Source organism: Thalia democratica, chromosome 8 (assembly GCF_965202585.1).
Source record: "Thalia democratica chromosome 8, ktThaDemo2.hap1.1, whole genome shotgun sequence".
Classification (NCBI taxonomy): Eukaryota; Metazoa; Chordata; class Thaliacea; order Salpida; family Salpidae; genus Thalia; species Thalia democratica.
Window position 1 is genome coordinate 25,825,902 of NC_139172.1, and position 72,089 is coordinate 25,897,990.

General features: G+C 26.8%; 1 protein-coding gene and 15 non-coding genes across 16 annotated transcripts; 9 read left to right on the top strand and 7 right to left on the bottom strand.

Moving 5' to 3' along the window:
- Nucleotides 1-7,290: 7,290 nt before the first annotated feature.
- Nucleotides 7,291-7,361, top strand: Trnag-gcc (transfer RNA glycine (anticodon GCC)). The gene has a single exon. It is a non-coding gene; the product is annotated as a tRNA-Gly (tRNA).
- Nucleotides 7,362-7,667: 306 nt separating this feature from the next.
- Trnak-cuu (transfer RNA lysine (anticodon CUU)) lies at nt 7,668-7,740 on the bottom strand. Its single transcript has one exon. It is a non-coding gene; the product is annotated as a tRNA-Lys (tRNA).
- Nucleotides 7,741-13,254: 5,514 nt separating this feature from the next.
- On the top strand, nt 13,255-13,326 carry Trnap-ugg (transfer RNA proline (anticodon UGG)). The gene has a single exon. It is a non-coding gene; the product is annotated as a tRNA-Pro (tRNA).
- Nucleotides 13,327-13,409: 83 nt separating this feature from the next.
- Trnak-cuu (transfer RNA lysine (anticodon CUU)) lies at nt 13,410-13,482 on the top strand. Its single transcript has one exon. It is a non-coding gene; the product is annotated as a tRNA-Lys (tRNA).
- A 305-nt stretch (nt 13,483-13,787) lies between these two features.
- LOC145843071 (putative ATP-dependent DNA helicase HFM1) lies at nt 13,788-42,933 on the top strand. The gene is given in 22 exon segments (XM_082950536.1): nt 13,788-13,829; nt 14,532-14,592; nt 15,267-15,353; nt 15,902-16,053; nt 16,330-16,452; nt 16,633-16,775; nt 17,068-17,224; nt 31,626-31,750; nt 31,994-32,103; nt 32,315-32,460; nt 32,693-32,796; nt 33,094-33,218; nt 33,943-34,093; nt 34,458-34,527; nt 34,869-34,975; nt 35,453-35,575; nt 35,921-36,043; nt 37,741-37,939; nt 38,851-38,950; nt 39,203-39,361; nt 40,037-40,167; nt 42,862-42,933. Coding segments are annotated over 22 exon segments (2,610 nt in total).
- Nucleotides 13,789-13,859, bottom strand: Trnag-gcc (transfer RNA glycine (anticodon GCC)). The gene has a single exon. It is a non-coding gene; the product is annotated as a tRNA-Gly (tRNA).
- On the top strand, nt 22,081-22,153 carry Trnak-uuu (transfer RNA lysine (anticodon UUU)). The gene has a single exon. It is a non-coding gene; the product is annotated as a tRNA-Lys (tRNA).
- Trnai-aau (transfer RNA isoleucine (anticodon AAU)) lies at nt 23,139-23,212 on the top strand. Its single transcript has one exon. It is a non-coding gene; the product is annotated as a tRNA-Ile (tRNA).
- On the top strand, nt 23,220-23,291 carry Trnad-guc (transfer RNA aspartic acid (anticodon GUC)). The gene has a single exon. It is a non-coding gene; the product is annotated as a tRNA-Asp (tRNA).
- On the top strand, nt 23,518-23,591 carry Trnan-guu (transfer RNA asparagine (anticodon GUU)). The gene has a single exon. It is a non-coding gene; the product is annotated as a tRNA-Asn (tRNA).
- Trnan-guu (transfer RNA asparagine (anticodon GUU)) lies at nt 26,523-26,596 on the bottom strand. Its single transcript has one exon. It is a non-coding gene; the product is annotated as a tRNA-Asn (tRNA).
- Nucleotides 29,339-29,410, bottom strand: Trnad-guc (transfer RNA aspartic acid (anticodon GUC)). Its single transcript has one exon. It is a non-coding gene; the product is annotated as a tRNA-Asp (tRNA).
- On the bottom strand, nt 29,418-29,491 carry Trnai-aau (transfer RNA isoleucine (anticodon AAU)). Its single transcript has one exon. It is a non-coding gene; the product is annotated as a tRNA-Ile (tRNA).
- On the bottom strand, nt 30,486-30,558 carry Trnak-uuu (transfer RNA lysine (anticodon UUU)). Its single transcript has one exon. It is a non-coding gene; the product is annotated as a tRNA-Lys (tRNA).
- Nucleotides 42,934-45,745: 2,812 nt separating the features above from the next.
- Trnaf-gaa (transfer RNA phenylalanine (anticodon GAA)) lies at nt 45,746-45,818 on the top strand. The gene has a single exon. It is a non-coding gene; the product is annotated as a tRNA-Phe (tRNA).
- A 799-nt stretch (nt 45,819-46,617) lies between these two features.
- On the bottom strand, nt 46,618-46,690 carry Trnav-cac (transfer RNA valine (anticodon CAC)). Its single transcript has one exon. It is a non-coding gene; the product is annotated as a tRNA-Val (tRNA).
- Nucleotides 46,691-72,089: the final 25,399 nt, after the last annotated feature.

The following is a 72,089-nucleotide window of genomic DNA, read 5'->3' on the forward strand; positions in this document are numbered from 1 at the left end:
TTTTGAAATAATGAGTGGCAACCCTGTATATACTAAAAAAATTAATAAAACATAGCAACTTTGTCAATCAAGTTATTAAAATAATCTTATAACCTAATATAAACCTAGGAATAAGGTCCAGGAAGCTATTTTTTATATTTTGATTGTAAAAATATCTTTAGTTCAGTTACATTAATAGATTTCTTGGGTTGAAATAAGTTAAAGAACAGTTTTATAAAGGTGTTTAATAGTATACATACAAATTTCTATAACTGTATGTGCAGTAACTTACTCAAAATAAATATCATTTCAGAACTGCACTCTGTAATTGTCCTTAGGTAACAAAATTTTAGGTCAGTTAATTTCTATAAAATAATTTATTGTGGTTGAAAACGTGTAACTTTACTCATTTGAGGCCATAAGGGATGTAAAAGTTGGTAATTTTTACATAAAAATCTAAACTACCTGTTGTTTCTTATTGTTTTCAAAAATAAAGTATCTTTTTAGATATAAGTGATCAAAATTTGAAAGTTGTTTTTGTGAGAGGTGTAAACTAAAAAGGTAAAAATAATCTACTTAACCTAAAAATGTATCTCCTTTAGTTTTTGAGCAATTGTTTTAAAAATTTCTCAGTCTTATCTTTACTAAGTTTTAAACAATTTGTAGTGAAAAAAAATAAAATATTATATATACTATATTATAGTTGTTGTAACATTATTCAACACAAGATATAATGATAGATTAATGCCATAGGGGGGGGGGGGTAAAACATGTTTTTTACAAGTTGGTCTTACTTAATAGATTTTTTTTCTAAGCTTCAAGATGCTTTTTATTGTTCTAAAAAAATCAAATTATTTTTTGAGAAATGACCAGTCAAAGTCGGGCCACACAATAGGTTTCCTATGGGAAGGGAAAACTAAAACAGCAAAAAAAGACTATTTCATTTAAAATCTATCTCCTCCTACATTTTTCAAGCAATCTTCTTTAAACTTTCACAGTCTAATCTTTATACAATAACAAAAAAAAAACGTTACTTAGGAATTGAAAAAAAAAATTGTAAAAATATATTTTTTTTGAAAAAAAAAACACTTTTTTTTTTAATATTAGTGATAAAATTTTTATTTTTTTAAGTTATTAAAATTCTAAACTAACGTTTTTTACTTATATTATAAGGAATGTTTCCTGAAAATTTGAAGAAGATTGCTTGAAAAATGAAGGAGGAGATAGATTTTTAGTGAATTTTAAAATTTCCAAGAAAATTGACCCCAAAAAATTACGTTTATATTGGAAAAATTTTACAAAAAATTAAATATCTCAAAGTTAAATGATATTTTTGAATTCTATAAAAACTGGCTTGTAGTTTGTACTTAAAACTTTAAAATAAAAGCCAATGTTATTTTTTGTAAAAAAAAATGTTGGACCTCCCCTATGGCCTTAATAAAACTTGGCTCAAAATCTCTAAAATATAAAAGATGGGAATTTAATTTATTAACATTTAGTGTTTATAAAATTATTCATGGTAGGTATAAGGTTTTTTCAATCAGTTTTTCCCATATAAACATCAATTAAGAAGAAAAAATAGAAAATAAAAATGTAAGCATAATTTTAGCAACAGCATAGACTATGTGGAACAAATCAACACAAGATATGGTATTGTTTGGGTTCGGGAAGGTGGAACATTTTCCTTTAAAACTTAAAAGAGTTAATTTTAATAATTATCAGTAAAATTCAATAGTATTCCGTTAAAAACAAAAGTAAATAGAATAATTTATAAAATTTTATCTCATCTAAATAAATAACTAATTTATTTTCTAATTTATAATACTAATTATTTTTATTTCCTTATACCTCCCCCAACAGACTATTAAATTAATTTCAATAAATTTCTTCAAGTGTGTTGTTTCTTATAAACAATGCTTCTAGAAAATCATTGATTTAGTTGTACTTTCATATAAATGAGGATTTACTATGAAAAAAAAATTTTCTATATACGTTATTGCTTTTTATTCAAACACATTAGTTTTAATTTTTAAATTTAGTTATTAATAAATTTAAATTTTTGTTATTTTTTTGTTTTTTATATTAAATCGTTGAATATGAGTTTTTTTTTTCTTGTGTGTCTTATTTAGTTGCTCAAATTTTGATGCTTGAGTCCATCATTGCACAATAAACAATATAATAATATGATGGTAAAAAAATTTGGTCATAACAATTTTAAATTATTAAATTCTAAATTCCACTTTCTACAAGTTGTTTGTAATTTGAAAATAGTTTGTCGTAAATTGCTTTAAAAATGAAGAAAAAGATAGATTTTAGAGAGTATTTCAAAATTCAGAGAACATTTTGTAAGAAAGTTTCTATTGAATAAAGTTGTATCATATTTTTCGGTTACATCTTAAAGTAAATTAAACTTTTTTTTGTTTTATAAAAAGTATCTTTTAGTTTATACTTAAGGTTTTGAAATAAGGCTCAATCTTATTTTTTGTAAAAAAAATGATGGACATCCCTATGGCCTTTATTGACTAAAAGTATATTACAGGGTGGCCAAAAACATAGAAAAGCTAGAATTTTGAACAAAAATCACTAAAAATTCTGGAAAACTTTGAATTTTAAACCATTTTCACATGTTTAGTGGTAAAATTTTGATTTGACACACAATATTTATTTTATAGACAATTTTTTGTTATACTTAAAAATTTTCCTTATTAAAAAACTCATTTGAAGTAGCTTTACAGTATTTTTTTTAATGCTGATATACACAGTTTTTTACTTAAAGTTTAATTTTAATAATAAAAATAAAATATACATAAAAACTTGTACTTTCAAAAACCTGGAAGAAATTCATAAAACCTGGAAGAATTTACTCAAAAGCAGTTGGCCACCCTGATATAAAGATGAAATTCATCAATTCAAAAATATATACTTTGGTGCCACTTTGTATGACAAACGTTTGTATGACTAAAATTTTAGTAGTAATGAAAAGAACATGTGAAAATAATTAAATGCTCAAACTTTTAATCAAACGTGTACTTGAATAAAATATAGAACAACAACCCAATAACTGATAACTGCCACCATAATGTATGCACATTTGATAAAAAAAAGTAGTATTTTGTAGAAAAACTGTAAAAAACAAAATAAGAATTTAATATTTAAAAATTAGCGTATCAACTACTGTCTGAAAGCTAGAATAAAAAGTTATTAACAAAAGTCAATTTTATTTTAAAACTGTTTTTTAAGCCTATTTTTTTATAATATACCTCACTTATAATTACCTTTTTCATAAATGTTAATATGAAATTGTTATAAACATGGAGTTAGAGAAAAAGTCAGTTTGTTTTAACATAAAACTTAGTTAATATTGTTCTTGCCTCAGTAAGAGGACTATATGTTAAAATCAGTATACATGACAATTCAAGTTAGGGTAACTAAAATGTAAACTTAAATATCTAAAAACAAATTCCTATGAAACTTTATAAGGTAATTTAGTTTATCTAATCATGTTATTTTCTATTTATTTGATTATTTATTTATTTACAATAGTATTACAAAATTTATAATAGGATAACAATACAAGATAATATTACGTTGAAAATAATAATATTAGAAAAATCAATCTAATGCAGGGTTTCAAAAAGTGGGCGGTACCGCTCCCCTAGGGGCAATGTTAGTAAGTCGGGGGAAATAATTAGTAAAGGGGCAAAAAGGGTGTGGGGAAATTTTAAAATTTTGGGCGTTTTTAAAATTTTGAAACTTACACTAGATATTCTTGAGTTGCAGATGAAAAGCAAAAAAAAAAGGTCTTGGTGTTTTAAATAATAGTTTTGTTAGAGGGGGCAATAATAGCCTTTTTAATTTCTTCAAAGTGGGCAACTTGAAAAAAAAATTGGGAAATCCTGATCTAAGATGATTTTTATATTATTTTTGGAAACCATGCATTAATTTAAACTAATAAAGCCTTGAAGTATACTTTAATCTGGAATAGTTGAAAGTACACAACTTGATTTTTAATCATCTCCTTTTAAAAACCTTAAAACAAATAAACTAAAGCCATAAGAGGTTCTAAACAATTTTTTAACCAAAATAACATTGATTTTTGTATGAAAGATAAATACATGAGTTATAAGTAAAATTTTATAAAATATTGAAATCGAAATAATTTCTTAAGATATAGTCAGTTTTGTAAAAAGATATTGTTACAAATGTATGGCCACAATTTTTAATTTTTAGTTTTCTCAAGAATTTATTAGTTGACTAAAAATCTAAAAGTATTTTGTTTTTGAGCTAAAGGCTTAAAGTTCTACAGGAAAATTTCTCTATAAGTACTAAAACTTATGTGTTGAGTTTATTACTACAACATGTTTGACCAAAGAAAAACACAGTTTTTTTTCTAATCTTTTTTTAAACATTCTAATAATTTAATTTTTAACAGTTTTTGTCTGAGTTTTTTCAAATTGTCTTGTTCAGTAAGTTGCCTAATAAAATACAATGATAATATTTTTATTATATGGTATAATAAATATAATAATTTTAAGCATCAATTTATAAATATTTGTAATGAAATAGGTTTTACAAGCGTGCTGATTTATTAGTAGAATTATTAAGTCGTATGGTGGTAAATTGATTTTTGTTACAACTTGATCTCTATTTGTTAAGCTTTAACTCAAAGCTACACTTACATCTTTACAAAAAGATTTTTAATTATTGCAAGGAACATTTCTTATAAATTTGAGGTGCATTTCTCAAAAAAAGATAGGAAGAGCTAAATTTATATTGAAACAGTCTAATTTTGTACTTTTAGTAAAGAATCCCATATAGAATCTATTTATCTCTCTTTGCTTGCTTCGATCTTACTTTGTATGTTTCGATCTCAAATTTACTTTAAGTTATTAGAACGGTAAAAAGGTACTGGTAATTTAGTTATTTAATTATAAATTAATACAACAATAAAAAGTGTAATCGCCCCCCTCCCTATGCCCTTAATCTACGGTTATCCATTTAACAAATTTATATACATTACTTAAATAATATTATGAAGCTATCGAAAAGTAGTTCTTTAAAACAAAGAAGTTTATGATGCAATTTAAATATCGACCCTTTTGGTTCTAAAAGTTCAGTCACAGACTGTATAAAATGCAAATGTAAATTTCTAATTAATTTAAATGAAAATGAGTGTTTGCTGTATTTCGAGAAAGTATTTTAAGTTTGTTCAAAGTTTTTACATTCTCTTTTTGTACTTCTTTAAGTCAACAGTTTAACTAGTATTAATCTGAAAACACTCTTATATCTTAATGAATTTATTTAAATTGGTTTTTAAATTACAATCGTTTGTATGATCAGTATTGTCCATTTGTAGCCCATTACCTTGAAAACTTTGTTTTTAATATTTTTGTTTTGTGAAAATAAAACCTCATGTATAATAATATTTAATTGTTTTATAATCGTTTCCAGAAATACTTATAAACTTTTTTAAATAAAAATTTCGACTTTCAAAAAGAAAATGCTGCTTCAAAAAGTTATAAAGTGTAAGTTAATTCGTAAAAAATTCAGACTTGTCAAATTTTAAAAGTTTCTTCAAAATGTTTAGTGAAACATTGAGCAATTTAAATTTAGAATCTTTATTAAAACTATGAATTACATATTATATTATATATTAATATTTTTACTTTGTAAAAGATTAAAACTTAAAATACATAGAACAAATTATACCTTTATATAAATTAAAAGTTGTTATTACCTTTTAAATGTTATTCCTTAAACTTTTTTAAACTTGATTTTGGTTTAAGGAGTGTTAGAGTTAATTTTCAATCTAATTCAAATCAATAAAACTAGGATTACAATTAATATTCCATTACCCGTTGAACAGAAGTTAGCAGTTGTTTTACTTAATTTATTTAGTTAATTAGTTTTAAATTATTTTAGTGTTTCGAACAAAAAAAAGAATAAAGTATATATTACTATAGTTTAGTGTGATAAAAGTAAGCATTTTAGGATATATAGAGTAAAGTCCAAGTCGAATCCGAATACTAATTCGGTACATCACTTTATTGTTATTACTATTAATATTATAATTATTATTATGTTTTTAGGTATTCCAGCTTTATTAACAGTGACTTTTTCAGTTTTATGCCCTTAACACTCTATTTTTAAGTTTTGTTATTGACTAATATCTTATTGTTAAGTTAGTTTTTGATCACTTGACTGAATCATTGTGTGTATTCAAAAACCTGCAACTAATTTGCACATATCAAAACAAGACTAATGCCAACAAGATGTAATTTTATAATGATCAAGTTTTAATTATTATTGTTTTTTATTTATTTGTTGTATGTTTGGGTAAGGTGGGTTAGGGTGAAATGTATAGATTTTACAATAACTTATTTAAATTAAAAAATCTTGTTTAGATATATGCAAATCAGTTGCGGGATTGATGTACTTGAATTTTTTGCATTTAACTGTACATAACATTATTTTTCTTGTAAGCATACTTTGATAAAAGAAAAAACCTTACGGCTAAAAAAAAACAAAATGAAATGTGATACTTACTCAGTTACAACTTATAATGAAAAAAGGTACTGCAATCTTTCTCTAGCTGCTTAAGCAATACACACATGTAAGTCTGTTAAATTGTTATATAGATAGAGCAGTATACTTCCGTACAAGATTTTTCGATATCAAATAATATTTTTGACGAATTGCAGAGATATTTTAAACAATTTTTTTTCGGTGCATAACTTATTTAAAAAATATAACAAAACACATTTCATTCTTTCTTAAATATTTCAAACAATTATTTGAGTACTTTCGAAGTAAGTTATGTCAAAAATTGTGACTTACTAAATTAAACTGAATTGAACTTTAAATAAAACTATACTGTAGTTTTAAGTTTAAAAACATAAAATAAAAACATAAAACGTAATAATCAAGTGTAAAAATTAAATAAGTTCTAATACTAAAGAACTTTGCTGTACTAATAAAACTTGTTCGATCCAACTAATATAAACCAGAATAAAAAACTAAACATAAAGTAAACTTTAAAAATTTTTTTGAGAAACCTATTACTTTAAAATTACTTAATATAAGGATTTAAAAAGTCTAGTATGGTATACCAGCTTTTTCTGTTTACATGAATTGGGCTTTAAAGATTGAATGCATAGTATCTAGAATATGCAGCTGAAAAGTGTTCTCCGCTCACACTAAAACTGAAAAGTTCTCTTCTTTATATTTTTTCGCACACTCATGATTGTCCAACAAATGTTGTCACTAAACTTAAAGTTATTTATAATCTCAATACTGCCCTCATTGACACAAGCATTGATGGTTCAGTGGTAGAATTCTCGCCTGCCACGCGGGAGGCCCGGGTTCGATTCCCGGACAATGCATTTTTAAGAAAACAATTTGAGTTAAAGATATTTACCATAAGACACGAAAAATTGTAGTTAAGGACTAAATGTATTTGAAACTGTTCCTAAAATAATTTTGAATATGAATATTTTTTTCTTTTTAAATTTTTTATATCTAACACCAATATGTCATTTTTTCAAACAATATCCATTGAATGCAGTTTTAATGGTTCATATATTATTAAATTTTTTAAGCAAAAGTTTTTTTAAAATAAATTAGCTAAGAAGTAAATGTAGTGCTACAAAATACAATTTTCAGGGCTGTTATTAAATGATAAAAAGGTGCGCCCAACGTGGGGCTCGAACCCACGACCGTTGGATTAAGAGTCCAACGCTCTACCGACTGAGCTAGCCGGGCACGTGCGAAAATAACTATATACAGTTTATATAGCCTCTGTGACGATGTAATGACGTAATAATGGTTTAACTGACATCAAAAAGGGCTCGTCCGGGATTTGAACCCGGGACCTCTCGCACACAAAGCGAGAATCATACCCCTAGACTAGGGGTGGGCAACGTAAATAGTTGACGGGCCGGATCCTATAAAAATAAGTCCTCAGCGGGCCGGAGCATTTCGAATTAGTGATCTACCGAATTCAGCTGGATCCTTTTTTAGATCCGGATCCTAATTTGAAAATATTATTCTGATCCGGCTAAATACTAATTTTAAACAAAGACCTGGATCCGAATGGAAGCTTAAAGATTTCGATCCGGCTAGATGCTAGTTGATCGGGTATTTCAGAATTTTGAATCAATATTTTAATTACCAAGGTTCTCAAGTATGAAATTTTGTCATAATTCTTATTAAGTATTCATAACTTTATATTTGTTATAACTCTGGACCGAATTAATATTAGTTAGTCTTATAAAAACAACAACTTACTTACTAAAAATACTCGAGCTTAATATTTTAAGCTAAAACATTAAAAAGTTGTTAACTATCCGAAATTATCTAATTTTGGCAATCTTGGCCGGAGTTTTCATTAATAACAATTTTCAGAAGTTAACTAACATTACAAAATTAAACTACTTACTTTTAATTTTAACAAACTAATAAAGATCCATTACATATTTTTGCACGTATAAAAGAAACCAAACAACAAATAATTCTGATATAATAAACAGTTTTACCATAAAAAGCAAAAAAATAAAACTAAAAGATCTCGATGAAACACTTAACGTTAATCATATATTACAGTTGTTTAAATATAGTTGCATGACGGTTTGGGAAAATCTGCAAGTGCACTGAAATACCGATTAGGATTGAATTTAGCTTATCTTTCTTAATGTTTATGGTCAGAAATGTTTGTTTTCAAATGTATGAAGTCTCGAACAAAACAAATAGTTTCATGATCATATTTTGAAGTTGAAAAACTTTGGCTAGTTCAATAATACATAAAAATCTATCTAAAAATCTACTAAAAGCAACGAAAATTATATGTTTGATTAAGATTTTCATATCAAAATATTTAAAAAACAGTTCAACCTAGATAAAAAATTACTTTGGCTTAAATTCTGGTACTTTTAATTTCAAAATATCAAACAGTAATGCTCAACTTATGAAACTTAACTAAGTTCTGTACTCTAAAATTAATGTCATCAAAAAATTCATCTAAAACACTTTTATAAAAGTATAACACAAATAACGAAATACTAAAATAAAAAATAGATTAATTAATAATTTAACATGATAACCATATTAATTCAATAGACTTTTAGATTAAGATCAGTTTCACTAATGAAAAAGGTACTAAACGAAAAACTAACATATAAAACTGTCATATTATAATTTAAATGTAAGGTTAAAGAGTTTAGCAATAATAATTACACTAAAAAGAAGTCAATGAGACATTTGTGGATCATCAAAGTTTTTAACAAGTTGTTTAAAATCTAGAAGTATATTCGAAGTAGATATTCTCAGTAATGACTGCAGATTGGTATCAGTAAGATTTGAACGCAGCTAACTTTTGTTTATATACATGGTTGAGATTGTTTGTTCGCAAGTATATGTAGACCCAAACAGAACAAGTAACTTCATTGCCATCTTTTTTAAATTAACAAACTTTGACTTGTTAAGTAGGGCGTAAAATCTGTCAAACTTTTAAGGTTTAATTTTTTTTAGTGTATTGTCACATTAAATTTTAGCAGTTCTGACTGTATATTACTAGGTGCATTTTCGCTATCAAACGTCAACTATGATGACACAATATCAAATTCTTCTATTAGTTGTTGAAAGTCTGCAAAACGACGACCAAACTCATTATCAAGTGAAACTATTGCCATCAATTGGTCATCACTAAACTTAACTATATAATTAAATCAAAAAGTCATAAATAAAAAATTAATAGCAGAAAAGAGTGGAAATTGCAGTCTCAACTTAAAAAAATTTATCAAAATTTAATGTTGAGCAGTTTGACTTAAAAAAAAATTGTCAGTGCTTAAAAATATTTTTTTTTACTTTTCTAAACAAGTATAAAAACAACTGACTACATATATGGGAATGACAGCAATTTTTGGTCATTATGATTAGGTAAGATCTTCAAAGTTAGTTCAGCAAACAATTGTTTTTGAATAATTTGAGAAAGGATTACTTCAACTGACTTGAAACAGAAAAATATACTTTAACAAAAGAGTGTTTTTATCACCACAAAAATAAAAAGCCAATTATACAAACGTTTTCAGGGTCAAAGTCTTACATTTTTGTTTTATTAAAATAATTCTAAAAAGGTTTTTTACAAATTTTGTAACATTTACATTGGTTGGCCGGATTTCATATAAATTTTGAAAATGCTTAGCGGGCCGGATCATCTACTCGCGGGCCGTATCAATTTTGTTCGCGGGCCGGATTTCATTTAAATTTAAAAAAGGTTTGGGGGCCGGTCATTTTCACTTCGCGGGCCGGATCCGGCCCGCGGGCCGTACGTTGCCCACCCCTACCCTAGACCAACGAGCCGCTTATCTAACAATGTATTGTTCGGTTTTTATTCATGTTACGTGTATTATGACGCAATATAGAGGATGTTGTTGTGGTGTTTGTTAAAACTGCGTTTTATAGTTAATAAAAGCCAGTTTTTAGTTTAAATTTAACTAATGTAGTAGACGGTAAAACTTATATTGTTTACTTAAAACTCCAAGTTTAACATTTTAAAATAATCTTTGTGGGTTACAAATAATTATTTTCTGTGTAAATTTAAAAAATAAATTACACCTTGCATTTTAATTTAGCTAAACATATATAAATGTTAAGTAATTTAATTTAGTGATTTATACTTACTAATTTAGTACTTGACTGCAAGACATGAAAGGTCTTAAATGTCTTAAAAATAACGTTTCTGTTCACATTAGAAATTAGATTAATAAGCAAAATTTACAGTAACAAAATTTATTTTTATTTTTTAACTTACTAGAACAAAATGATTAGTATTAGTAGAATATAAAAATAATTGACAATGGAAATAAATAAGATATGTACATATTAATTTTTTTATGCCAATTTTTTTTATACTTTAGTAATAGTTTTTTTTACTTCTTACGAAATTCCTGTACAACTAAAAAAAGTTATGAAAATAGTATCAGTAAGTTAACATCACAATAATCAAAATCAATTTGTTTGCAAAATAATTTTTTGTTTAAAAAATAAGGGATTATTAGCTTATTAAAACTTAAATAATTTACTAGATGTCATAAATTTACCAACTTAATGTTTTAAAAGTTAATACTTTTTAACTCTGTTAAGTATTTACTATGTTCATGTCATCTAAATCTGGTGCAGTTTAATTTGTTTTTGAACATTGTTATATCCTATACATAACAAACAACTAAAATATTGTACCTTATTGGATAGTAATATTTAATAACTAGCATGTTTATTTTAATATACACTATGAATATTATGTAAACTTACTACCAAATAAATAAAGTTATATATGTCTCTATCAGGGCTGCCACAAGGTCAGGAAAGTTAGGGTCAGGAAAAAACAGGAGTTTTTGAAAAATAATCGGAGTTTTAATAAAATTTGAAAAAAATATCAATAGATATCGTCAGTTCAAATTTACAAAATTCCTTATTTTCTTAAGCCTTCAAATGGTAAAAATAAATTAAATATCCTTTAAAGTTAGACTAGAATTTTAAAAATTTACCTAGAAATTTACAAAATTACTAAATTCCAATGCCTTCATCTGGTAAAAATTAATAAAATATCCTTAATAAATCTGCAAATTTTTTCTATTAACATACTGAAAAACTAGCCTAGGTGAACAATTTTACTATATATCTGTTATATAAAAAAATCCCTTTTATCATTTAGTATAAAATTTGTAACAAATAAATATACTCTTAATTATTTTTAAAACTTGAGTTATTCAACAAAAAATTACAAAAAGTAAATTAACCTATGGCATATATCTCTCTTATAACTTATTTTTCAACTTTAATCTACTATGAAAAGTTATAAAAAGGTAAAGTATCCACATAAACTTGTTTCTAATTAAGCACTAAACTTAGTGCTTAAATATAAATATCTTAATTATCTACTTCAACGAAAAATACTTTGATTTTTAAATTCTGCGATTAAACTTTTGTGTATATATCACAGTTTTACTATAGAAGTGTCCTTGCCACAGATCATCAGTACTACAAAGCTATTAAAAACTGCTTGTTAAAGTAGAATAGTTGTTCAAATTGTTAATAGAAAAAATTTGCAGATTTATTAAGGATATTTAATTTATTTTTACCATTTGAAGGCTTAAGAAAATAACGAATTTTGTAAATTTGAACTGACGATATCTATTGATATTTTTTTTAAATTTTATTAAAACTCCGATTATTTTTCAAAAACTCCTGTTTTTTCCTGACCCTAACTTTCCTGACCTTGTGGCAGCCCTGATAGAGACATATATAACATTATTTATTTGGTAGTAAGTTTACATAATATTCATAGTGTATATTAAAATAAACATGCTAGTTATTAAATATTATTATCCAATAAGGTACAATATTTTAGTTGTTTGTTATGTATAGGATATAACAATGTTCAAAAACAAATTAAACTGCACCAGATTCAGATGACATGAACATAGTAAATACTTAACAGAGTTAGAAAGTATTAACTTTTAAAACATTAAGTTGGTAAATTTATGACATCTAGTAAGTTATTTAAGTTTTAACAAGCTAATAATCCCTTATTTATGTAAACAAAAAAATATTTATGCAAACAAATTGATTTTGATTATTGTGATGTTAACTTACTGATACTATTTTCATAACTTTTTTTAGTTGTACAGGAATTTCGTAAGAAGTAAAAAAAAACTATTACTAAAGTAAAAAAAAAAATTGGCATAAAAATTTAATATGTACATAACTTATTTATTTCCATTGTCAATTATTTTTTATATTTTACTATAACTAATCATTTTGTTCTAGTAAGTTAAAAAATAAAAATAAATTTTGTTACTGTAATTTTTGCTTATTAATGTAATTTCTAATGTGAACAGAAACGTTATTTTTAAGACATTTAAGACCTTTCATGTCTTGCAGTCAAGTACTAAATTAGTAAGTATAAATCACTAAATTAAATTACTTAACATTTATATATGTTTAGCTAAATTAAAATGCAAGGTGTAATTTATTTTTTAAATTTACACAGAAAATAATTATTTGTAACCCACAAAGATTATTTTAAAATGTTAAACTTGGAGTTTTAAGTAAACAATATAAGTTTTACCGTCTACTACATTAGTTAAATTTAAACTAAAAACTGGCTTTTATTAACTATAAAACGCAGTTTTAACAAACACCACAACAACATCCTCTATATTGCGTCATAATACACGTAACATGAATAAAAACCGAACAATACATTGTTAGATAAGCGGCTCGTTGGTCTAGGGGTATGATTCTCGCTTTGGGTGCGAGAGGTCCCGGGTTCAAATCCCGGACGAGCCCTTTTTGATGTCAGTTAAACCATTATTAACGTCATTACATCGTCACAGAGGCTATATAAACTGTATATAGTTATTTTCGCACGTGCCCGGCTAGCTCAGTCGGTAGAGCGTTGGACTCTTAATCCAACGGTCGTGGGTTCGAGCCCCACGTTGGGCGCACCTTTTTATCATTTAATAACAGCCCTGAAAATTGTATTTTGTAGCACTACATTTACTTCTTAGTTAATTTATTTTAAAAAAACTTTTGCTTAAAAAATTTAATAATATATGAACCATTAAAACTGCATTCAATGGATAATGTTTGAAAAAATGACATATTGGTGTTAGATATAAAAAATTTAAAAAGAAAAAAATATTCATATTCAAAATTATTTTAGGAACAGTTTCAAATACATTTAGTCCTTAACTATAATTTTTCGTGTCTTATGGTAAATATCTTTAACTCAAATTGTTTTCTTAAAAATGCATTGTCCGGGAATCGAACCCGGGCCTCCCGCGAGGCAGGCGAGAATTCTACCACTGAACCAACAATGCTTGTGGCAATGAGGGCAGTATTGAGATTATAAATAACTTTGAGTTTAGTGACAACATTTGTTGGACAATCATGAGTGTGCGAAAAAATATAAAGAAGAGAACTTTTCAGTTTTAGTGTGAGCGGAGAACACTTTTCAGCTGCATATTCTAGATACTATGCATACAATCTTTAAAGCCCAATTCATGTAAACAGAAAAAGCTGGTATACCATACTAGACTTTTTAAACTTTTCACATTAAACAAGTTTTTTCAAACTTTTCAAATTTCAACGCTGTTCAATCTATTGTTAGTTTTTGTTGATTATTTTTAGTACATATAAGTATATATTATTTACTTAACAATTTGATTGCTAACTTGATTGCAAATTAAGTAATTTAAAGCTAGCAGAATTCTAACTGAACTAAAAATAGTATCAAAATTTATTATAAAATAATTTATAAATCATTGTTGATTAAAACACTCAGCATCGCATTGCGATTTAACTTCACGCTTAAGTCCGACGCCATAAACCGTTCGGCCATCTTAACTTGTGATATAATGAGTGAAGTAGCGTATAGATATTATGACGTAACAATGCGACGTTTAAATAAATTAACAACAAATAAATAAAACAACTTTAATCTTTTTAACATGATTAAATCGCAATCTTAATCAATAGAATACTTTTTTTAGGTATTTGATACAGTAGTGTATAGAGACGAGCCGTTTGTTGTTTGTGCTCCGACTGGTTCAGGTAACAATATGTATTTATATTAAAGTTTTTAGTTTGTAATATTTAAATATATATAATATTTATTAAATACTTATTTATTAGTATTTATTTAAAATTTATAAATTAAATATAAAAAATATTTATTAATTTTAACTTAATTATATTATAAACTATATTTTTAATTTTTATACAGCTGTTTCATAATTCCTCAGTAAAGCTTTAGTTTTTTACACATGTTTTGCTGAAATTTAGAATTTAAAATTTCTATAAATATTATGACGTAGTAATAATGAAGGTTGTGCAGTAAGTTAAGTTTGAAAAATACGCTGATTTTAATTTTGTTATTGGTTTAAGAATTTGTGCATTTTGAAAAAGTTTTAGTATTTGCTTTTAAAGATGTATAATTACCTAAGTTTTACTGAGGAATGTATAAGATAGAAATGTCTCATATACGAAACAGCTGTATAAAACTGTTGTTCATATAAATGATTATTTATATATAATTATATATATAATATATATAATAATATATATAATAATATAATAATAAATAAATATTTAGCTCAGTATAACTTGTCGAGCACTATTAGTAGTATATATATTATATATATATATTAGTACTATTTAGTTTTAGGTAAGACTCATGTGCTAACTTTAAGTTTTTTATATATAATATGTTTATTATTTAATTTCAGGTAAAACTGTTCTGTTTGAACTCGCAATAATCAGGCTGCTTATGACAAGCAAACAAGAAAATTCCAACAAGTACAAAATCATTTACAGTTGGTATAATTTATGTTTTTTTTTGTTGTTGAAGTAATTGGTTTTAGTTTGTTTCTGGTGGTTATTCTTGTAGATCAAGGTTTCCCAAACTTATTAAAAAATTCCCCCTTTTAAAGAAATTAAAAAAGTTATACCCCCTCCATCAAGATTACTCAAAAAACTACCATTAAAACCACCTAAGACCTTTTTTTTTGCTCTTTTTCATCAAATCCAGAATATTTAGTATATGTTTTTAATTATGACCTCATGGCCCCCTGTGGAAAACCTTATTTTAGATAGTATAGCAAAAACAGCATATTTCGGATTAATCACCAATAAAAAACATTTAGTTCAAAGACACGTAATAAAATAAATATGTTAATTTAAAATTATTTTTTTTTACCCATAAATTTTATTTGAAACATTATTTATCAACTTCCAGTCTGGTATTTTATTTTTCATAGAAATTGGTTTTAAAATATAGTGACAACAATGCTACTTACAACAAAAAATATGAAAATTATGAAAATTATCGAAAAAAGTAAAAAAAATAGTAATAACGTTTCAGTGGCGCCTGTGAAAGCTTTGTGTAGTGAGCGATACGAGGATTGGAAGTTGAAATTTCAACCGTTGGGACTCAATTGCTTGGAAATGACTGGAGACACTGATGTTGAAAATTTGTGGCAAATGCAGAAAGCCGACATAATACTAACAACACCCGTTTGTTTCTTAATTAATCATGTTATATAAATGTTGAAATGAATTAGTGTTATATAAAACGATAGAAGTTTTTCTATAAAATATTTTTTATGGTGATATTGCCTGCACTGTTGCATGTAAAACTTAAGTTTAGCTAAAAATTAAGCCTGCAATTTAATAATGAACGCTAAACCTTCTGTAACTGAATACACTTCTTCCCAGTTTTAATTAATACGGAAAAATTGCATCCATTGGCCAGGGTCTAAATAGTTCTGGACTAAAATGACCTTTTTACAGGAAAAATGGGACAGCATGACGCGGAGATGGCGGGAAAACACGTCGTTCGTGAAACAAGTCTCCCTCTTTCTCGTCGACGAAGCTCACTTGTTGAATGACGAAACCAGGGGCGCTACTATTGAGGTTGGAAATTGTTAAACATAAAATTTAAAACACGTGTATATATTTTGTTGACTCGCTAAACGACGGAACCATAAGCGTGTTCTGCTTTATTTATTATTCAGCTAATAAATATTAAAGACAGTTTGGACAACAATAAGTTTATCTGTTTGTATATTTAATTAAAGTCTAATAATATTACAGGCAGTGATTAGTAGAATGAAGACAGTTAGGACGGTGTTTAAAGAAATGAAATTGAGATTTGTTGCAGTTAGCGCCACAATACCCAACACACAAGACATTGCAGAGTGGCTCGGAAGTAAACAAAATCCTGCCGTCAAATTCAAGTATAAATCAGTTTTATTTAATATTAAAATAACAGACAAAGAACTTCACCATACAACTAAATCCAAGACAACCAACGTCTGGTTTTGTTTTTAACAGTAAAAATAGTAATAATAAGTTTTATGCCATTAGTAACTTTGCTGTTAGGTTCGAGTTTAACTTAAAGTAAACTAAAATTAAAAAAAAAAAGAGTTTTGAAAATACTCCACATAACTAATACAATTTTTAATTCTAGTTGTGTAAAAATGTATACATTTTAAAGTTGTTTTTGATAATTAATTAAAAATATTATAGCATGGATGAAACGTACAGACCGGTGCAATTGAGAAAAGTTGTGTTGGGATATCCGAAGCACAACTACAAAACTGCCCTATTCAAATTTGATATTAATCTCAACTATAAGCTAGTAAATGTCATCCAAACTTATTCGGAAGACAAACCTACTTTAATTGTTAGTCTAAATTAAAAGCGTTTATGCTTGTATATTATGCATAGTATTGATTTATTTTAAACGTAATTAGAAACATTGCATATAAAACTTTTTGTTAAGTGGGTAGGTGTCAAAAATGCACGAAGGGACACTTTTGCACGGATTGATTAATTTTTAAAATTAATATCAATTTTTTTTTTTGCTATCATTATTACCCCAAACCCTTACATTTGGTCGGGAACTTAAAAAAATATTTAATTTCTTATTTCTTTTAAACTATAACTGTTAACCCTTACCCTTGGTCGGTAACTTAAAAAATATTCATTAATTATTTCTTTTAAACTATCACTGTTAACCCTTACCCTAGGTCAGTAACTTTATTTTCTCTTCATCATATTATTATTTTATATTTTTTTACTATAACTGCTACCACTAACATTACCCTTGGTTGGTTTTCAAGTAACATTATGGTATTTGTTAATAAATGGTTTTTTTTTACTATGACTTTTACCGCTTACCCTTGGTTGGTTTGCTATGTCGCTATCTCGTAAAGGTTCTACTTATATACTATTTTTGGCCTGATTTAATACGCAACGTGCGCTCTAACTTATAAAGTAGAAATCCCCAAGATAACGCTTAAATTATGATTAACTTAAATAAACTAATATGAATTACTTACCATTTACTAAATGTTTAATAAATCAGTTACTTAATTTAAATTGAGTTCGAATTTGTGATCATGAATATATTTACAATGAAATGCGAAACGAAAAGATGATAAAAAACTGCACAACATTACACTAGAATAACAGAAACTAAACACTACATGTTTAAACCAAACTCAAAAACATTCTAAAATCGAAATCACTTCAACAAGATTGAAACCATTCAAACTTAAGTGCAGCAAAAAGCTGCACTTAGTTCAGACCACTCAATGAAGTAGAAACTAGAAAAACTGAACTCAACTAATTACGCGATATTCTTAATTTATACTCGCTTGAAAACAAAAAAAGAAAGTAAAAAAGAGACAATTACCGCTCACGCGGTACAGCTTCAAGAAGTAAACAAGTCAGAAAAAAACCCCTAATTAGAAACAACTCTAAACCGCTACCAAGCGGTTACATTTTCACTCCTAAAACGGTCAAATTGGAGTTTCAGCTAGGGTTTAGAAAAAACATTAACTTTACTTTGCTAACAAGTCGTAAAACTTTAAAAAACTTTAGATGAAAACTTTTAGATTCTGACAAGAGAACGATTACACAGACAAAATACACTCTTAATTAAAACCGGTGTAAAAAACTTCGGTGTGGGGTATTTTCTTAATTTTTTTAACTTTACTTCAAGTGTTACGTTAAGAAGATGCTTAGAAATCAGTTAAAATTATGTTTAAGTGTCAAAATGTTTAAATGTAACTGTTAAAGCTTTTAACCATCGGTTGACAAAAAAAAATAAAAATATATATACATCAAAATAGAACTTAAATGCTAGAAGATATTTATATGCTAAAAACATTTACCAATCAAATCAACATCGTTTATAAAACTTAAGAGTTGGTTAGAACACATTAAGACTTAAATAACAGAAAAATGTAGACAGTTCAAAAAATCTCCTCGCCGCCGGAACTCGCTCCGCCCCTGCACATCTCCTCGTCGTCTGACCGGTCCACGCCGATCCGTCTCCTCGCCTCACCCAACGGTCTCTTGGCGCCACGGAATCCATCTCCTTGCCTCAACCAGCGGTCTCTTGGCCCTACGGACCCGTCTCCTTGCCTCACCCAGCGGTCTCTTGGCCCTACGGAACCGTCTCCTTGCCTCAACCAGCGGTCTCTTGGCCCTACGGAACCCGTCTCCTTGCCTCAACCAGCGGTCTCTTGGCCCTACGGAACCGTCTCCTTGCCTCACCCAGCGGTCTCTTGGCCCTACGGAACCGTCTCCTTGCCTCAACCAGCGGTCTCTTGGCCCTACGGAACCCGTCTCCTTGCCTCAACCAGCGGTCTCTTGGCCCTACGGAACCGTCTCCTTGCCTCACCCAGCGGTCTCTTGGCGCTACGGAATCCTCTGATCCGTCTCTTCATACATCTCCTCTTTCATCTCCTCGTTCCTCACCTCGTTCATACGTCTCCTCTACCGCTCCTCGCCGATTCGTTTCTCGAGCCGTTCGTGCGAAAGTGCAATTAAAGTTCAAGCAAAAATATAAAGAAAATACTATTTCAAGTATTTTCAAGTACTTTTAAGTATGTTTATAAGAAACTTAAAAAACATTTATAGCTTCAGTTTAAACTAATTATTCATTATAAAAACTTTTAGTATATTAAAAACATTTCACATTCAACATGAGTTAGTTGACAAAACAAACAATTATATTCATTTCAAAAGCTTAAATTTGTTTCGTAAAAATATATAGCTCTTGAACTTTATACTAATTTATAAAACTTTAACATTCTAAGAAAGTTAAAAACAAAGTTGTTGTTAGCGTTTAAATGTTGAATAAGATATTAATAGCTCAAATGACCTTATTAAAATTGTGTTTTTATAAGTAAGCTGAAGTGTATAACAACAAAAAACAAGCCAATAAAGTTTGTTACAAGCAATTAACAAGGTCATTGTAAAAAAAAAACTTTAAATATAATAGTTTAAAGTTTGAACATAACATTGTTGCTAAATATAAAACTAAATTAAGTTTAATAAACTTAAGAAATTTCACTTCATTAACCGATTATGCACTCGAAAACAAGTTTTAATAACCTCATACAAATACTTTTACAAGGACGAACGAAAAAACAACAATGTTTTTACATGCAGTTTAAAAAGTTTATTATCCATTATAGTTCAAATTAAACGATTGTTTGAAAACAAAACAATTAAACTTTACAGTTGCTAACTTTTATAGACGTTTAAAACTCTTTTTGTTATAAGAAAGTTTTATTAGTAGAAGCCTTTAGTTTCATTTTAATTTTTAATAAAATGTTTAAAACGATTGAACGATATTTAATTAATTTGACAAAACGCGGAACAACTTGAAAACAAGACAAACTTTTGTTTAAACTTGCTCGTACAAGTTTAAAACTCATTTTGAAAAACGCTTCAACAATGAATTGCAATAATATCTACACAACAAATACATTTTAGTTCTAACACATGTCCATTAGCTTTTCCCAAACCACTTTAACATAAAATTCAACACAATAAAGCTAATTAATTTTTGCAAATAACAACACAAATCTCTCACAAACTCGAACTACTTAGTTGTTTTTCCAACTAGAAATTTTAAACTCATTTTTAAAACTTTACAGACCAGATGACTGGGTTAAATAAATGCCCTTAAATTTATCGAATTTATAATATTATTAAATAAGGTTTATTTTACTCTGTTTTCAAGTCACCATCTACAAAACGTAAAAATTTTAATGAAGGTATCTGTGTTCGATTCCAGCTATAAATAACTGGACGTCCGGGTCATCATGTCGCTATCTCGTAAAAGTTCTACTTATATACTATTTTTGGCCTGATTTAATACGCAACGTGCGCTCTAACTTATAAAGTAGAAATCCCCAAGATAACGCTTAAATTATGATTAACTTAAATAAACTAATATGAATTACTTACCATTTACTAAATGTTTAATAAATCAGTTACTTAATTTAAATTGAGTTCGAATTTGTGATCATGAATATATTTACAATGAAATGCGAAACGAAAAGATGATAAAAAACTGCACAACATTACACTAGAATAACAGAAACTAAACACTACATGTTTAAACCAAACTCAAAAACATTCTAAAATCGAAATCACTTCAACAAGATTGAAACCATTCAAACTTAAGTGCAGCAAAAAGCTGCACTTAGTTCAGACCACTCAATGAAGTAGAAACTAGAAAAACTGAACTCAACTAATTACGCGATATTCTTAATTTATACTCGCTTGAAAACAAAAAAAGAAAGTAAAAAAGAGACAATTACCGCTCACGCGGTACAGCTTCAAGAAGTAAACAAGTCAGAAAAAAACCCCTAATTAGAAACAACTCTAAACCGCTACCAAGCGGTTACAGCTATTTAGTTATTATTTTTTACGATCGTGCAAAAATATCACTTTTGCATAATTGACCGTTCGTGCAATAATGTCTTCGTGCACATTTAACCTGTCCCCATACTTTAATTAAGTAGTAGTTTAAGTAGTAGTTGTTATTTTGAGTGTTTGCAGGGTTGCCACTTTACCTGGAATCCTGGAAAAAACCTGGAATTTGACTATTTAGGCAAAGAAAACCTAGAAAAACCTGGAATTTAAGAAATTATGAAAAAAACTTGGAACTTTATACAAAAAATCTGGAAAAACATGGAATTTTTAAGAATTTTAACATGTTCAGTAGTAAAATTTCGGTTTAAATCAAAAAATTTATCATATAGATAAAAAAAATTTTGTCATCACTAAAGTTTTTTATTAAAAAAGTACATTTTAAGTAGCTTTACAGTATCTTTTCATTTTTTTATGCTATTGAACACAGTTTCTTACCTTAAATTTAACTTTACACTAAAAATAGACCCAAAAATGTGTACTTTTAAAAACCTGGAAGAAATCTGAATAACCTGGAAAATTTTCGAAAAAACGAGTGGCAACCCTGTGCTTGTAATCGAGTACCCACTTTAATGTTCAAATATATATATTTCAGTTAAGAAATTGTATTAGAATGAAAATAAATAAAAAAAGTTAAAGATAGAACTAAGTTATTTTAACTTACGAAACTATCAACTAATTGATATAATTAGTTTATTGGTATATCAGTTAAGATTTTGGCATTTATAAACTCATAAGTCAACAGTTATGCATAATGACGTAATAATCAGTTTTATATGCACAATAATCAACCTATTATCGTGAGCCTGGCTAGCTCAGTCGGTAGAGCGTTGGACTTTTAATCCAACGGTCAGGGGTTCAAGTCCCCTATCAGGCTTTCTGTTTTCTTTTAAATTAATTGTTATTCAAATTTCATTAAAGTTTCTAAATAAACAAAAATATTATGTTTTAGTTAGCTCTATTTGTATTTAATTCATGAAAATCAATTAAATTTTAATCAAATTTATATGATTAAATGACACAAAAAAAAAGTATTTGTTAAAATGTAAATTTAACTGGTATAAATTCATTTGATAATTTATGAAAAACTATCTATGTGCATTAAGACATATTAGAATTGTTAATTTCTATATTTTTTTAAATATCATTACACATTAGAAATAACTTATAAAACAAAATGAAATAAGTACAAATTAAACCATTTAGCTGCAACTACAAACTGATCAATTTCTTAAAAATGAAAACAATAAGTGCTACTTAACTTTTAACTCCAACTAAATTTGTTAAGCTGGTTTAAATTAACACCTTACTTTTTGTTACTAATTGTTTTTCACAATAGTTACAGTATAAATCTTTATAAGAACTAATCAATATGAATATCTAAAAAGAAAGTATTTTTCTTTTTGTAAAGTAACATTACAATTTTTCTCAAGAATTTAATTTTCAATAATTCACACAAAATTTGAATGAATTGTTTTAGAACAAAAAGTCTACTAGATTTTAGAATTTTTATCAAATTAAATATAGGCGCAATTAAATGTAAACACCCATAAAAAGTTTTTAGTATGTAAGTTTTTTAAATAAAAATATTAAATAACTTACAAAATTATATATATATTAGACAAAAGTTTTATTAAAACTTTATCTTATATTAAATAATTCTACAAGAAAACGGGTTGTGAAACATCATTAATTTTAAATCAAAACATAAGTTTAATAAAATTAACTTAACCTTAACAGGTTGAGTTAGACTTTACAGTTGTATGATAAACAGAGTTTTTATCAAAATAATTTCTTATGATATTGTTGCGTCATAATACGCCAGTCGAAATATAATCATTAGAAATGTCAAGTGAATGTGTGGCCGGTTAGCTCAGTTGGTTAGAGCGTCGTGCTAATAACGCGAATGTCGCGGGTTCGATCCCCGTACTGGCCACATTTTTTCCTCGTTAGTATAGTGGTGAGTATTCCCGCCTGTCACGCGGGCGACCGGGGTTCGATTCCCCGACGGGGAGTTTTTTGCGTACTTAATTTATTAGAATCGGTATTGTTATCCATAAGTTATTTAATAACAAAAATTATGAATTTATTTTTTCAAATCAAAACATATAATCACAAAAATTATAATAACATAATGTATATGAAATATATTTTTAATTTATCTAATATTTTTCTAACAAGTGAAAGTAGACTAAAGAACATTTTCAAGTATATGAAGTAAATAGTGAGTTATTTCAACAAGTCTTCGTGGCGCAATCGGTTAGCGCGTTCGACTGTTAATCGAAAGGTTGGTGGTTCGAGCCCACCCGAGGACGTTCTTTTATTTGTTCAATATTGAAGAGTGTGCAAAAATTTTTCACTGAGCGTGTTTTCTCACTTTCACAATAGTTTTAAGTTATTTAAAACATCCGCGTCTTTACATTCAGATTCTGTCTTTCTATTTATACATAAGCATTTTTTTCTTTTTTGTTCTTTAAAAAGTTCGTTTTAAATTACTAGTTACCCTTCAATACAAACTCATTATTAAGTAACTATGTAATGAATTTATCCTTTCAAGAATTTATTTTACAAACTAAGTTTCGGTCAAAGACCGCGTCAGTGCTTAAATAAATCTAAAAATATATGTAACAGTCATGGAAAATAGCATTTAAACAATTAAATAAAATCAAATTTTCGCTCAAAATTTTTACTTAAAAAACTAAACAAGTTAAATTTTAATATTAAGATTGAATTTAAGGTTAAGTTTAAATTTCAGTTAAGTTTTAAAATCAATATAACAACAATGATAATAATAAAAGCTGTATGTAGCTTTCTTTTTTCTTTTAGTTAATTTTCAAAGTAGACATTGTTTGTGCAAAATGTAGTTAATAAAGTGAGCTTAAAGTTGAGATGCATTTTAACGTAGCTTATTTTAATTGTGACGTAACTGTTGAAAATTTAAAGAATCTTTTGCTTGTAATAGCTGTGAAAATTTAAAATCCGCCCGAATGCTTTATATAAAAATTTATAGTTAAAACTAATTTTTACCTAAAAACTAAACAATTTAAATTTTAATATTAAGATTGAATTTGTGGTAAAGTTTTAGTTAAGTTTCAAAATCAAAGAACAACACAAATACTAATAAAAATCTGTATGTAGCTTTCTATTTTCTTCTAGTTGATTTTTAAAGTAAACATTGCTTAGATAAAAATGTAGTTAATAGTATTAAGTGAGCTGAAGTTAAGATGCATTTTAATCAAGCTAATTTTTATTGTGACTTAACTATTGAAACTTTAAGTAACGAAATTGTAATAGTAACGAAAACTTGAAACTTTGTTTGAATGATTTTTATAAAAAAACTTTTAGTTTCAGAAAATAATAGCTACATAAAATTTATTAAGAGCATGCATAAAACCTGTATTACGGGTAACTTAAGTTTTAAAGTGGAGTTTTTGGAAGTGCGGGCAGGAACAAAAGAGCTCGTGCCGTTTATTTAGGTTGTCCCTTCTGTCGGCTTTGGCGATCGCGGCTTTTTCTATTATGCAAGTACTGCAAATGCTTTGTGTATTTTTGGCTTTGCCAATATGGTGGAATATTTCCCAGTCTATTTTGTAGTCAATGTTGTTATTTTAAAGCTTCCATATATACTTCAATATTTCTGTTCCGTTCTCTTTATAGTTTTTAAATCACTATTATGGTTGTACCATTTTTTTGAAAGTGCCACCCGTTGAGCCCAAATAGTTTTTTGTTTTGTTCTCCGATCTGATTGTCGCTTTATATATTACATTTTCTACTAAGGATTTATTCTTTTTGGGACATTTGTTTTTTGTTCAACAGTTGCAAAGTGTTTCATTTTTTTCATCATTTTTGTTTTTAAGTATTTTCGATTATGTTTTTGTATTAACTTCTTAATATTGCTCATGCAGCTATATGAAATAAAAAGACTCAATAGACTCTCAAAAACCGAAGAAATTTTCAATGAATCAATAACTGGATACCAGAATGCTTTAACCAACTCAAATTTCAAACACAAACTTAAATACTGAATCCATCAAAACAAAAAGAAACCAGCACGAACAAGATTGTAAAATTTCATATAGCTGCATGAGCAATATTAAGAAGTTAATCCAAAAACATAATCGAAAATACTTAAAAACAAAAAACGATGAACAAAATGAAACACTTTGCAACTGTTGAACAAAAAACAAATGTCCCAAAAAGAATAAATCCTTAGTAGAAAATGTGTTATATAAAGCGACAATCAGATCGGAAAACAAAACAAAAAACTATTTGGGCTCAACGGGTGGCACTTTCAAAAAAAAAGGTACAACCATATTAGTGAATTAAGAACTATAAAGAGAACGGAACAGAAATATTGAAAGTATATATGGAAGCTTAAAAATAACAACATTGACTACAAAATAGACTGGGAAATAATCCACCATATTGGCAAAGCCAAAAACCCACAAAGCATTTGCAGTACATACTTGCATACTAGAAAAACTTTACCACAAATTTAATCTTAATATTAAAATTTAACTTGTTTTGTTTTTAGGTAAAAATTAGTTTTAACTATAAATTTTTATATAAAGCATTCGGGCGGATTTTAAATTTTCACAGCTATTACAAGCAAAAGATTCTTTAAATTTTCAACAGTTACGTCACAATTAAAATAAGCTACGTTAAAATGCATCTCAACTTTAAGCTCACTTTATTAACTACATTTTGCACAAACAATGTCTACTTTGAAAATTAACTAAAAGAAAAAAGAAAGCTACATACAGCTTTTATTATTATCATTGTTGTTATACTGATTTTAAAACTTAACTGAAATTTAAACTTAACCTTAAATTCAATCTTAATATTAAAATTTAACTTGTTTAGTTTTTTAAGTAAAAATTTTGAGCGAAAATTTGATTTTATTTAATTGTTTAAATGCTATTTTCCATGACTGTTACATATATTTTTAGATTTATTTAAGCACTGACGCGGTCTTTGACCGAAACTTAGTTTGTAAAATAAATTCTTGAAAGGATAAATTCATTACATAGTTACTTAATAATGAGTTTGTATTGAAGGGTAACTAGTAATTTAAAACGAACTTTTTAAAGAACAAAAAAGAAAAAAATGCTTATGTATAAATAGAAAGACAGAATCTGAATGTAAAGACGCGGATGTTTTAAATAACTTAAAACTATTGTGAAAGTGAGAAAACACGCTCAGTGAAAAATTTTTGCACACTCTTCAATATTGAACAAATAAAAGAACGTCCTCGGGTGGGCTCGAACCACCAACCTTTCGATTAACAGTCGAACGCGCTAACCGATTGCGCCACGAAGACTTGTTGAAATAACTCACTATTTTGTACAGAAATCTAAGACAAAATTCATTCAAAAACATCTTTATTAAAGCAACAAACAAGTAAAATCGATTTCGGCTAACGCTTTTCAATTACTTTAGTTAGCAACTAATTTTAAGATTAAATTTTGAGTATATAAATAGTTAGAGGTTACATCAGAAAAATCAATTAACACTAATTAGCATAATTGAGCAAAATTAATTAGACATTCACTATTCATAAATGCATATATAAAAACAGTTTATCAGTAATTTAACTAAGATAAACAACATTAAAAATAAAAATAAAATAAAAATAAGCGACAAAATTCAAATAAAATCTATAACAACTTATAAAGATTAGATTTATAAACGTATTGTTGCTTGCACAATTTAGGTTTACATGTTTTTATAAATAGAGATTCTAAAACACTAAGGTGATAATCGTTACGAGCTTTACTTAAAATTGAAAAGTTACTATCACTATAGTTCTTTGCGCAATCTGAATTGTTTAATAATATACAGGGCATTTTCTAGGACCAAATTTAACCGGTTTTTCAAATTTTGAGATTGTATTGTTAATTGTCTTTCTGACTATATGCGATGGATAACCAAGAGCTTCAAAAATATTTTTTTATTTTATCTAATTCCTCTTCAAACAACTTTTTCGAGCAAATCTTGTGTGCTCTGAATACCAAACAAGAGATTAAACCGAGTTTTTGAGATAAAGGGCAGAATGACTGAAATGGAATATATTGACCAGCAAATGTAGGTTTTCTGTACACAGTGGTAAGCAACTCGGAAGATGTACGCAACAGATGTACATCCAAGAAAGGTAAGCAATTGTCTTTTTCTTTTTCAATAGTAAATTTTAAATTTGGGTGTAAATTCGAAATTTTGCTAAATAATTCATCAATGTTATATTCATCATTGTAAGACACAAAAATGTCGTCAACATACCTAATATAGTTTATTGGTTTTTGATACTTGGAAAAGAGCAATGTTTCAAAGTATCCCACAAAAATGTTGGCTCCTTTCAGCTCCTTCTATTCCAAAAGATGTTTGTCTTAGTATGTTAAACATGGCAGTAAAAAATGTTGAATTCAGATTTAATTCTTATATTTATAAACAGATAGATGGAGTAGCGATGGGTAGTCCACTTGGCCCTATTTAGCCAACATTTTTGTGGGATACTTTGAAACATTGCTCTTTTCCAAGTATCAAAAACCAATAAACTATATTAGGTATGTTGACGACATTTTTGTGTCTTACAATGATGAATATAACATTGATGAATTATTTAGCAAAATTTCGAATTTACACCCAAATTTAAAATTTACTATTGAAAAAGAAAAAGACAATTGCTTACCTTTCTTGGATGTACATCTGTTGCGTACATCTTCCGAGTTGCTTACCACTGTGTACAGAAAACCTACATTTGCTGGTCAATATATTCCATTTCAGTCATTCTGCCCTTTATCTCAAAAACTCGGTTTAATCTCTTGTTTGGTATTCAGAGCACACAAGATTTGCTCGAAAAAGTTGTTTGAAGAGGAATTAGATAAAATAAAAAATATTTTTGAAGCTCTTGGTTATCCATCGCATATAGTCAGAAAGACAATTAACAATACAATCTCAAAATTTGAAAAACCGGTTAAATTTGGTCCTAGAAAATGCCCTGTATATTTGAGATTGCCATATCTCGGTAAAGTAGCAACTGCTCTGGAAAAGACTGTAAAATACACTGTAAACTCCACTTTTAACTCTGTACAACTAAGAATCAGTCATGCTACAAGAAAGCCCTTAAATGGAATTTGCAAAGACCGTACTGCCGATCAGGAAAAAAGCAAAATTATTTATATGTACAAGTGCCACTGTGACAGTGAGTACATTGGCAGAACGTCTCAAAGATTCCATATTAGAAGGGACCAACACGTTTTTAATTCCCTCAGAAGATGGATGGACACTGGTTTAAAAAAACCATCTAATAGATCATCAGCGATAGCTGAACACTTATTAAACAATTCAGATTGCGCAAAGAACTATAGTGATAGTAACTTTTCAATTTTAAGTAAAGCTCGTAACGATTATCACCTTAGTGTTTTAGAATCTCTATTTATAAAAACATGTAAACCTAAATTGTGTAAGCAACAATACGTTTATAAATCTAATCTTTATAAGTTGTTATAGATTTTATTTGAATTTTGTCGCTTATTTTTATTTTATTTTTATTTTTAATGTTGTTTATCTTAGTTAAATTACTGATAAACTGTTTTTATATATGCATTTATGAATAGTGAATGTCTAATTAATTTTGCTCAATTATGCTAATTAGTGTTAATTGATTTTTCTGATGTAACCTCTAACTATTTATATACTCAAAATTTAATCTTAAAATTAGTTGCTAACTAAAGTAATTGAAAAGCGTTAGCCGAAATCGATTTTACTTGTTTGTTGCTTTAATAAAGATGTTTTTGAATGAATTTTGTCTTAGATTTCTGTACAAGATATGTAGTACTAAAAAGTTATAAACTCACTATTTACTTCATATACTTGAAAATGTTCTTTAGTCTACTTTCACTTGTTAGAAAAATATTAGATAAATTAAAAATATATTTCATATACATTATGTTATTATAATTTTTGTGATTATATGTTTTGATTTGAAAAAATAAATTCATAATTTTTGTTATTAAATAACTTATGGATAACAATACCGATTCTAATAAATTAAGTACGCAAAAAACTCCCCGTCGGGGAATCGAACCCCGGTCGCCCGCGTGACAGGCGGGAATACTCACCACTATACTAACGAGGAAAAAATGTGGCCAGTACGGGGATCGAACCCGCGACATTCGCGTTATTAGCACGACGCTCTAACCAACTGAGCTAACCGGCCACACATTCACTTGACATTTCTAATGATTATATTTCGACTGGCGTATTATGACGCAACAATATCATAAGAAATTATTTTGATAAAAACTCTGTTTATCATACAACTGTAAAGTCTAACTCAACCTGTTAAGGTTAAGTTAATTTTATTAAACTTATGTTTTGATTTAAAATTAATGATGTTTCACAACCCGTTTTCTTGTAGAATTATTTAATATAAGATAAAGTTTTAATAAAACTTTTGTCTAATATATATATAATTTTGTAAGTTATTTAATATTTTTATTTAAAAAACTTACATACTAAAAACTTTTTATGGGTGTTTACATTTAATTGCGCCTATATTTAATTTGATAAAAATTCTAAAATCTAGTAGACTTTTTGTTCTAAAACAATTCATTCAAATTTTGTGTGAATTATTGAAAATTAAATTCTTGAGAAAAATTGTAATGTTACTTTACAAAAAGAAAAATACTTTCTTTTTAGATATTCATATTGATTAGTTCTTATAAAGATTTATACTGTAACTATTGTGAAAAACAATTAGTAACAAAAAGTAAGGTGTTAATTTAAACCAGCTTAACAAATTTAGTTGGAGTTAAAAGTTAAGTAGCACTTATTGTTTTCATTTTATGAAATTGATTAGTTTGTAGTTGCAGCTAAATGGTTTAATTTGTACTTATTTCATTTTGTTTTATAAGTTATTTCTAATGTGTAATGATATTTAAAAAAATATAGAAATTAACAATTCTAAATGTCTTAATGCACATAGATAGTTTTTCATAAGTTATCAAATGAATTTATACCAGTTAAATTTACATTTTAACAAATACTTTTTTTTGTGTCATTTAATCATATAAATTTGATTAAAATTTAATTGATTTTCATGAATTAAATACAAATAGAGCTTACTAAAACATAGTATTTTTGTTTACTTATAAACTTTAATGAAATTTGAATAACAATTAATTTAATCAATGTTTTAAAAGAAAAAAGAAAGCCTGACAAGGGACTTGAACCCCTGACCGTTGGATTAAAAGTCCAACGCTCTACCGACTGAGCTAGCCAGGCTCACGATAACAGGTTGATTATTGTGCATATAATACTGATTATTACGTCATAATGCATAACTGTTGACTTATGAGTTTATAAAAGCCAAAATCTTAACTGATATACCAATAAACTAAGTATATCAATTTGTTGATAGTTTTGTAAGTTATAATAAATTAGTTCTATCTTTAACTTTTTTAATTTATTTTCATTGTAATACAATTTTTTAACCGAAATGTACTATATTTATTAGTTAACATTAAACTCAGTACTCGATTATAAGCACTCAAATTAACGAATTTGCCAATAAACCTGGAAATAAACAAAATAAATAGTAATAATATTTAAAATAAAATCAGACTGTTAAACTTGTACTTTTAAAAACCCGGAGGATTTTTACCAAAAACATTTGGCAACCCTGTTGTAAAGGTTACATGTAAAGTGAAGAAAATTTATTAAGACTCAAAAATTCTATCATATAGGAAAAAAATAACAAAAACAAAATTGAAGTATCTTAACAATGTCTTTTACTACTTATGACAGTTTTTTTTACCTTAAACTTAATTTTATACAAAAAAGGAACCAAAAAACTTTTTCTTTAAAAAACCATGAAGAAATGAAAAAAACCTTAAAAAAAAATTTTTAAACCCCTGATTTATGTAAAATTTAAATAATCTAAATTTTTCTTAAATATTTTTAATTGTTTTTATTTATAGTAAAAAAAATAAGAAGTTTTAGGATACTTTACAATTTTAAACTTAGTAATCATATTAATATATTAAAAGTAATAAAATGAAAACAATTGCTTCTTACTATACAATTTTGTGTTTCTGTATTTTAAACTTTATACTTAAATGCTCATTAGCAAACTTCAGCTTTTTAAGTTGATTTATAAACCTTACTGTATATACATTTTGATATGCACACTTTTGTTTTAATAATATTTCCAATACTTAAATTGTTCAAAATATCTAATATTATTTTTGAACACGCCAATTCACACAATGGTTGATTTATATATAATTTTGTATTTTTGATTAAGCTTCTAAGAAATAAGTTGTAAAAATTTATCTTATATAAATTTATAGTTTTGTTCAACAAGGAAAGGTGTAGAGCAAGCTGCAAACGTGTTGGCTGAAGATCTCGTATTGAGAATGTCACCCGAAACAAAACATCATCTGTCAACTCAGGCAGGACTCATCAGAAACAACAAGTTTTCAAATTAGTACTTAACTGTATCAAAAGTAAATATAAATTTTATTAAACTATTGCTGAGTTTTTAGTTACCGTTAGTACCATCGTAAACAGATGAAAGCATTTTAATATTTTATATTGTAGTAAGCTAAGCTAATAAAATTTATTGCTGAGCTTTTAACCCAAGTTTATCAATATTAAAAGTAGTTAGTTACGAAATTTTTAACTACAACTAAATATTAATTTCTAATCATGTTGTCAGGTTGCGTGAACTAGTTGTATTGGGAGTTGCAATTCATCACGCAGGAGTCGATTTTCACGACAGAAGCATCGTTGAAAAATTATTTTGTACCGGAAACCTACTCGTATTAGGTTTTGACTTGTTCATTTAATGTTTATTTAAAAGTTTGGTCATTATTTATGATATGTCAGAAAAGTTCAGTTTTTTATAAATAAAATAAATTTAAATATGTTTAACGTTAGTATTTACCTTGAACAAGCCTTAATAACCTTCTTTTAAACAAGCACCTAAACAATTTAATTTTATCAACAATGATCCATTTGAATATTTTTTACAAATCAGTTTGCACGTCAACACTGGCGATGGGTGTGAACTTGCCGGCTCACCTGGTAATAATAAAATCAACTTGTCATTACGTGCAAGGTTGCTTTGAAGAATATTCACAATCAGAAATACTTCAGATGATTGGTAGGGCCGGTAGACCCCAGGTTGTATATATTTGAATTGTTTTTGTTCATTGCAATTTTTTTATTTATTAAATTTTATAGTTTTCAAATAATTGAAATCAATGTGTTATGTATAAAAGTTGCAATGACTACTGACTTTTTCGAATTTCTTAAGTATTTGTTTTTCTTATATTTTACACAACAATTTTATTTTACATAAAAAATTTATTAAAAAATGTTTCTTAACTTTAATTGTTTTCTACAAAATATTCAGTTCGACACAAACGCCACAGCAGTTATAATGACTTCAGATGAGAACAGAGATTTGTACACAAACATGGTCAGTGGAAGTCAAATAATTGAAAGTTCACTTCACAAGTTCGTATTGAAAATAGTTTAAAAAAATAATTAGTATTATTTCGCTTCGCCACTGAATACTATACAAATAGAGTGAATAAAAAAAAATTCAACATAAATTTATGTATAAATAGTTTAATGATCTATATTTAATACTTAACAGCAACTTAGTATGACATCAAGATATTATCTAGTCTGTTGATTTTTCCTAACAGTAAACTAAATAAACATAATTAGTTTACTAGTTTATATACATTATTTTCTCACAGCAACTTAGTAGAACATTATAAAACAAATTTACTGATTATTTTCCCACAGCAACTTGATAGAGCATTTGAACGCGGAAATTGTTCTGTCGATGATCCAAGACGTCAGCATGGCTCTTGATTGGATCAGATCCACTTTTCTCTACATCAGAATTCAAAAGAACCCCAAACACTACGGTTTGTCTTTGCTACAAATTTATCAAAGGCTGTAAAACGAAACCAAAACATAAAGCAACCAATTTAAGTATACATAACCGTAGTTGCAAATAAATTAAAGGCGTACTACAAAAATTAAAATGTTAGAGCTCTAAAAACATTTCAGCGTTTAATTGAATAAAAACCAACAAGTATTAACAATGAGCAGAAATAAAAATACATTATAAGATAAAAAAATAAAGGGTGTATTTATCTTGTAAGAAGATAGAGTACATTCTTCAAGGCATAGAAAAACACAATTGTTCAAGTATTAAAATAACTAGAGTAGAATTTTATAGTATGTAATCTAATTTTATACTATAGTAGTAATTTGCGCATGTTGTGTAAGAAAATTTCTATTTACTCAAAAAATCTATCATATAAAAAAAATTTTCATTATCAATTTATTTTTTATTAAAAAAAGTAGCATTACAGTATCTTTTCAATCTTTTCAATGTTTTAATACTATTTAACACAGTTTTTTACCTTAAACTTAATTTTAAACTAAAATAGTCCCAAAATGTATACTTTTAAAAATCTGAAAGAAATTTGAAAAACCTAGAAATTTTTTTGAAAAAACGAGTGGCAACCCTGTACATACTTCAAGACATAAAAAAACACTATTGTTCAAGTATTACAATAACTTCAGCACAATTTTATAGTATGTAATTAAATTAGTTACAATTAATTTATTACAATTTATAAGGATATCCTGTTGGATTATCTTGCAAGGAGATAGAAGACAGATTGCAGCAAATGTGTATGCGGCATTTGGAACAACTTGAACAAGTCAGTTTAGTTGAAATATCTGAAGATCTTCTTATAAAAAGCAGCAACGCCGGTATACTGATGGCCAGGTTTGTATAGTTATATTTTGCTCATTTAAATAACTAACATTATCTTAACAGATTGTTAATTGTTTTAAAATTATCAAACTAAATAAGAAGTTATTATTCATAAACAATCTTTTTATACCTTTTCAATTTTAAAATTGAATTTAATTGATAAATTTCTATCTAATATTTCTAGATTTTAATTTTGTATTAAAATAATCTAGGTTTTCTAAATCCGTTTAAATAAAGATTAATTTTTGTGCTTCAAATTAGTTAAAGGGAACGTAGAGTTAAGAAGCTCATTGTATTTCATTAGATTTTATTATGTTTACTAACATTAATAAAACTAAATAAAGTAAAAAAATTGAATGAGTAATTATTGCTCAAGGTACTGCGTAAAGTTTGGAACAATGAAAATTTTTCAGCAGCTGAAGGGAAACGAAAACTTGGAAGACATGGTTTTGTTTGTTTGAAATAATTATCTATTATTCGTTATTTATTACTTTTTGCTTTGTAAGGTTTAGAGGAGAGAGAATATTTAAACATTGTTATTTTTCACCTGGAAGACTTCTAACTTTTTTTTTTGTAAATAACTAGTTTTGGTTGCTTAGAGTAGAATAATTTAAGGACAAATAAGACATTGACCTAAAATCCTATTAATTTTTAACTTTATAATAATATTTATTATGAAAAATTTATAACTGAAACTGTAATTTGTTTTTTTTTATTTGGAGTTTTAAGCAAAAAATGTTGTTATTGTTTATAAAATTATTTTATTATATTAATTATACTATTTCAGGTGCGAATTTTATCAGGTTGCGATGAGTTCAATGAAGTTTCAATCCGCCAATCTGACAAAACAGCACTCAATAAAATGAACAAGGATAAAAACAGAATTTGTATAAGGTTATTATTTTGCTGTTTATAAAAAAACAAGTGCATAAGGTTATTGTATTTTCTTATTAATAAAAACAAAAGTTTGCATAGGTTATTGTATTTTGTTGTAAGGTTATTGTATTTTGTTGTATTGGTAAAAAGTGTTGGTAAAGAGAATATTAATTAATTTGATGTTTGTTTTGGTATCGTTTTCTGTTAACGGTTATATTTTATCACAATTTTAAAAAAGTGTAATTAGTTTATTAAAGTAAGCATTTGATAAATAATAAAATTCTGCAGCGTTAACAAATGGTAGTAAAAATATAGACAATGAATGGAAATTTAACACGTCTTTGATTTTTTTTGGGTAACAGTATTATTTTATCACAACGATAAAACAGTAAAGTTATGAAAGTAAAAACTTAATAAGGACTGTACCTTGTGCAATATGCAGTTCTTGTGATGTTACAAAAAAAAAACTAATCTTATTTCACCATTACAATGTAGGTTTCCGATGAACGGCAGAATAAAAACGACGCAGATGAAAGTGAATTGTTTATTGCAAGCCACGCTTACTTGCATTCATATTCAGGAGTTCTCTCTTGCCCAGGACGTTACCAAAATATTCAGGTTTTAATTTATATCATATATGAGACCTTTAAAATGTGTGTAAATTTTTTGTGTGGAAGCCGATCGTTTCAAAACTTTTAATTACAGATAAAAATTTATCAACAGTTTTGTTATGTCCAAACTTTTTCGTAAAATTCATTTTATTTACTTTCGGGTATATACTTATTTATATATATAAAGTTTTAAGTAAATAAAGTAAAAAAAAAAAACAGTTTAAGATTATTACTAAATAAACCCGTAAAGATTTTTATCACTTCATAGTTTTTAAAACCAGTTAGAATAGCGAGGTTTTTAAAAATCACAATAAAAATGAACAATTTAAGTAAATATTTTTTTTTTTGACAGATCAGCCAACAGGTTATCTAAATGTTTGTTGGAAATGCTGATGTTGAAAAACGAATTCAAAGCTTTTTGCAGCGCAGCAATACTAAGCAAGTGCATCAAATCTAAATTGTGGGAAAATTCAAAGTTTGTTTTATTGTTGACATAAATATTAATTTAAAAATTTGTTTTGGTCATTTACACCTATAACCAAATTCGACCGGTAAAGTTTTTTAAATGAATGTTTGTAGTATTGTGCTAAAATAATTTAATACCTTGGAAAAATATATTTTTAGTATAGACCACTAAAAATACACAAATTGTTAATAATATACCATTTAAAAAATGTTTCCAGACCGGGAATCGAAGTCGGGCCGCGAATCCTAACCACTAGGCCACTGAAAGCATTTATTTATAGATTTTTAATTGATTGTATAAATTATTTTTCATAATTTGTAAGAAGACATAAAAAAATAACTAATTATTTTTCATATTTTCATAGGTACTTAAAATAAGAAACCAACTATTTTTCATCATCTTTTCACAGAATTTTAGTATTAATAACAAAGTACTTTGTTAGCTTTTTACTAGTGATGTACCGGACTCACTATCTGGATCCGGTTCCGGCCGGATCCTAACAGAGATCCGGCCGATTCGGATCTAGTTAGTAAAAAAAAGCATACAGAAAAGTATTTTTTTTAAAACAAACTCTATGTAAATTAAAAAGATTCATTTTCGTCAGTTAAAATTAAACACCTACCGTGATTGGCTCATTTTGTACATGTGACTAATTTACATTTGTTTACATTTAAACTATGAAATAAACATTTCAGAAATTCAACTCTTTACCTATGTTGTAGAATTAAAAACTTTACTACCAAATTGTCAACCTTATGGCTAGCTGTTCTACTGACTATTAGATTAAAGATTTTTTCAGTTTTTAAAAACCTTATTCTGACTCAGGCTAATTTATACTCACTCTAGCTAGTTTTTTTTTTGACTTAAACAGTGGCAACCCTGCTAGTTTGAAAATTTTTTGGAATTTTTGAAAATCTTAGGCTGCCTCAGGCTAGTTTAGTTTTTTATAAAAACTCAGGCTAGTTTTAATATTTTTGAAAAACTCAGACTAGTTTTTTTAGATTTTGAATGAGTTTGAGCTGATCCAGTTTTCAATATTTTGTGATTTTCTAGTTAATTTTGTTCAAGAACTTGATTTCAGATTATTAATTGTAAATATTACCTAAAATTTTTTAACTTTGTGGCTAGCTGTTCTGTTTATCATTAGATAAAGTTTTTTTTTTCAGTTTTTATAAACTTCATTCTGATTCAGGCTAGTTTATACTCACTTTACAGGGTTCCAATATCCGTAGATTTCTCTAGATATCTCTAGATTTTTGCAATTATCCAAAAAAAAAAATCATGAATCATGAATTACTTTTTTTTAGTGCTGGACCAATTTTTATGATATAATTATAATATAACGTAATTGACATAATATGACTCACTATCCGGATCCGACCGGATATTGCCATTTTTGTCTGATATCCGGATCCGGCCGGATCTTGATATGAAAAAATTATCCGGTTCCAGCCGGATCCTAATTTGAAAAAAAAATCCGAATCCGGTTCCGGCCGGATTCTAACTTGAAAAAAAAGTCCGAGTCCGGCCGGATCCTAATTTGAAAAAAAAGTACGGATCCGGGTCCAGTACATCACTACTTTTTACAGTCATCTAACACAAGTAATCAACTATTTTATTTTTTTTTGAAAGTATTTAACATTAACCACCAACTATCTTCATAATATTTTCACAGGTACTTATCTATTTATATCATGTTTTTACAGGTACGTTGCAAAGCAGCTTCCGGGCATAGGTTTGACTTTTTCATCAGCTCTGGTCAACGCGGGAATCACTTCCGTGGACAAGTTGGCGGACACGGACCCGCGCGAAATAGAAATGATCACCGGCAAGCGGCCGCCATTCGGCAACAATCTGCGAGACGCGGCCAAGTCGATACCGAATTACGTGATGCAAGTCAACCAAGTATGAGTTTTTTGGTGTATGATTTGTATTGCTAAGTTAGTTTTGACAACCGAAAACATTTTCAAGATAAATTCTTGCCTGAGTGTATAATATACTTAAATGAAGTTATTAGTTTTTCAAAAAATTTCTATGAATAAAACATATTTAAATTAGCTTTACAATATCTTTTCAATGTTGTTGTACTATATAGCACAGTTTTTTACCTTAAACTTAATTTTTAACTTAAAATAGACCCAAAAACGTGTACTTTCTAAAACCTGGAAGAAATTTCTCAAAAACCAGTAGCCACCCTGTGTATTATATGTAAATTAATCGTATCAGAAACATTTTTCACATGTTCATCTACATTAGTTTAGTGAAATATCCTAAATAATAAAGTGAATTCTTTAATTTTTAAGATTTATCTTTTTCCCAACTGCAGTTAACATTACTTTTTTCAAAAATTTAAAAGGCTTAATTTTTCTAATTGCTTTTAAATTTATTCTGTTAGTATGAGTTAGAATTTAATTGCGTTCTTGCAAAATTACAGACGTGATAATTTTTTTCTTGTAATCTATTGTCTGTAATATTTCTAAGCAGAGTTTCCATATAATTAATAGTTACCATGTTTATAAAAGCATAACAAGCACTATTTGGCTCCATACATGTGGCCATTTTGGCAATTATGCCTCTAAGTTAGGGTTTCTCAAACTTATTTTTTTAACGCCCCTTTACAAATTAGTTACCCATTTACTTTTTCAACCTCTTACTTGTTATTACCCCTGATAGTCATCTTTCACTTATACCTTTTTGGGAAACCCTGTACTAAGTACATAATTTTAATACATGCCATCAAGAATATATAATAGTATTTACCGCGGTTAACATCTGCCTTCTAACGTTCAATTTTTTCATTATATATACTTGTACAGACGGAAAGATATGGAGATGATACGAGTGAAATAGAAGTTTTAATAACTCTGACGAACGCTTCTGATGTAAAAAGTATTAAAAGAAACGTCTGCTTTTGATTGGTTGTTATAAATTGTTTAATAAATAATATTTTTTGTTCTGATAATCTTCCATAATTCAATAATACAGTTTTTAATATTTACGAGAGATTCTGACTTAAGATAAAATTAAACGCGTAACACACAGAATAAATCAGTTTATTTTCATCTTTAAACTAAACTCAAATTTTAACAACTGTTTATTTTTAAAGCACTATCAAATTCTTAATTAATCTAAATGATTAAATTGAAAACTTATATACACTTATGTAAATTATAGGCGATTCAGACAACAAGACGATAGCAAAACAGCGAATAAGCGACAACCAGCTGTTGAACTCGCTGAACAACACGTGGAAGAAATGCTACAGAATAAAGAGAAGTCATACTACAAGCGACGAACTGTCAATGAAGCTCATCAGTTCCGACTGGGGTTTGTAAGTATATTCATTTAAAATATGAGTTTGTCTCTAAATAATATTTAACTGGTGATGAAAAATAGTTGTTAAGTTTGTCATTCAAGTTTGCGTGTAACTAAAAAAATATTAAAATTGTCCAAAGCAAGATATTTAATATGTTTCAACTTTCAGGTTTATGTCAAACTATGTATAGTACAATTAGCAACAGTTTTAAACATAAAAATGCTATATTTAATCATTTATATTTAATAAATAATTGATATTTACTAAATATTTTAAACTTAATTTTAAATAAAGTTTTATCTTGTAATTTTTAGTCTTTGTTTAAGTTTTTGATTTTTTTTTTTATTGTTCAACTGCCGACTACAAATTGCGTTAAAAATATCATACAATTGTTTTTGTAGAAATTTTACTTTATCTTAAAAGTTTTAAGGTAGATTACATTCTTGTTTTCATTTTTATAAATAAACTGTTTAATTATTGTAAAATGATATTAATAGTCCGAGGCTAGTTTTTTCTACCAATGTATATAAGTAGTATTAATTTCTCATATATAAATAAGTTATTGAATAATAAAATCCTGGACTGAATGTTGTGTACAACTAAATTATTCTAAAAATTTTATTATTACAAAATAGTTTAAAACGTAAAAATTAAAGCTCCAAAAAAAAAATTAAACTTATATACAGTTGGAATAGACATAGAAAGTACTTATACGCCTTACTACTCTGCCCAGCGTAAAATAACGATAGATGTTTCAAAACCAACAAAAACTATCAATAAAAAGACAAACAAGACAACTTCTAATGCTAACAAGTTTGTATATTTATTTATTTGAGTTATATGTTTTTACCGAAATAATATGTGTAGAAAATTTGTCTTAAATGTTAGTATTTTAATATCTAGTCAAAAATTAATTTAACTTTAAAATAATTTTGGAAATAAAAGCTGACAACAAATATACAAGAAAAACTCTTTACTGGGTCATTTTTTCTTTTTTTAAACACTTTACTAAAAACAAAAGGTTTTAAAGCAAAGCTTTAATGAAGAACAGTCACCTCTCGCGAATCTACGCAATCATTTAGTTACGCACTCTTGTTTAGTTACGCATTTTAGAATTCTTAGAAAGGTTAAATTGAAAATTTTTTATTATTGTAAATTTATTGTGTGTATTGAGTTAACAACATATTTAGTTTTATATTAGTATTGTTTAAAGCTCTAGTTTTTTTTCAAAGTTTTTCAAATTCCAGGTTTTACCAGTTTTTGACTAAGTTTTGGAATCTTAGGTTTTTACAGGATTCCAGGTGTTTTGGCAACAGTGTAAAACGGAACATTTCAATAAAATATAACATTTAAAGTAATATTTAGAAAAACACAGGAAATGATAAATTTTTGATTAAATTGAGATTTTAGAATTCTAAGTTTGTGCCTTTTATAGAGAAACTTATTGAACTCTCTGGCATTCCACTTTGTAATTTAGGTGTCCTTATACCTTTGAATCAAACAAGGTACAATTTTCAATTACTTACAATATTTATGGTATAAAATTTCATTTTAACTCAATAAATCTCTTATTTTTAGCTAGTTTGATCTTTGTAATGAAACTAACATTTCATTTTAATATTTTAAAGCTCGTGAATAAATATGTAATTTTTTGTAATAATAAAAATATTTTTCATTATTCTCAAAACAAGCTTTTCCAAATTTATTTAAAAGCGGATGTTGTAAACTGTTTTACGCAGACTTCGTGACGTACTTCCAGTATTGAAAACAAAAACATTTTTTATTGTTAGGAGTTACATTTGTTTCAGTGCTTATAAAACGGAATTTTACTTGCAGTAGCAGTTTCGGCAGAGCATTCGGCAAGTGTGCTTTAAGTTAAGATGCATTTTAAGCACGTTAGATTTAAGAACTAATGTTTTCTTGTGTGTTTAACTTTAGTTCTCGTATAGAGTGATGTAATTGTATCTTTGTGTTGTTTAGTTTATGTAAATAAAATATAAGTGTTGTTTTAATTGTTGTACTAATCTACTTTACTAATCCCTATTACCCCCCTTAATAAAATATCTGTAACGAGACATTGGAAACCATGTGTGGCCTGTATTTTAGGAATCTTCTGATATTTAGGAATTAGGTGCCTTATCAATTAAAAAACGCAGCGAAAAAAAACTTTAGTTTATTACTAAACAACTTTTTAACGAGTTTAAAATTTTGACAGTATAATTTGCGATAATACTTTACTTTGCGACATTTCACTATGATAATAGTAAGAAAAATTGCGTGAATAACTTTCTACTTTGAAACAGCAAGTCTACAATTATAATACAAGTGTGTGGTAGTGGTTTATTTAGTTTCGTTAAAAGTGAAGCTTGATGTCAAGGATTTTTTGCTGGAAGTACTATCTAATTTTTGCGGTTATTTCTATGTATAGTTTTATATATGCTTTTTTAGTGCTTAGGTGCTTATTTTATTTGCTAATGAGCATAATATTTCTTCTTCTTAGTGCACAATATATGTTGCAACTACCATAAGTCGCATGGGGGCGCAGTATTTCGATCCTAAAAAGCTTAATCTTTTTAGCTAAGGGCACAATATAAGTTGCAACTAACATAAGTCGCATGGGGGCGCAGTATTTCGATTATAAAAAGCACAGCCTTTTTACTCTAGTGCACAATGTTCTTTTGAAGATGTTACAATTTACATAAGTCGTCAGGGGACGCAGTACTTAGTGCAAAATTGCATTTTATAAGTTGCCAAGAGAGCGCAGTTATTATATTTTTCTTAGCATAGAAATGTAAAGTAAGAACCGCAATAAAATTTAGAATTACAACAGCAGAATAGTTGTTCTTAATAACGTCTGAGTTTTAGCTGATAAAACAAATTTGTCTATTTGTTTACTACTACTACTTTATTGTTTTGATCTGCTGATTGATTGTTCTAAAGTATAAATTGTATTTGTTTTAAACCAGAATGTTGCTGAAGTTTAAAAATATATTTGAATGAGTTTCCATCTTTCTTAGTCGTAAAAAGATAATTTTCTTGCCTTATTTTATTACTCGTTTCAAGTTCAAGTATAAAGTTGTGTTAAAATTTTCCTTTTGAAAGAAATCAAAAATAAACTCCCCTTAAATTTAGCAGTCGTCGCTTGTAAATAAATTGTTGCGTTTATATCTTTTTAACGTTGTTTGAAGCAAATTGTTGTTTGATAACCACAACTTTTAAGCACACCTAACACCTTGCTACTGCATGAAACTTTAAAAGTCTTTTTGTTTATAAGTACGACAATAAACAAAAGATTGAATGAAGATTTTGTGTTTGTTCTATTACGTCACAATCAAGTTCCTGCTGTCATTGTTTCCGAAGCCAATCGATGTGGTGTTTTGCTGATTCAACAAACCAGCTAGAAGACAGAAAGTCAAATGTTTCCTAAAAGAAACAAGACGTTGTCAATGATCCAATTGATGGTTCAGAAGCCTCTATTAACATTCTGAGGATAACAACCTGAGGATAACAGCCCGACGACAAGCCCGAGGACAACAAGTCCAAGGACAAGAACTTCGAGGACAACAAGCCAGAAGCCAACTAAATGACTATCATTGTTACCTTGTTGTGTTTTATCTAAGTTTTTGTAAATTATGTAATTTTTAAGATAATAAGAAATACAATTTCTTTTTCTTACTTTTTTTAAACCGGACTTTTGATAATGTCTAAAAAGTTTAAAGTTAAGTAGGATCTTAAGGATTTAAATTATTTAAAACCAGGCTTTAAACGTTAAAATTGAAAATTAAAAAAGAAACAATGTAATGAAACTAACATTTCATTTTAATATTTTAAAGCTCGTGAATAAATATGTAATTTTTTGTAATAATAAAAATATTTTTCATTATTCTCAAAACAAGCTTTTCCAAATTTATTTAAAAGCGGATGTTGTAAACTGTTTTACGCAGACTTCGTGACGTACTTCCAGTATTGAAAACAAAAACATTTTTTATTGTTAGGAGTTACATTTGTTTCAGTGCTTATAAAACGGAATTTTACTTGCAGTAGCAGTTTCGGCAGAGCATTCGGCAAGTGTGCTTTAAGTTAAGATGCATTTTAAGCACGTTAGATTTAAGAACTAATGTTTTCTTGTGTGTTTAACTTTAGTTCTCGTATAGAGTGATGTAATTGTATCTTTGTGTTGTTTAGTTTATGTAAATAAAATATAAGTGTTGTTTTAATTGTTGTACTAATCTACTTTACTAATCCCTATTACCCCCCTTTAACATCTCTGTAACGAGACATCTTTACCCATCTAAGATTAAACTTGTCTTGCATGGTATTTGAGAAAGAACTACTTAATACTAGACGTTTCTCTAATACCATGCAAGACAGATTTAATCTTAAATGGGCAAGGAACAAAAAAGAAAAAAATATTTTGTGTACACACGAAGAATTTTTATTGAAAAACTTTTTATATATATGTGCAACTTGAATGAAAACTGTTTTTTAAACAAAAAAAGAGAAAAAGTTCCAAAACTGTGTTTAATCAGAATCCTTACACAAAAACAGCCAATAAAGTAAGTATAGTTGCTACCTCTCGTTTAGTTACGCACCTTTGCTGTGGACACAATGTTAATAGATTCGCGAGAGGTGACTGTTATTATTAAATTACTATCGTTGCTTGCTCACAAATAAATTAAGAGCATGTATGCTAGTTATTCTCGAATAAACTATATTCGTACAAATCGGATAGTTAGCATTCTGTAATGTAGGCACACTGACCGAATTATACAGAATTCAAAACAGCTTTTTAGTGGCTGTAACTTCATTAACTATAAAATATGACTTAAGTAAAATACGCTTGGCAGACGGATAACCGGGTGGAAATTAACTAGGATAATTATAGCGCCAAGTTAGTGTTTTATAATCAAGTTCTAGTCTTTTCCGTTTAATTTATTGTCAAATTGCCTGCAGCAGTTTTTGAATTTAAGATTTTAAGATTCCTCAATTTATGTGACTAATTTTACATCCCCTAAACTTTGTCTTCTATGAAACGCATTTGTCTTTTCACAAATGACTATAATTTTCTAGTTTTTTTTTTCTGAACAGTTCCTTTTCTACTATTTTTATGACTTTAATGTACCCTAATATAAGTTGGTAAGTGTTTGCCCCAGAACTTAAAAGGAAGTACATATAAAAAAAAATTACTTTCTTAAACAGCTGTATAAATAACATCAAACAAGTTTAATTTAAACATTAATTGCTATTTACAGTTCAATATATTATAGGTTTATGATTATGTTTTATTATTTTTTTTTTATTATGATTTTTGTTGATTGTTTATATAATTAGTAGAACAAAGAAACATAGAAAATAGCTGTGTACTTAAAATCATACAAGTTTACCACAAAAATTTTTTTTAGTGTTTTTAATTTTTATTTTTTCAAATTTGTTTCAAAATGATTATTAGAACAAAGAAGCCTTGCAAACACACTTGTTTCGACAAATACAACTGCGGTCATCAGTGCTGCAAAATTGGTTATTTGTTTATTTTCTTGTTATTTTTACATGATTAAAACTATTTACAAGCATAAAAATTTTAGGTATAACCAAAATTTTTTTTTTGTTTTCAACATTGTTGGTATAAAATAGCTATTGATTTATTTTATATTTTAAATCAATTTAGAACCACAATAAGTTTATTAATTATAGTTTTTGTTTACAAGTAGTTTTTTTGTTGTTATTAATCAGTTAGTTTTAAAACTATTTGTTTACTTGCGAGACAAATTTTAATTTTAAACGTTTAGCTGAAAATTAGGTATTTTGTTCTTTATATATTTATTAATTTTATATAAAAACTAAATATTGAATAATATTTACACAACAGGTTCACACGAATTTGACGAAGAAGGTGGAGAATTTCAAAAGCAAGGTGTTTCAAAAAGAACTCAGGAGGTAAATGATATACTAAAAAAATAGTTTATAATTTGCCATTTTAATTTACTTTCTGAGTTTTTAAAATTCTTTAAAATTATTTGTTCAATTTGTTTGTTAAAAAAGTTAAAACTATGGAGAATACAGAAAATATAATATTTAAAAACTTTTATATACTACCAAAAACTGATAATAGTAAATTATACCTTGCAAGAAATTAAACATTTACGTTATTTATAGTTTTATACCATACTTATTAAGCAAGTTTTTTTTCGTAAAAGTTAGTAAGATTAATTATAAATTGAGCTGATGTTATGAATTAAGTAACGTTGTAATAAAGGCAAAAGTGTTAGTTGTAAACTAAGTTTTAAATGTAAACAAAATAAGCATGTTTAAAAAGCTATTACAATAGTATGTTATGCAAACGAAATCAAACTTTGTGAAGTTTGTTTATTTTCGCTAAAATGTGCCTTCATTCACAAGCCTCGATAGCTCAGTCGGGAGAGCGTCAGACTGAAGATCTGAAGGTCCCTGGTTCAATCCCGGGTCGAGGCATACCCTTTTTGAATTATCGATTTAAACATACTACATGAAATGTTAATAAGTTTTTCTGACAACTAACATAATTGTCTTTGAATTTTATATACACATGAATACTTTCTGTTTTAAGTGCAACATTAAATAAAAGGAATGAATTATTTCTCTTCCTGCCCTCACTTTAAAAAATTACACTTTATGATCTGAAACATTGTAATTAAAATATATGCCAGTTGTAAAATTATGTCTTTCTCTATTTCTATAACTAACTATAATATAAGCTACCAATTTTTGAAAATATCGATTTAGTTTCTGAAATATAATATAAAAGTTCTACAGGCCCTTATTAAAAAACAAATGTAGAATTAAAAAAAAAAACTTTTTTATAAAGTCTATTTTCTCCTACAGTTTTAAAGCAATCCCTTTAAACTTTTTAATGTTGCAATAAACAATTCCTGTTAATTAACTTAAAATTTTTGATTAACTAAATATCGTAATAAAAACAGATATTGAAATTATATTTTTAACTTTAGGTGTAATTAACGATGAAATTTTACCCCTTCAATTGTTTGTTTCATTTTTTTTTAAACAAACTTAGTTATATTTGGAAAAATAGTTTTCATGGATTTTATCTATAAAAATTTTATTAACAGTTTATTTTTTATATTTCAAGTAAAATCCAAACTAATAAACTAATTTTTGTTAAATTTGAAATACTCTATACTTTTAAACTCAAATTAAGTGTGTTTAATAATTTAGTATCTAAAAGTGACAACGTGATGTAACAATAAACCGTTATATAAAATTGTAACTAAAATGTTTCAGCCCGGGCTCAAACCGGGGACTTTTCGCGTGTGAGGCGAACGTGATAACCACTACACTACTGAAACACTTGTTTATTTTCGCTAAACTTTGTTTAAAAAGATGAAATTTCCATTACTGAATGCTTTTAAATTATTATAGTACATATATTTATAATGGTCTTATGTAATAATTATTATTTATCTTGTTTTTGAAATTGCATCGATGTAATGAAACAAAATAATTACACAATTTTATTTTTGCTAGTCGACTTCGGAAATTGTTACAAGTTGCCCTTTATTGTTTGCAGTTTAAAGTTGTTACTTTTTGAAAAAAAGTCAATTTGTTTTATATCACTTTATAAAGGTAAATGTACTTTAATAAACTGCTAGTAGTACTTTTTAAGCTTGGATATACTTTTAACTTTTAAAGTTTTTTTGTATACTTAAAGTTTGTTAGAAAATAACAATGTCAAGTTTTATTATTTAACCCTTAAATTGATGCTAAAATGAAATTCTTATTATAATAAAATTGTTCAGGTTCAATAAAAATGCAAGTGATCGTTTTCTAGTAATTATTTAGACGATCATTCTTAAAAAATGTATATTTCATCTCGAAGTTATTTTGATTAAAATATCTCGTGTGTATTTAGATTTAATAAATGGTAAGAATGAAACAACTATACAGTAACCTCTCGGATCTTTACGCACTCGTGACGTTACGCACTCTCGTTTAGTTACGCATTTCAGAATTCTATAAAATTCAGAAAATAAAAACTTTCATTTTTTTTTTATATTGCACAAATTAGGTTTAATGTATATTTTTAAACTAAAATATGTTTTTGAATGCTAACACACCTCTCTATATCTTTAGACTTTGTAAATTTATGTTCCTTGACTAATTGATAAACATTTAGTTATACCTCAGTATATCAGAAATTTTGTTAACAATAGGAGATTAAATCAAAATTCTGAAATAAACATGAATGTGTTTAATAATAAAAGTATAATAAAATTATGAGAGTTTAAAACACAAAGAAATAATACAGCAGTCTTGCCCTATATATTAATAAAAACTATTTTATAATTGTAAAGAAATGCTTAATTATAAATTAAATTTGCTATATAGAAAAGATTATAAATGTCACATATAAATAAAGATAAAGATAATTTCTACTTATTATTAAAATAGTAAAACTATTTCTACTCGTATTGTTATTTTATAGAAATTCAAATCCTTTTTTTAATATATGTATAGTTTTATCTGTTGTTTTCATATTTATAAATTAAGTAAACGAATAGTTAAAATTGGGAAAGTGCCCAGTCTGCTTTTAACTAGAAGCAATATTAAAAAACAGCCATTATAGTGAGTTTATTTGGTACCTCTCGTTTCTTTACGATCTCTCATATCTTTACGCACATTTTCTGTGGACACAATGTGCGTAAATAAGCGAGAGGTTACTGTACTTATTTGTTACGATATCCCATTTTCAATTTGAAAATTAAAATGTTTGTATGAACTATTGTTTAACGAGACGGGTCACTTTTGCACAAGTGACAATTATGCACGAGATTAAAAAATATCGACCAAGAGTTAGGGGTGACAATGGCAGTAAAATTAAATAAAATAGAAAAATTTCAATACGTGCAAAAGTGTTCCTTGTGCATATCTGACACCTACCCATTGTTTGAATAAAACTGAACTAGAGAAGAAAGATTGATTTTAGTAAGTTTTTTATACTTAATTGGAAAGCTTTATTGAAATAAACATAGTTTAAGAATAAACAAAACTTTTTTTTCTCAAAAGTATAGTGAAAAATATTCTTAGAATTAAGTATTTGAATTCACATTTAAGGTTATTCTTTTATCTTATGTTTTTTTTTAGTTTTTGAAGCAATACGAATATGATCCCCACAGAAATTCAAAATTACCAATGAATCGTGATAATAGCAGAAACTATACTGATTTTCACCAGTTTGTTTTCAATTTTTTATTCAATTTTTTTTTTTGAGAATTTTTTAATTAAAAAATGTATTCTTTACTTAAACCAGTTTGTAATGAAAATTTTATTAATCTTAATCTATTCAGTTTAAAAATATTTTATGTACTTATACCAGTTTGCTCAGAAGTTTAGTTTTGACTAAGTTTTATTCATTATTTAATTTATTAATTTTCAAAGAAACAAAACAAATAAATGCGAAGCTGGGTGGGAAAAATTGAACGAATTTTGCCACAACAGGTCGATTGTTAACGAATCATTTTTCAACGATGAAAATACTTTTAATGAAAGTGAAAATACTAATGAAGAAGACGTAAAAAGATTCAGGCCGCTGAACAAATCAAGATTTGAAAGAGAATGTGAACTTTACGAGGTTTTTTATAACATAAAGATATACTTACGATGTTTAAAGTTTTTTACTTAAAAAATAACTAGAATATATCCTTGAGTTTTACCTTAACTTTGACATATTAGTAATAAAAGCTTTGGTTTTTATAATAACAAAATTTATAAAATAACACTGAGTAAAACAGGCGTGTTTACAAAAATAATTGAAACATTGAATTGGTAGAAAAGTTAATCATATTTTTAAACTAATATAGTTCTCAAGTTACTTAAGTTAAACTTAAATTTGATGTATAAGTGCGACTAGTTACTTAAAAATGTTTAGTACTTTAAAATTTAATGATTTAATATATTTATATTTCAAGTTCATTGATTTTTTTAATATGAACTGTTAAAAAATGATTTATGGAGGTATCCGTATGCTACACGTAATGATTACAGAACCTTTATATAATACAATAAGTGCATTAAATGATTTCTTTACACTAATTTAAGTAATAATAATATTTGAAACTAGAATATAAACTTCTTTTTATTGATAATGGTTTTAAACTTTATGATAACATGTTATCAAATGTAAACTTCATGTTATCAAATACTAAAAAGTTTTAAAACTAATTCTGCTTCAATTCTGACAAAACTATTTAAAACATACGTTCACCCTAAACTTGAGTTTAATACTCAATTTTGGTCCCCCATTTAAAAAAGGACATTAACAAAATTGAATCTGTGCAAAGGAGTTTTACCCGTCATTTTTGTAATCGTTGCAACATATCTTACACATCATATAATGATAGAATGATTAAATTTGGCTTGGAATCACTGGAATATAGAAAATGGGAATTTGATCTATTAACTCTTTACAAAATTATCAATGGCAAATATAAATCTTAAAAAACATCTTAAGAATATGCAAATCTATTACAATTAAAATTATTAACTAATTATAGTAGTTATAAAATACTTTATAAATATTTAGGAACAAATAAACTCTGGTTCGAGAACGACACAAAACAATGAAAATAAAATTAAATTGAACAATCAACAAAATAATGATAACAAGTTCAAACTAAACGATCAACCAAGAAAATTCACTGTTGAAGCGAGTAATCAGATGAATAGCAATAAAGTATATTCAAAAAACAATAGTAAAATATATTTAAATAATAATAACATTCCATTGAGAAGCGAAAGTGAACAATTGTGGACTGAACATTCACATATTTACCAAAGTGGTTTGTGTTTGTTAAAATATTTGTTTATGCATAAAAAAGATCATATTCATTATAATGTAATAATAATATATTTTAAAATCAGAATGCACCGATATTACGGAAGATGAAATGACAATAGAAAAAGTTGAAGGAAATTCTCCCTTTGTACAAAATGAAGAAAACTTGGTCTCAAGCTAAATTCACTTTCCCTAACAATAAGTTTCAAGGTCGATATAGTTAAAGTTTTGAACTAAAATTACTTCTTAATTAAAAAAAAAAGATTCGTTGTAGTCCTAATTCAAAATTTTTTAAAGATAAATAAAGTTTTAATGAAATTGAATTATACACGATTTCGTAAAAACTTATTTGTTTATGTTGTCTAATTGCATTTTATCAGATACATAAATTTGTGAAACTTTGTGTTTATAAAACTAAAAGAACAATTGTTTTTGTTAAAATACTTCCAAAAAATGTTTATGTAAACATGTTATACTAGCAATTGAACTAATTATTTATTTTTGTAAATTTTGGTAGATGGAAAATAAAGTTGAAAGAAAAACTACGAAAAGTATTTTAAGAAAACCAAATAATTTTTCTGATCTACCAAATAGCATCAGGATGGAAAAATCTAATAATTCATCAGATTACAACCCAGTATGTTTGGATATTTTTATCTAATAGAATTTGGTTAAAATTTGATGTTTTGAAACTTTGATTGATTTAGTATTTTTAGCTGATGTTTTTTTTGTTGTTAACGTAAATGTTCTGAGTTTTTTTTACTCTAAATTTAAAAGTTTTAATCAAAATATTATCTGACAACTCTAAAAAAAATTTCAGCTAAAAATACCAGATCAATCAAAGTTTCAAAACAAAAAATTTCAGCCAAGTACAACAGTAAGTTGATTTTGTTTTATTTTAAATTATTCGTACTGTTTTGAAAATGTCAAACTTATTGGTGTCAATCAAATTTTATGAAGACGGGTGTAAGTGTGTAAGCACAAGTTTTATAGTTTTGTAAAGTAGATATGCCGATTTGCGTATCAGTAATTTTTAATTAGGTTGTATTGTAAACTTTGTTGGATTGTTAGTATGAATAATAATTAGTTTTATCTTATGTTAATTGAGTAATAAGTCTTTTTATAAGTATTTAATTTAATTAAAAAAAAAAAAGGATCAAGACGAAGATACAGACGTTTCTATAAACTGCGATTTCCAATTAGATTTCAGCCAGAATTTTCAGAAACAAAATTTATGCAAAAACCAACATAAATCAGTTGACCATGATTTCATTGGTAACACAAATGATTTGCATGGTAACACAAATAACTTACATGGTAGCACAAACGATTTCCATGGTAATACGAATGATTTCCATGGTAGCACTAATAATTTTAATGGTAAATCAAATAATTTCTATAGTAACTAAAATGATTGTCATAATAACAAAAGCGATTTCCATGGAAACACAAATGATTTCCATGGTTACACGAATGATTTCCATGGTAACACAAATGATTTCCATGATTACCAAACGGAAGTCAAAGATGACGAAACAATTGATTTTTACCTGCAGTCGATTGAAACTGACGACTTTGATGATTTTGACAAATCAGCTTTTTCTAATAAAAATCAAAAACAGACTGTAAGTTTTAGTTATTTTCTCAAGCTTCAAAATTTTTATATATTTCCTCAGTCTTTATATTTAAAACAGTCAGTTTTGGACACAATTAAAAAAAAACTTATACCTTACATTTCTTGATTATTCTTTTTACAGTATAAAAAGTCTTCGAACTTTGATGGTTTTAACCAGCCTTCTGTAAGTAAAAAACAGCAAAAATATGTAAATAAATGTATAATCTTATAATTAACGCCTTATAACGTTACATCTTAAATAAATGTATATATATAAACAAAAGTAAACATTTTTTAGTTTTTTCTATGAGTTTAAAGAACTCTTTAGAAACTTTCGAAAGTACGATTTATAACATTTAAGTCATTGACAAAATTTTTTTTTTGTTTTTGTTGTAAGAAATTATAGACAAAATTATGACATATAGGTTTTAGAAAGTTTAACAAACTTATAACTATGAACTAGAAAGTTAATAGCCTACTTTTTAAACAAAAACAAGTAGCAAAATGTGAATAAATACTCATAGATAGACTTATTTTGCAAAAATTGTAGTTACTTCAAAAAATTGATAAGTTTTATCTTAAAACAATAAAGGATTTTTATTTTTATGCTTTTTAGCTTTATTTAATAAACAAAATAAAAGACTAAATGTTATTACTGTTTTAACTTTGTAGTGTGGAAAATTTAACAAAGATTCAACTTTTGACGGCTTTGAAAAGTCTGCTTTCTCAAATAATAATACACAACAAAATGTTTGTTTTATTTGACTTTTTTTTTCAAGTGTTTAAAAATTTATTGTTTATATGTTTTTTTTTACTTTTTGTAAATATTTCTAATGCAATGTTTGTTTTAGTTCAAAAAGTTTTACAAGCCTTTGAACTTTGATAAATTCTTTTTTCTCTTAATAACCAACAACAAAATAAAAAATTTTTAAGTAGAAGTTTAGCTTGACTGTTTTTTCTTCGACCATTTTTGTAATGATTTTTTTTTAGTTTTTAGCGGCCAAGTGTTATGGCTAGGTGTCAGAAATGCACAGAGCGTCACTTCTGCATAATCTTACAAAAGTTTTATCAAAAAAGTCCAATGTTGAAATGAACATGCAATTTTTTTTTTCAAAATAATGTTTTAGATATTATAAAAATTCTTAATTAGAACAGTAAAAGCTCGTGTAAAAGTAACGCTTCGTGCATTTTTGACCTGTTCCCGTATTTGAATTATGTTAATTTTTTGTACGTATATAATAAAATATTTAGTTTGGAAAATTTGACCAGCCTTTGAAGTATGAAAAAAGTCTACCTGAATTCAAATATCAAAAAAATTTTGATAATAAAACTAAACCATTGAAGAATTAAAAAAAAGAATTTTCCAAAATATCCAATGAAACTGATTCATTTAACAATGATTCATTTTTCCATAATAATAGCACTGTTAGTTGTTTTTAAGTTAATTTGACAGTAAGTAGTTTTTATAGTCAGCGTGTTGATATTTTTTCTCTCCTTTAGTTCTGAAAATTCTTGTAATTCTAATGAAATCTTCAGTATTAGATGACATAAATTACATCGAAAAAAAATATTTTGGTTTATAACAAATAGTGTAATAAAGTTTTTTAAGATAATATAGTCTGAATGTGATATCTTTTGAAGTCTTGGAGTTTTATTTATTTCTAGTAATTATTCAAAGCAATTACTAATGTAGGTCATTGATTGTGATAAAACTTGTTAAAAAAATGTTTTATTTATATTTAAATTCAGTTATTAAATTTATTAATTATTTTTTAGAATAGCAATTTAATTGATTTTGGATATGATACTAGTATTTTGACTACACCAAAAGTTGAAAAGAAACAAAAAGATCGAAATAAAATATATAGCTCTGATTTAATGAAAGTAAGTTTGTTTTTCAGAAATAACTTTTAATTAAATATTATTTATTCATAACATTATCAAGTTATCAAAAGTTTTTGTATTAATTTATATATTCTACATAGTTGAAGTTTTCACTTAACTTAGGTACAAGAACAAGTAAATACTTTTTTATATATTCATAATTATAATTCAATACTTTTTATAGCACGTAAATAAATAAAATATAAGTATTGATAACTTTACATTAAAAAAAATATGTTTAAATGTTTTGTTTAACTTGATTTTAATGGTTGTTAATTAATTTGACCAAAAAGTTCAAATAGTAACAAATTATTATAAACGTTTAAATTTCCTGTAGGCAAAAAACTTAGAATTTTCTGCTGAGTCAGCAGATCTGATGTCACATGACTTATCACCATCACGTGACTCGCCTTCCTACTCTCCTATTGGTTCTCCTACCGTCAGAGTTGACGTGAACTCAGCAGAGCAAGCAGGCAGCTCTCAGTTGGAAGGGAGGAAATTTTTAACGGCGAAAATCGACGAAAGCAGCTGCTACTTGCATTGCAGTGAGGATACGAATGTAGAATCGCCGAAAATAAATAAGTTAAAAGCTGAAGTCAATAAAAACAAGTTCTTTACTCAGTTAGTATTCATTTTTAAGTAAAATTAGATTTGTTATAATAATATGAAAGACACAGCAATATTAACAACATTTCAGTATTTTTTTTTAGATGCTTCAAGTTATATATTCATAACTTGAAGAATAATTTGCAATATTTTAATGTGTAGTTCCTGCAAGTCCTGTGTAGTTCCTGAATTTTTAGTTGTCTTAATTAACATATTTAAAAGTTCGTATAAATTTGTAAGTTCGCTATGTACATATTTTCTTTGACAAATTCGTAAGATTTGTTATTATTAATAAACTAATATTTTTAAAAACACAATGTTGAAATTTCGATTACAATTAACAACATTAAACAAACTTTAATATGAATTGTAACTCTAGATGCTAATAAAACACATTTAATTATTTTTTATTTCGATTAAAAATGCATAATAATATCTTGTTAAGTTAAAAAATTATTTTGTAAGTAAGAATTTTATTTGAAGTTTATAAAATGAAAATCATATATAGAAAAAAGCAAGAAAGTATTTCAAATCAAGATAAGGAATTAGAAGAAGCTAGAAAAACTTTTTTATGTATTTTTGATTCTATTTTTTAGTATTTTTTTAATAATTTGATTTCATTAAAAATTATCATTAACTAATATCATTTTTTGATTCTTCTAATTATTATATTTGTTCAAGTTTAAATTGATCTTATTTCTGTTCCTTTATAATTCTTTGCTGTATTGAATCGTTCAATTTATCTTTAAAATTTTATCATCAATTATTTTCTTTAATATTTCGATTTAAATATCTAATTTACAATTTTTCGTTTTTGTAATTTACTCGAAACTAGTTCATAAATCTTGTTTTTTTCAATCATAATTATTAAACAAAATTGTCTTTCAGTTCACTTTTGATTTAACAGAAATATGTTTTATATCTTGTTTTAATAAAAAACTTGAGATGTACTTATATTGTATCAACCCATTTAAGCCTTTTAGAGTCAATTTTTTTATAGCTACGAAATATATATATATATATATATATAAATGTTTATACACCCACATTATAAACCAGTTTAAAAATAAACCGAAGTTGTAGACAAAACTGAAGTATTATTTATTGAACGAAAAAAAAAGCGCTCAAATATTTGGTCATAGGACCTTGTGTACGAATAAACCTTTCGGTTATCGAGTCATACACCAGTATACAGTTTAAAGTCATGTCCAGGACAAGACTTGTGTCTTTTCCAAGAAACTTATGTTATAAGTCAAATTTGTGGTTGTTCTATTTTTTTTTTTTTTTCTTTATAAAAAATAATTTTGCTATATAAATTTCACGATCTATATTTAAAATCAAAATCTGGTCAAAATTGAAGTGTTCTTTAAGCTAGGATCCGGCCGGAACCGTGTCTTTGTTAAAAATGCCGGATCTGGCTGTACCCGTATTACGTATCCTAAATTCGACAAATTCTTTCAAGAAAATTAAACTTTTTAAAAAGGTGAAAAAAAAATTTGTTAACCTTATGTAATAAAAAACTTTTTTTTTGTTAAAAGTTTTGAAAGAAATACCACTTAATTCAACTAAAATCATAAGATAAGGATCAAAATTTTTAGTTTAAACAATTAATAAACTAAAAAACTGTTAATAGTATAATTTTAAGTAGAGCTATATATTCAAAGTAAGTTTATTAACTTTAGGATTTAAAGAGCCAAAAATAAATCTTTTAAAATTAATCTAACTAAAAGTGTTAGTAAAAAGATCCTGACAAACTAAGAGCTTGGGTTTATACATAAAATTCAGCCTGTGTAGTTAGTCTTGGACAAAGACTCTTAGTAATTCTTTATAAGTTAGAATCTTTTTGAAGCTTTTTAATAGTTCTTCTTGTTAAGCATATCTTACTATACAAACTGGCTAACAAAACTTAAAAAGTTTTGGTGGTTGTTGGGTTTTTGATATGATTAAGTGCATCGATGTTTTTGTTAGTGACTTGTGCATAAGTGCACGATTGAAGCATTGCCTGAAAAGCAGGTTGCTACTTGTATACAACTTGCTTTGAAAGTTACTTGAGCATGAAATTTTAAGTTAAACAAATAAACTTTTGTTGAGTACTCAGCGTTAATAATTCTCAATGTCTAGCAACCCTACTCCTAAGAACAATAAATATGCTTTATGGCTGACAGTTTTAATATACAACCTTACTTTTTAGTTTAAAGTTGTAACTGGAGATTGAAAATTTTAGTTTTAGACAAACAAACGTTTACTAACTACTCAATATTCAGTTGACAAAGCAATCCTTTTTAGTGTGACAAATTTAAACTAATAAGATTATACATAGATTTTCGGAAACGTACAAATCAGTTTTTTCACAGAAACTTAAGAAGTCTTGTAAAATTAATTCTAATTATAAAAGCATTATGTAAAGATCAAGTTGGTTTCATAACTGTACTAAGAGTTTTATTCATTAGTTTAACTAATAATTGAAACATAAATTGGTCAGAACTGCCTTCACCTGTTATGTACAAGAGCATCTAGTAACTTTTAATAAAATGTTATATAACATTAAGTAAAAGTTTACTGTAATATTTTCTTGTTTTAATACGAATATAACAAATTTTATTAAGTTTAAAATCACCAATAATACAAATAAGTTTATTGAACGACATAAAAAGCGCTCAAAAAACTTGATCGTAGTACCTGGGTATGCGAAAAAACTTTTCGGTTATCGAGTCGTACACCACTTAGCAAAGATGGTAACAAGCGTCGCAAATTAAATATATCAGTATTAAAAAATCTCTGACACTAGGATTTTTTAATCTCAAATGTAAACAAATTTTTACAAAATAGTTAAAATTTTTAATCTTAAGATTGGTTTTCTCATTTTGAAGATAACTAAATTAATTTAAACTAAAATATTTTTAGATTCACCATTTAAACCTTTGATTTATTGTATAGCCACAAATTAATACTATGTAGATACTTATTTAGAACAATTCAGCCTATAATTTACAACTCTCATTTGTGGACAAATCATGCACAAAACAGAACTTATTTATGTATACTGTAAATAATACATTAAAGTATTTCTCATAAAATAATGTTTCTAAATTTTATTGATTAAAAAAGATGTTAAAGCATTTAAGTCTATTTTACCTTAAGGAACTTATGTATTAAACTTTAAAAAAAACTATACAAAACAAATAATAGTTAATAAATAATAATGTTGAATAAAAGATAAAGTAAGAAAAGAAAATTATTTTGTATTTAAAAGTTTTTCTGTTCTTTTTTCTTAATTTAAAGCTAAAAATCACTTTAAACAAAAAAAATTATATTGAAAAAACAAGGAGGTAATATGTAAGTATTTAATTATAAATTGTTTTAGTTTTAAAATCAAGGTGTTAAAAATGTTTTAATACATTGTAAATTAAAACTTTTGTAGTTTAACATTATAGTAAGTTTATTACAACAAAAGTAGTAAAGATTAACTTATGAAATTTAATCTAAAGTAAAGTATAAAAAAAAATTAAGTATAATTTGTTACTTTAGCTTTCTAGTTACTATAGCAATAAAACAGCTATAATTAGTGGTTTTTTAAATTTTACCATGACTGCCAATTAGATACCTTTCAATGTCTTGTACGAAAGCTGTTGCCGAAAGTGAAAAAAAAAAAGTTCTCATACTTAAAATGCATCAAAAACTGACCATTTTATTTTATAGTCTGATCTGGCAATGAAAATTTTTGTTTTACTTTTCATTAAATGTTTTATGCATTTATAATTTAATTTAATATATAGTAGATAAATAATTCTGAGCAAATCTATAAAAAAGTGTAAAGTTGTTGATTCAAAAATTTCAACTTTAAAAAAATAAAAACTTTAGACTTGTTAAGTGATAATTTAAAAACGACAATATATAAAGGGAGCAACCGTCGACCTAAATTACCTGTAACTTAAACTTTAATCATGAAAATACTCCCTTTTAATTACTTTCTTAAGCTGTTTCATTGTTTGAATGTTGAATCTTAAATGTTTAAGATTAAATGTCGGGTCTCAAAAAGACGAGCATAAAGTTATTGTTATAGGAAAATTTATTAATTTTTCAAAAAACATAAAATTTTAATGTCAATTATTTTCCTTATCTTAAAAGCTATCTAAATTTTTTTTTTTTATTTTAGAGAACGCACCTTTGCCTTTAATTTAGAAAAAAAAATATTTAATTTGGGGTTGGAATTATTTCATGGGGTCCCTCCAAAAATAAAGGTTTTTTTTCGTTTTTTTTCATCAAATGGTATTAGAACCAAAAATAAATATTTTTTTTTAATTTTTTTTTTGATTTCCCTTAGTTTGCATGTTATAAAAACTCTTAAATAGTTATTTTATAAATAATGTTAATATCTTTTACGATTTGGCCCAAAATCAAAATGTAGTATATTACACTATCATTTGCCTTGGCCATTTCCTAGATAAAAAATTGATAAAAGGAAAAAAAAAGTTAATAAGAATGTGAATTACATCAAACTAAATTAAAATAAAATAATTTAAATAAATTTGTTGTATATTCACATTCTTATTAACTTTTTTTTTCCTTTTATCAATTTTTTATCTAGGAAATGGCCAAGGCAAATGATAGTGTAATAAACTACATTTTGATTTTGGGCCAAATCGTAAAAGATATTAACATTATTTATAAAATAACTATTTAAGAGTTTTTATAACATGCAAACTAAGGGAAATCAAAAAAAAAAAATTAAAAAAAAATATTTATTTTTGGTTCTAATACCATTTGATGAAAAAAAACGAAAAAAAACCTTTATTTTTGGAGGGACCCCATGAAATAATTCCAACCCCAAATTAAATATTTTTTTTTCTAAATTAAAGGCAAAGGTGCGTTCTCTAAAATAAAAAAAAAAAATTTAGATAGCTTTTAAGATAAGGAAAATAATTGACATTAAAGTTTTATGTTTTTTGAAAAATTAATAAATTTTCCTATAACAATAACTTTATGCTCGTCTCAAAAAGAGCAAGCTAGAAAAAGACATAAGCAAATACTGATGCAAGTTAAAATGTAAAATTAAAAAAGATACTTGTGATTTGTCGGAGACTACATTGTAAGACCACATTAACTGTTTATAAGGTATTATTTTGAGATCTACTGCCTTCAGATAGAGAGACTTATATTGTTAGAATTGAAGGTTTATTTAGTTTTGTATGTTTATTATTTGAGTATAAAAAGTGATTTTTTAAACAATATCTAGTTTTTTTAAGAGTAATATTCAGTTCTTTAAATACTTTAGTTCACATTACTTAGAGCATTTTCAACTTAAAATAACATTATTATTAAGTCTAATTAGTTCCAATTGGTTTTAAAAATAAATTTATACATTTAAATATATATTTTTTAAAACAAAGTTTTGTGGTTCATTGTAGAGTAGATACATTGCTTAAACTGTACTGTGTTATTCATAAAAAGTAGACTAAAATAGCATCTAGTATTTATAGGACAGTATATTCAGTAAACTAGTATTTAGCTATAAGTAGTAAACAATTAAATAATCCACAATCTCTGTGAGATTTTAAAACTTCGGTGTATATATAGACAAGGGTTTCCCAAAATGGGTAAGTGGCCCCTTGGGGGCATGAGCAGCAAACGGACCAAAGGGGGGGGTGATGCTATGAGCCATAGAGGAGCCACAGGGGGGTCATGAGGTCTTAAATTTGAAACTTACAGTAGATATTCCAGAGTTGTTGATAAAGAGCAAAAACAGCTCTTAGGTGTTTTTAATGGTAGTTTTTTGAGTAATATTATAAAGGGGCCATAACATTTTTAAATTGTTTGAAGGGGACCATTTGAAAAAAAATTTGGGAAACCCTGATGTAGACCATAATTTTTTTATTTACACAACCCGTAAATAGATTTTTATTTTAAATCTGACCCATAGTCTAAAAAGTTTCTCACCGCTGTGCTATGAGATGTTTCTAAACTATATAAATATTTACTAGCTCCTCAGGGCACTTCTGTCTTTTGTTTTTAACAAAAATTTTTGACTTTTTTATCCATGGAGTTTTAAATCCAACTAATTCAAAATCTTCTCTTCTACGGAATAATATATGTAGTAGTTTAAAAAATACACATAACTTAACATACTTATTGTATAAAAGTTAATATTTTCAAATTATTCAAAGTTTTTTCAGCTTTCTTTGAAAACAAGCTTTAAGCTTCAAAACAGTAAGCAATTTTGAAATTAGTTGAAGTTTGTATAACAAGTATTTATGTCTACATTTACATATAGAACTTTGAAAAATATTAAACACAAAAATTAAACTTATAAGATAACTAAATATGAATATGAGAAAAAGTAAGTAGAAAATAAAAACAATGAAAGTCTTTGACTTTAAAAGTTTCATATAAGTTACAGTTTTTTTAAGTATAAACTCTCATTAAAAAAATGTCCTACTTTCCTGATATATATATGTACAAAAGATTTTAGAAAATATGATTTTGTTCTTTGATTGGAACTTTTAGAGTATTGTTTTTGATAAAAAATATACAAAAATATTTAAAGGAATAATCTAGGTTAGTTGTATTAATAAAATTAAAATAATAATATTACCAAATAAGGTTTTAAACAGTTAATTAAATTTACTAAGTGTTTGCAATTTAATTATAGTAAAATTAAGTGAAATTTGTACGTTTTTGCTAAGAATTAAGCTTGCTTCATAGAAAAATATTAAATTATTAACTTAATAAAGTTAGCTTAATTTTGGTTTCAATTCATATCTAAATTGTATACACATTGACTGACGTATTGTTTAAGACGTATTCAAAAAATTATTATGTCAAGCATTTCTATTCAGTTCATAAAGATTTATGAAAATCAACAATTAGTTGTAAACTTTTCATTTGTAGATTTAAACTCTATAAAAAATAGACCGACGGCTGTTCAAATTTAGGCGACTTAAATTGCAACAATTCAAAATTCTAATAATTCTTGATTATAGTGATTTAAATCTTTTAATAATATTTTTTTTTCACTAATGTAATGCTACTAATTAGGTATACGTCAACATTATTTTTTCTTAAAAAATTAAATATTTTAAAACTAATGTTTAAAATGTTTTAATGGTTAAAACTAATGTTAAGCTTACTTAAACATGGCTACTTTTAATATTTTTCTTTAAATAGTTATTTTTTCTCAAAGTATTGTTACCAGTACAACTTTTTAGTAAGACCTATATGAGATTTTATTTTAATTAAAAATGTTTTTGTTGTGTAGCCCCTTAACATATTTTATAAGAAATAAAAACTTCAAAACTTGAATTGTCTTATTTGAGTAGTCTTGTATTAAGAAAAATTATATCATTAGCAAATGTATTTTTTAAATTCTGCGAGACTGCTACATCATTGTAAAAACAAATTTGTTTGCTTTACTCTTCATTTTACAAACAATTATTGAGCCTTAAGATTTCTTTTACAATATTAAATTTTATTTCAAGTATTGCTTAAAAATTTTACGTAACAAAGTGATGATTTGTGAGAAGTACCTCTTGTTTTAATGGTAGGAGCAGTTATTTATACCAGTAATTATGAAAAAATAATAAAAAATGCTATTTTTTAGGTAAAGTAAAGGATTCTAAGTTTCAAAGTATAAGCAAGTTAGTAAAATAGCAAAAAATATAGAGTATAATTTAGTAAATCTTCAGCTCTTTTTATCTTTTTTTTTCACTGATGTACGAGATAATACATTTTGGAACATGCTCTTTTATTCTTGGTTTTAAGTGACGGGAAGTTTGTCCAATATAACTCCTTCACAGTAGCATTTAAACTTGTAGACTACAAGACTTTTTTCTTCTGATAAGATTGGGTCTTTTTCTAATCTTTGGAGGGTTGGTTTAGACGTAAAAAGAATTTTAGGATTCACAAAAAAGTGGGCTTTGTTTGTCAAGTCAATTATCTTTTTCTTATTTAGTTTTAACTGAGAACCTAGAATGTGGTAGTTTTAGTATTGTTGAACATTTTTCTGGTCCATAAGGTTTAGCTTTGTTTAACCTTGATAACTGGGACTTTATTATTCTTTTCACTAACGTTTCAGAGTAACAATTTAGTTTGAGAACTGCTTTTATGTTATTTAATTGAACCTCTAAAAACTTAGGTGAGCATAATTTCTGTGCTGTACTATATAGAACTTTAATCAGACAAATTTTTCTGCGTGTTCTACAAAATGATTAAAAATTAAAGTAATTATTTGTACAAGTTGTTTTTTTTGTATACTTTAGTTTTAAACTTACTATCTTCTTTTCCAACCAACACATCCAGGAAGGCTAATTAGCTATTTGCTTTACATTCATTGGTTAACTTGGTAGCTTTATGGTCTGCATTTAGCTCTTGAGTTGAAAGATAATTTTCCTCTTAACAATTTGTTATTACAAAACAATCGTCGACATATCTCATATACTTAGTTTTAAAGTATATAAGTGTTGAGATTACTTTGAGTTCAATATATTCCATTAGGATATTAGCTAACGCCGGGCCTAAAGGATATCCCATAGCAACTTCGTCAGTTTGACAAAACATTGTGTCATTTAAAACTAAACTCGAATTCTTTTGTGGCAATTTTAATATTTTGAACAAAACTTTCTTGCTTAAGTGAAGGTTTGTCCGTTTTATATAGTTTTTCTGCACTTATTTCTGTTATTTCATTTAAGGGTACGTTCTTAAATAAGCTTTTAAGATCAGAAGATGACATAAAAGTGTTTTCAGATTTCAGCTTTCTAATATCCTCTACAAATGTGAAGAAATATTTATCTGTGTTACGAGAAAAATTCTGCAGAAATGGTTCCAATAGCACCTTCAAATGTTTTGCTATCTTATGTTGAGGATATCTGATCACTGATAAGATTGGTCTGGGTGAAATTTTAGGCTTGTGTAATTTTGGGAGACCGTATAACCTTGGCCTTATTGAACCAATAGGTTTTAGTGAGTCGAAAATTAAATGCAGTATTTCCTTTTTATCTAGTAACCCTTTTAAAACATTACATTATCCTTTTCCCATTTTAAATATTTTATCATTACATTAAACTGGACCTAAAAGTTTGAACTTTGAATTATCATCAGTTATTGTCGACACCTTTGACAAAAATATAATTTTTTCTATAATTACGACATTTAAACCGTTATATGCTTTATTTTTTATTAAGTCCTGCCTTAAGTAAAGAGTAATTTTTTTTCAATAGACTGTATAGTTATAGTTTTAAAGGGAGGCTTCAAAGTGTTATCCACTGCTTCAATTACATGTAGTTTTCATCTGATACGCTTGAGTTAGTTTGCTTATCTATTTTTATTGTTTTAATTTTTGTTGTGGTGCACCTTTTCAGATTAAGCTACTTGATATGCGCGCAGCTTCTTGATAAAGTTTTGGTTAGGGTTGGAGTACGCGGTAGTGTTGAATATTCAAGCTAGCAATGCTACAAACTCGGTAAACAAGCCTCCCGTTTCAAATGTATACACGTTTTAGACAAAACTATTTCAGAAGACTATTTATGCTAAGGTGTTTTTTGAAATTAAAGCAACATTTGTTTTTAACTACACATTCTGTTGTGGGTTTATTTTAGAGAAAAACCAATTTTGTTCTAAAAACAAAATAGTTCTATGCTTTTAAACTATTTGTATGAAAATTAGTTTAAAACTATAAAGTATTTAGTTAAAAACTGTAAATTTATAGACATATCAAAATATGTTGTGCTTTTTTACTTTCTGAAGAAATGAAAGATGATTTTTTAAGCTTTTGTATTGAAACAAGTTGGTATATTTTTGTATACATATATGTTGAATTTTCAGTAAGTTTTTTAGATTTAAAACATATATAGTTTAATAGTATTTTAAAGGTTTGTTATTTAAAAACAGCTAAGATTCTTACATAAAGCTAAAAAATTTCTCATTAAACATTTTCAATGAGAAATGTTTGTTAAAAGTAAAGTAGTTATACTTTTTCTAATCTTTTTTTGTCGCAAAATTTAAAAATTCAAAACATTAATCTGTAAATATCGTAAGCCCCAAGTTTTTTATGCATGCACAACATTTTATAGAATTAATCAACTTTTATTATTGCAGTTTTTTTGATATTAATTGTTGGTGCTAAAAATAAGCATTTTATATGACGTTGAAAAAGTGTTAGAGAAATTTTAAGATAAGTTAGCAATAACTTAAAGTGAATATGTTCATATTTTAAGCAAAACTAACTTTTTATTAAAATCCTGCAGTACTTTGTTTTTATTTGAATGTAGTAGTCATATTATGAAACGTTGATACTAAAATATTCCTTTATTTAAACTGTTATTTTTGTTTTGATATAAAAAAAATTTCAAATATATAAAAAGCAATCGAAAGATAAATTTTTATTTTTGTTTTTTTGTTTAATGAAAACAAAACACTGAAAATACTTAATACCAAAAATAATGAGCTAGACCAGATATTAATAGAACTTGTTGATATACCTTAGCATGTATTCTAAGTTTGTTTTAAATAAAAGTATTGATAGATATATATGTTTTGTTTTTTAGTTTGTCTATTTTTTGAGCATGTTACATCTTTAGTATATATTACTAATTTTTCATAACCATTAGTTTTAAATAAGTTCATAAACATTCTTTTATACTTAAAGACCAATGAAATTCTCATGAAAAAGCGATAATTTAATCGAAACTAAATCTTATAATTTTCAAAAAAATAAAAGTCTATTTGACAGAAAGATCTTTTTATAACCAGGTTTTTTCACCATATTTATAGGCATTAGTTTATTTTTGTTGTTCAACAAACTTTTAAAAATAATACAACAATTTTGTTCACTTAAATTTGTTGTTTAAATCTACTATAACCACAAAACTTGTTTTAAATATATAACGCAATTTAAAATACATAGTGCTGTATTACTCTACTGGCTTTTATGTAAACAAAACCTTTGTTTTATTTTTTTTTAATTTTTAATTTATTTTAGTAAGTATTTTAAGTTGAACTGCACAGTGTGGGTTAAGACTTGAAATAAAAGATGTTAAAATATACAGGGTGACCGAAAAAAATACTAATCTATTCTTTTAACTTTTCAGGTTTATAAATTTATACTAATGTTTTGAAAGCCTACTAAATTCGACCATCGAGGTGTCATGGACCAAGCAGAAAATTTGTTCATAGTTGAGGCTTGATTTTGGGAAAATCCATCAGCTCAGCTCTATTGCAATTCAAAAAGTGATAAAGATCTTGCGGAACTTTCCTTATACACTTTATTAATCATTATTAATAATCATTTATTTACATTTTTTTCATTATATATTTTTGTTTTTTATATTGTTTATTTTAACAGTTTATTACTAACAAAACAATGTTTCACTCCTATATTTGCATTTTTAAGTCGAAAACTTTGAACTGTTAAATCTAAAATAAGTTACAATGTTATATTTTTTGTTTGTATACTTTATTTTTAAATTTCTTGCGTCTTTTGAAAGATTTTTGTATTGAAAACTTAAAGTTTTTTCAACAGTTAAACATTTTTGTTTATGTAAAAATTGTTTAAGAGACTAACTTAAAAAAAAGTAAATGTTAACTAATTTTAATAACTTTACTTTAAGTTTGGGTTACGTCCTAATTATTGATAGGTCTATTGAAATTGTTTCTCGAGATTTCATAGACAGAGCAAAACTTATTTTTAGTTGGTTAATTTTCTGCAAATTAGCTGCAAATCTGTAGCTCAACTAGCTAATTTGCAAATTATTTAGAAAAAGTATTTTTTGAGTTTTGTTGTAATCACCAGACTTAGAACCTCTAAGAACTTTATCTGTTGAGATACTTCAAGGACCGGATCTGTGACAACAATCCCCAAAATTCCCCTCACCTGAAAGCAGAAGTCAAAGACGAAATAAGAGGAAATGGAGGAGAGGAGTCTTTAAATCGAGAGTCGGTTAAAAACTTTACCGAGTGTACCAAGGAGCTTTTCAGAAAGTTTTTTGAGCAAAACAAAATGTTTCAAGTACACACTTGTAGCTTCAGAGATACTTTGTTCACAATACTTGTGTACCTGAAATTTTGCTAAAGTGAACTAACTTGAAAACATAACTTCATGTCAGCTGTAAATCATCATAGGTTTTTTTAATAAAAGCTTTGAATTTTATTTAGATAAGGCTTTTGCATTAAGTTTTAAGTGCTTTTAAATCATTATTTATGCTTTGGTGAAGTTTAATTTAGTTTTTTCTTTTATCTGTCTATAAGTTTATAACTACTAGAAAACTTTTTTCTTTTTTTTATCTTTTAATATTGTTTATAGTTTTTGTATTTGTAAAACAAAGCATCAACTGAGTTCTCATTGTTTTAGTCTAACCTAATTATCAATATTTACATGTAAACATTTTTTTTATACGTTTAAATAAACCAACGAAAAGTTAAACTTGTTTAAATTCCATGTTAAGAATAAAACTTGACCATACCAACTCGATCATTCGACTGCAAGCTTTCGGTAGACTGAGACTTGAATTTCGTTCTCATTGAAAACTTGACTGACGTGTATCAATAACAACGAGAACCAGATCTCAATCTATCGAAGGCTTTTCGATCTGATGACCGAATTAGTGTGACCAAACCTTCATGTTGACTTGAGCTTGTCTAACGGCATACAAAAATCAGGTTTAGGCTATGTAGACTTTCGCAGATGTCTCTTTTATTAAATTGCTATGAAAAAATTTCAGTCTATCTTAGCTTTTCTATTTAAAGTGAAAACTAAAACTTATTTAATATTTGATTATGAATTCTAAGAAAACATATTTAATTGAACTTTTAGTCTGTTTCGTACGCTTTTAAAGTTGTATAAAAAATTTAAAAGTTTTGACAATCAAAATTGTGACAACTAAGTTTTATTCACATAGAAATCATAAACTTTTCAGAACTTAAAGCTTCTTTATTAACAAAATATCTGTAAAATTAAGTTGGTTAACTCTAAGCTATAATTAATGCTTAAAAACAACTTAAAAAGCTTTATTTAATTTACATTCTAAATTTTATGCTTTGTTTACAGTACTCTGAATTTATTGTGGTTTATCAATAGTGATTATAACGATAACTTTCTATTTTTTTTGGTAATAAAATGGTAGTGTTTATATTACTTAAATTGAAAATGGTTAGACAATAAATAGTTTAAAAGAATCTTTTAAATTGCTTGTTATATTTTAATACTTTAAGGTTCTTTTTATGTTTTAAAAGGTAATAAGATTTGTGTTAATTGTGTAACTTTTAAACATTACGTTCTATAACAGTTCGAATATTATCTAAAAATTTTAGTCAATTAATTAACTTATACTTTCTAGTTTTGAACTCATCTGTTATAAAAAAATTCAAATAAAACTAATACAAAATTTTTACTACAACAATTTAAATCATTGTTTTCAAACTTATACTCTTTATACAATATGATATTACAAACAGTTTTCATGCTATGTTGTAAAGTTAGCTTTAAAGCACAGATATTGTTGACAACCATTATTAAATTGTTTTTTTTTTAATGAGATCGTAATGTTTTAGATACAAGAAAGAAAGTATTTGTTATAACTTTTTTTTTTAAACACTTAAAATATTTTAAAACTACAAAAAAAAATCATATATATATAAGATTTTAAAATCTAATAACAATACTTAACTTGTTTAGATATACATTTGATTTTAATTAAAAAGTTATGGAAAACAGATTATAAAAACTTGACATTTAAATTTTTGTTTGCTTATTGAATTCAATAAAATACGATGAACCACGTTTAATAGAAGTATATTAATTGATATTATTTTACCTTCACTGATAATAAAAACTTATCTAAAGAATATAAAGTAATGTCGGCAAAAAACTACCACAAAAAGACTGATGTTGAAAAAACTAAACTAGAAGAAACATACGAAAAAGCATTAGGATTTGAACGAAATTGTAAAGTTTCAAAAAACCGTGTTTTTACTAAAATAAACATGAAATGTTTTTTCAAAAATGTCGATAATAAAAGTTTACAAGTTTTCGACAGCTTCATTACTTCAGGTAAGATATGTGTTTTTATTATCGTTTAGCTTTAAATTTTAGTGTTTATATTTGTAAAGGTAATTAAAAAGTGAATTTGCTCATCATCATAAGTAAGGTTACATAGTAAATTTTTTAACTAGCATTTCAGTATTGAAACATTAAAACAAATTGACATTTACTTTCACAGGACTTATTGAATTTTTTGTTAAACATAAATATATTATACATACAGCTAAAAACAATTAAATTTATTAACTATTTGCGATAACCCTTTTTGTTTATACTGATAAATTAAAAGCCTTATTTTTTGGTTTTATTAAATTAAATTTAAAACGAAAGATGTATAAGCTTCAGACAAGCCTTATATTTTACATGTAAAGTAATTAATTTTTTTATTTTAAAAAATACGTATCGAACAAAATAACACTGAAGAAATGTTAAACAATTTTTATCAAAGTAGTAGCCTTAAACAAAAAAATATTATTAGTTATACCTTTCTTCCGATAACACAAATTTAAAATACTAACTAATTTAATTTTGTTTGTTTAGGAAAATTAAAACTAGAAGACTATGAACTCGCATCACTTTCAAAATTAAACAGCCTAGTGAATAGTGAAGACATAGACACACGATTGAGAAAACACATAAAAGATAAAATAACCGTTGAAAACGTTCTTGCTTTTTACAGTTTGGCTGAAATAAACAAACTTGCCGGCGTTGCTGAACTAACGTTGAGTTTTATAGCACGCTGCTTTCCAAAGGTGGCCGAAACTCGAAACTTTCTGCAATTAGACTTCAACCTCGTTGCGAAAATACTCGCGAGCTCCGAGCTGAGAGTTCACTCTGAAGTCGAGGTGGTCTCTGCGGCAAACGCTTGGTTGAAGCACAAAAGAAAAAAACGCACAAGGTTCGCAAAACAGCTGGTGCTGAAAGCTCGTCTCACGCTGCTGTCAGACAGTGCTGTGCGGTGTTTCTTGAACAAAAACTCATCACTCCTCAACAAAAACGAATGTGTTAACGCGTTGAAGGAGGTTTTAGCCAACAAGAAAAACTGCTTCAAAGACAAGTCCAGCAACTACTATAAGAAAAGGTACTGTAGCCAAAATACGTACAACGTTTTGTTTTGTTATTCTGTTGATTTCGCAAAAATTGCCAGACTGAAGCCAAACCAAATTGATGGCGGCAAGTTGAAGCACGTGAAAATCATGCCGTTCGAGATTGCCGGGAAAAGCAATCTGCAATTTGAAGCGGTGAGCTTAAAAGGGGAAATTTTCGCTTTCTGCTACCAATTTCCCCCCGGTTTGAAAATGTGGGTCGCAAAGTTTTCACCGTCGGACGAAACTTGGATCAAGGTGGCCAACAAGCTCAACCGCGGGATGTTTTGCGCTTGCGCGTTCGCCGGCAGCATATTCGTTTTGGGAGGAAAGCTCTACACGATCGCTGGCGGCAAGATAACCAGCTCGACCGCGACCAACTCGTGCGCGAAGCTCAGCACGAAAAAAAGGAAGTTGGAAAGCGTGTGCGGGATGAGCGCGAGAAGAATGTCCGCGGCGTGCGCGGTGTTCGAAGGCAAGATAGTGATCTCGGGCGGGGTGGGCGACTCGGGCGAACACCTGAAGTCCGTGGAGTCGCTCGATGCTGCCTCTGGCGGCGGTTGCGCGACGATGCCGAGCATGGTCGAAGGGAGGGCGGATCACAGCTTGGTCGCCGTCAAAAGCAAGCTGTTCGCCGTCGGGGCGGCGTTCGGCTCCTCGACGAACACGTGCGAGGTTCTCGACGGCGGAAGCGGCAGGTTCGTCGTTTTGAAGTTCCCGCTTTTTTACGGGCTGAAGGCGGCATTGTCAATCGGTTCAAAAATTTTCGTTTTTGCGGAAGGAAGAGCGAGCGTGATTGTGTACGACGTCGGAGAGGGCAGTTGGACGGAAGAACCGTTCGAGGCGAACAGATACTTCAGCAGGCACCGAGCTTCTTGCGTGAAGGTGGCATGCTGCTGAAATTTTTGTAGAACGTTTTTCGTTGTTTCAGTTTGAAACAAACTTTTAACTTAATTACAAACGAGTTGATGAAACGTTTACAAAAATATTTTTTCATTGTCTCGTGTTTTCGGGTTTTCCAAATTTAGTTGATTTTGACTGTTGACTTTAATTTGTACTTTCTATAACTGCTAGGTAAAATTCTTTATATTATTTGTTTTTTATAACCCTTTTTCATCTAAGGCAATTTTTATTTCCTTTTTTTCATAGTGTGCAAAATAAACGTTTGAGTAAAACAACTTAGTATATATTTTCACAATCGTTTATGAATATTATAAAACAATAGAATTAGTTTTTATATTTAAATTCACAATAAAATTGGTTAAAAAAATATCATAGAAAAAGCTGTCTCAACTCTTTTATAAGAAACAGATTCAGAGATCTTTCGTTTCATTAAAACATTATCTATTCTGCTTTAAACTATTTGCTTTCGTAGAAACATACTAAATAATTTTTTAGTTTCGATATGTTTAACTAACAAATAAAATTCAAATCTATTATAAATGGAACTTAGTATGTAAATTAGTTGATTACTCACTGTACTTTAAGGGTAATAAATAATAAAAAATAATAACAATATTTTTTTGGATCTAAGCTGAAAAACTATCATTAAATTTTTATATGTAACAAGTTACAATGTATTACCTATATACCTTTAGATTAACTATAGTAAAATGAAAATACATACATAAGTAGTTAAGATATTTCCAAATTTTACTTTAGCAGTTATTTAGATAGTAATTTAAATACTTAAAGAATTATAGAGACTTTTGCACCCATATAAAAAAGTTCTGAATACTAATTTTCTAAATAAAAGTTTATGAGTAGTCAAAAAATTATTAAGATATAATACTACCTACTAAAGTCTAGACTGGATCATAACATCAGAACCTAATTAACGTGTTTAGCAGGGGCTATCCTCAGGTGATAAATAATATCCTATTGTAATCTATCTATGCTTTAACCTTTCAATGGTTCTAACAGTAAAAAGTCTCTCAGGACATCCTGGTACAAAATTAACCTAGTCTTTTAAGTCATTAGACATTTTAGTCCACAGTTTACTAGCTTGATTTGAGAGAGATTTATGTTTGTGCCTATGGAGTTTGGTGGAAAAAAATTTACTTTTGAAAAACTTATTGAATGGTTCTTATAGCACTTTAAACTAAATGGTAGAAAGCTATGTCGAACGCTTGGTACAATTTAGTGTTTATGAACAAGATTCAGTGACTTTTAGTATAACTTGTTAAAATACACTTTTTTGCTCTCTTTAAGCTCTTTTTCATCGATTTAATTCAGCAGTATGCAAATTAGACTATAATTTGGGTTTATGTACATGTTGTAATTTTTGTTCGTAAAAAGTAAACCTTAAGCAAAGTAAAGTTAGTTTAAAACAAATAATACAATAAATATACAAACAACGAAATATATTTATTACAATTTATTCTAAAAAAAAGCATCTAATAAATTAATAAACTATACAACTGATTTGCTGCAAACATTGAAAATTAACAACGTTAGAATAAGACGTGAAGTATCCAAGTGTGTTGCTATACTTCTAAAAACTTGGGTATGTGAGTTCAAACCCTGTAACATAAAATACTAATAACTATTTAGGGAAATTTATAATTTTGTTATTGTTAGCTAAAACTTTAACACATAAAGTTATTTTATACAACCTTATACTTTTTTATTTTTAGTTAAAACAGAATTTACCTGTTAACTAGAACATGTTAACTATTAAGGCTGCTAAATTTTT